This window comes from Thermobia domestica, chromosome 10 (assembly GCF_964235325.1).
Source record: "Thermobia domestica chromosome 10, izTheDome1.hap1.1, whole genome shotgun sequence".
NCBI classification, from domain to species: domain Eukaryota; kingdom Metazoa; phylum Arthropoda; class Insecta; order Zygentoma; family Lepismatidae; genus Thermobia; species Thermobia domestica.
Genome location: NC_137463.1, coordinates 94636913 through 94709001, shown reverse-complemented (window position 1 = coordinate 94709001; position 72089 = coordinate 94636913). Strand labels below are relative to the sequence as shown.

Here is a 72089-nt window from a genome sequence, read left to right as displayed (position 1 = left end):
ACATTATACGATGTATAAGGTAACATCCTCCGGGAGCTTCGGAAAAAAAAAAACTAACTTAGAAGTCCTAAGTTAAGCTCCTTTTTTTTTCTCTAACCTAACATTTTATTCATAAAATACACTAATGCAATGCAATCAATATAGGAAATGTTTGGAAAATTTTTCAGAGACCTTAATCCTAACAAAGAATTTATAACTACACTAAACGAACGAAAAGAAAATTGGACACAAAAATAGACTCAAAACAAACAAAAATTACCTTAATCAAAATTTAACCTACGATTCTCTTTCCTTTTTTTTCTCGACTATGTTTTGTTTCTGTTCAACCTCCCAACAGCTCTCTCTTCTTTTCTTCAGAGCATCGAAATAATTTGAGATTATCGAAACTCTGCGTGCCAATATTTTCTCCTTTTAAACTTTGTAATCTCGCTGAATTTCTAGTTATAGCGGAAACAATGTATGGTCCCACATAGGTATCCATAAACTTGGCAAATATTTTCTTTGGTATCGATGACACGTGATGTGTTTTAACCATTACCAATGAGCCTTCAGTAATGGTATCCTGATGTTTCTGCTGTTTACGTTCTTTCTTGGGCACCGTCGCTGGACTAGATATGACGAGTTTCTTGTCTTCACTGACAGGAAGTGACTCTTTTGGCCAGATAAAATTCTCCTTGAAGCTCTTGGACGCAGAGTAGCATAGGAAACGCTCTGCCGGTGTGCATCCAAGTGCATCACACCAGGAATGGTTACACAAATCTTGGGCGGCTTTTAGAAAGGTACTCCATTTGGATTGATTCTCGCTACAATAGAGGCGGAGAATGCGGTGGAGGTCACGATGTCTGCGTTCGATAATGCCATGGGAGGAAGGATGGTATGGCGTGGTAAGTATGTGCTTGATTCGATGTTTTTGACAAAATTCTCGCCAGACGCGCGACAAGAATTGCGGACCTTGGTCACTCACCAAATACTTAGGATAAGGTAGTTGATAGTAATATCTCTTCTCGAGGACAGCCACAATCTCCCTCGTGTGAGCCGTCCTAAGGGGGAAGAAACACACGAAGCGACTGTAGACGTCCAGGATAGACAAGATATACTTATAACCCTGACTCCTAGGAAGGGGCCCGACCAGGTCGAGGCATTGTTTCTCGAAGGAAGCAGAGGCCTCAACATGGCAGGGTTCCTTTCTGATCACCCTGTACGAGTACTTAGTTCGTGCACAAGGAAGGCATTCTTGAATATACTTAGTAAAAGTCGCACGCATACTTTTCCAGTGAAACATGGCCTTAGCGAACGACAAACATCGCTTCACACCAAAATGGCCTTTGTTGTGAATCGCCGAAACAATATTTTCCACCAAGCTGGCAGGAATGACCAGCAGCCAAACAGAATTTTGAGAATTTCTAATATAAACTAAATGATTCTCCACACGTATCCTGTCATTGTCTCGAGAATCCTTCCAAATGGCGTGTAGCTTTCTACAATACGGATCTTTCCGCTGTTCGCGTCTCAGTTCCGCGACATCCAAGAGGTCAGCGTCCTCCGCGGTCAAAAAATTTATAAAATGATCCTCTTCTGCCTCAGGAATTTCTGGAGGATAACGGCTCAATAGATCAGCGATTTCATTGTCAGAGCCTTTGATGTGAACAAACTGCAGATCGAAACGTTGCAGTTTGAGCAGAAGACGAGTAGTTCGAGCATCGAGATTTCTCAAACTAAAAGCATATGTGACTGCAGCATTGTCACAGTGGACCGTAGTCCGTCGACCCAAAATGAAGTAGGAGAACTTCTCGCAGAGGAAAAGAACAGCTGCCAATTCTAACTGGAAAACTGACAAGGAGGCCTCATGCGGTTTTATTCGCCGACTCGCGTACGCAATAACCTCCGGGTCATCCTGTCCCGGGGGAAATTGAGCCACGTAGCCAGCCAATGACTCCGCAGAGGCATCACTGAACAGATGAAAATCCAAATTGAAATCCGGTTGAGCAAGAGCAGGAGGACTACTTAGAAGTTCTTTTAGGTGATTGAACTTTTCTAACAACTCCGAAGAGTATTCTATCTTCCGGTCCTTCTTAAGAAGATCGTAAAATGGAGCAGTTAAACCTGCGAAGTTTTGAAAATGTCGCTTTCGCCATCCCACGAGACCAAGAAATCTCCGTAGAGCCTTCTTAGTTCGTGGAAGGGGAAAGTGACGGATGGCCTCATTACTTTTAGGATTTATTTTTACAGAAGATCCTGAAACAAGATGACCAAGAAAAGGAATTTCGAATTTGAAGAAGTTGCATTTTCGAAAATTGAGAGAAAGGTTAGCCGAACGAAGAGTGTTGAAGACCTTTTCTAAATGCTGGAAATGTTCGTCTATGGAAGATGAAAAACAAAGTACGTCGTCCAGGTAAACTATAAGAAAATTTTTGAAGGTTTCTAATCCAAAAAAGGTGTGCATGACAGACTGGAAAACCGCTGGTGATGATTTCAAACCCATTGTTAAACGAGTCATTTGATACTGACGTCCTTTGTAAACAAAACTAACATATTTGTAAGAGTCTGGATGGATCGGGACACTATGATATGATTGCGTACAGTCCAACGAGGTGAAAATGGTTGCACCACTGACTCGCGCGATTAGATCGGAGATCGGCTCGACCTGAATCTTTGGTGCAATCACACGCTCATTGATACCACGCAAATCAATCACGGGCCTTAGCTCTCCAGACGCCTTACGCACAATATGTACAGGGCATCTGTATGGTGAAGGACCTTCCACGATAATCCCAAGTTTTACCCACTTATCTAAGACCTCCTCAAACTCTTTTTGAAGATGAATGGGTACAGGATACAACTTTCCTACCACCGGGAGGTCGTCGGAAAGCTGTATTCTATACGGCTCGACCTTTATGATACGGGGATTCTCTGTGAAGAGACACCTGAATCGAACTAATAAAGAAAATAACCTCTCCTGAGAATCCGAATCGAGATCGGTTCTCTGAGAAACAAAGTTCCGAAGTTCCTCCTTCGTGACCGATGGCTGAAACAAAGAGTCGTCCTCTTTATCTGAAGTTAATTCGGCGACAGTAACCTGGCAACAATGCTGCTGTTCCATGTCAATAGAGATGGTCTGTCCCGAGTCTGACTGAAGCAAAATTTCTTTAGACTTACAATTTAAAGAAAGGTTATACCGAACGAAAAACGGAAATCCTAAAATACAGTGTGCTTTTAATTTCTGGACAACATAGACTGGGACTTCAAACACACAACCTTGGATAGTGAAGTTTAAGATCTGGAAACCTTTAACTTGGAATGATTCGTCTCCTGCAAAACCTTTTAAAGAGATATTAGTTTTCGGTCGAAGTTTGGCAGAGGGATAGATCTCTTTTATTCGCCTCCAAGCATCTCCCGAGAGCAAATTCGTATCCGCTCCAGAATCTAGGATACAGACCAAAGATAACTCTCCTACCGAACAAGTTAGAGTGGGTGAGGGATAGGATAAGAGAACACTCCTTTCCGCACTGGAGTCACACTCCCTCTCGTCTATCACGAAACGAACCGAGAACAGAGGCGTGCCCGATTTGTTTCCCCGAATTCCGGAAGTTACCAAAACATCTAATTTTGAATTTTGAGGTTCGAAATTGACTACTGGACAGGTTGATGCCAAACAAAAATTTTGATGTTCCGTTATCGGACTTTCTTCTTTTTGGGGAGTTGAGGAATTCATATCGCAGTCCACACTCTCCCCTAATGAGGGCTGCGACATGCATTTCCCGAACTATTCCCATTCGCTTCAGATGACTGCGCCATCGGCGGCATGAACGTCGTATACGGTGAAGGCCAACCAGTGGACATAGCCATGTTCACCGCTGGGGAAGGAGTGGATGTGGGAGTTGCCACTCCTCCTCCAGGAGGCAAATTCGGCATGTATCCCGGATAGGCTTGTGCTCCCGGTATGTGGTTCGAACTCGGCGCGCACTGTTGGGATGCACCTCGATGACATCCAAAGTTCATTGCTCCCGATTGGTAGTTAGGATTGGAAACATATGGAACATTCTGGTTTCCGTTCCCCCAGTTTTGCCTTCGGTTGTTGTTGTGCCAGGGTCTTCTAGCCTGAAAATTTCTTCTTCGACCTCGGTTCCCCAAGAATTGATTGCCATTTCCATTTTTCTTGGCATCACCATTCTTCTTTACTTCGTCCTCCTCCGTCTGCGACGAAGTGTCTTTAGTCTGTTGCGCCTTTCCGTTCTTTTCGGTCTTTTTCCCAATCTTGGCCTGCCGAATGTGCAGACGCTTAAATTTCTTATCTGTTACTGGTTCCATAGGTTCCGGATGACCTTCTATTTCGGCTATCTTAACAATCAGATGCTGGATATTCTTGGGCTCCACGGCTCGCAACAATCTAGCATCTCCAGCTGGCAGACAATCTAGGACTATTTCAATGAGTTCTGTCTCATCTGGATGTTGTGCCACCGCATAGTATTCGGCTATGACCTTCCAGGCAAAGTCAGTTAGCCGGTTATACTTGGACCGGTCAAATTTCATTCCTTGTATGAATTTCTTCTGCAGGCGTTCCATCCTGGCCGAGAAGTAGTGTTCCTTAAATAGACGCACAAAGTCCGCATAACTGCTGATGTCTTTGCAGACCGTTTGGTACCAAGTCTTGGCCCCAGCCGACAAACAACACGGTACCAAAACCATGCGTTCGTATTCCGACGCAGAGATTATCTTAAACGCCTGTTCTAAACTTTCAAGAAAAGACCTGGCCAAACCATATTCTCCAGTGAAGTTTGGTAAGTGATTTAGCTCCGACAGCCTTAAATTTAACGCCCTATTTCCAGAACATCCCTCATATCTGCTGGAATTCAGGGGAGAGTTGCAGCCAATCACAGGGCTCTTTGCATTATTATGATTTTGTCCAAAATTCGAATAAGAAGTATAATTTGGTCCAAAAGGTAAGTTGCTTGGCATCGATACCACTGCGTGACTACATACTCCCTCCGGAATTCCAACAAACGAAGGAGTCCTATCTGCAACAGTACTGGACACTACATGACTTAAGCTACATACATTGGAAGTCGAGACCGAAGCCTGAGACCACGTCAATAAAGGATTTAAAGCCCTAGAGGCAACCTGACCACTCACGATATCCCCACAGGCGGGACTGGAATTGTTCGTAACCAACGAATGTGAATTTAAGTCAAACGGCCAGACATTCTTAGTGTGAACTCTGGTCGGCTGACAGACAGAGACTGTCACCGTTGGGACAGTACGAGTCTCCCCAACCGAAGAGACTGGTACATCCACTCGGGTGTCAGAGTCTGTTCCGTCAGAGTCAACCCCGTCACAACCAACAAAGTCACGTGACCGCTTGCGACCGGCACGACCTGGTTTACTTTGCTCCTGATCCTTCACCAAAGTTTGGATCTTAGCCTCGAGTACGTCATAAGATTTCCGGGTGCTCGACTCGAGATGCGATAGTTCTTTAGCGAGCTGATCACATCTGCGATTTTGCTTTTCTACTGACAACCGGAGATTCTCCTCAACGGTGTCCACCCGCGTTGTTATCGTATCATGAAATTCCCCCACCGAAGTGTATAAATCGCGAACTTCGTTACGGAGGTCCGATACGTCCTTGTTTACATTTTCGACTCTTTCATTTACAATTTGCTCCATTTCCGACTTTAACATATCAAATTTTTGATTCATCGCGTACAAATTATTATCTACCTTTTCAAATCTTTGGTTCATAATACTGTCAACCTTTTCAAATTTTTGGTCCATAATACTGTCAACCTTTTCAAATTTTTGGTCCATAATACTGTCAACCTTTTCAAATTTTTGGTCCAAAGTTAAAGTTAAAGTTTGACTAAAACGTTCTAACATTTTCGCAAGGTCTGTCACGGATGCAGGGGAACCTGCAGTTCCGACACTCTCTCCACCGTTGTGTAAGAGTTTCTCTCCCGTGTCGTGCGTCGCGGTGTTCCGTTCACTTCCACTTTCCTGTGACTTGGAAAGCGATTGCACAGTCAGCTGTTTGGCCACACACGTTTTACAAAACCAGGGCTCACTACACTTATTCAATTCTTCTACCTGCTCGTCGGTTATATCATAGCACTGTGCATGCACCCATCCAGAACAACCGTCACAATACACACTGAAGCCCTGTATTTCCTCACTACAACACACATATTCATCCGGGCTACGGGATTCAGTACTTGACCTGCTACCAGCAGACATCTCCATTTCATATAAATTGTTTTCCCCAAGTTACACATATACAAACTCAAGAGTGACTACACATCGTTCAAGGAGTCGTTTGTCACAACAGTCCCCATTACATTACACTGCTCTTTCAATACGATTCACTTAGCACTCGCGAAAGATTGAAATAACAGATCCTGGCTGTGGAACGCCAATTTTACAAAAAAAAAAAAAGTCATATAAAATAAATAAATAAAATAAAAATGTAAAAATAAAAAAAATAAAATAATGATGATGATACTGATATTGTGTTTCTGTATGACGTTCACTTTCCTTAAGACTATGATTGCGTGAATGTGTCACTGATTGCTGAACGCGAACCCACCGGGCCCAGACGGGCAAGCTGTCAACACTCACTGACCCATCCACTACACCAATCATCTCCGGAAAGTAGAACTCAAATCGTCCCAAAATGTGAAGATTTCTAAGCCTCCCTCATTCTCACTCGCAGTCCAGCATCCCGATCCGCAGGTCATAGCCTGCATCCCATCAAGAGATAAGGTTACAAACCACAACCCGACAGAACAAGACACTGACCCAAGAGTGAAACTGACGGTGAATGCTTCGAAAATCTAAATGTTTGTGTTTACTAACCCAGATAAAAAAAAAAAATTCTCGAATCAAATCTAAATCGCGCAACGGGATGGAATTTCGGAAAAAAAAATGAATGCCAAAGTGAATTTAGTTGATCTTATTAACGAAGTGAAATTTCCTGGCAGGTCTGTGATTCCAACCCCGGTCACACTAAGTGAAATCGATTCTGTGAGTTTTCAAGACGCTATATTTACTTTCGTTACGTACTGCTTTAAACACTTTACTTTCTGAGTACCAACAATACTATTGAAGTTACTTTACGACATAGTTTTAAAATAATTAGCTTTGCACTGGACAATGAAAGATTTTGTTTCGACTCGCACACTTTATTACACTAACTTTCTGTATGATAAGAAATAACAGGAGAATACATTTAAAAAAAAAAAATCGCAAAGGTTGGAAATTGAGGAAAATTCTTGACATAGCTGAATGGGTAAGTCCATCATTGCATTACATACTCTCTTCACATATCATGAACAATTCTACATACGTTTGGTTTAGTCAAAAAAAAAAACATTTTGAAAATAAGGACATTTACTACCATCACCACATGAGCCTTGTACTACACAGGTATCACTTATTACGGCTGTGTGCTACATGCTTTACTTTCTTTTCTTAGTATTCTCTCTTCAGATACCGTTGTGGAGGTGGGGTCAGCGCGGAGGATTTATACCGACAAGGTGACCTCCCTTGTATGAGCTCAGACCTCATCCACTTTGATTCCCACAACAAAACATTTTCCTTTGAGATAATACATACACTAGATACATCTACCTGAAAAGAAAGTACACTTAACGTAGTCCCTAGCCTAACTATCTAACTAACTTAAACTAAACATATAAAATCACTTTATTCAACAGATTAATAATATAGCACACACCCTGCCTCTTACCGAGGACGTATGGGACGTCGACCATTCAGCTCTACTTTAGTATATTGTTAAAATTAAAAAAAAAAGTCTTAAACTATGTGCTTAAAAATTCGAATTTCTGGTTTCTGGTAAAAGGAATTCAAAATACCCAACGAACGTGTTATTGCTGACGAGCATCTCCCATTGCCGATAGTTGCAAGCACCCTTATTATCAATGTGAGCCGAAACTTTGTATACATTTTGTCTCATCATATTCAAACTACAGTGAAGGTGAGCACAAACCAGAGAATGGATTTAATTAGGTAATATAGCAGTACGGAAAAATAATAAATTAAAAAAAAAAAGAATATATGAGATTACATATTCAAAATATAATTTTGGGGGTGAAATGTATGTTCTCGAGAGTACACACATTTCTTGGACTGTTGGTAACAAACATCCACACTGAAACTCCAAAAAAAAAAAAAAAAAAATTTACCCCCCCTCCATTGAACGAGTATTTTATGTCACATCGTAGATTTTGTACATTGTATAACTTAGGGAAAACTACGCAGCGTTTAGCACATCATATTGGTGGACATCACCACGCCAATAACATAACACTTACTCCAATCCGAAAAAGGTTAGAAATTTAGCATGTTCTCACGTGGCCAAAACAACAGAAAATTTTGATGCTATCTTCTATAACTTACTTGGATTCCATGGGAAAAATATAGAATACTTCTCTCCCACGTCTGAAGGTTGTTGTTATTTTACACCAGCTCTCGAGGATGGAGAGCCTACCTCGGTGCACAAAAAATCAAATCATCGGATCTGACATCCATGAGTCGACAGTGAAGATGGCTTTTCCCCCAAACCACTTTCGGTTCTGACGTGAAAGATTTGCTCTCACTGCAGAAAATCCTATGTCCGTTGAGCACAGCAACCTACTCACTGCCTTCCATATTATGTCCACAGATATCAAAGGTATCAATTATTTTGTGTCGAAACCTTTAACTAATTCTCTTTCACGTTTTTCCTATGGACGGAGATTATCGTACGTCCATAACTTAACACTGCTTCCGGTAAAGACAATGACAATGGGAAGAAGATCCCTAATTGGAGGTTCATTGTGACGTAACTATACGATGATAGGTGTATCTATCAAGATCAAAGAAGCCGAAAAATCTCAACCACACCTGTGATTGCGGAAGATCCAATCACAGATAATTTAGATTAAACAAAGGGATGCTCCAAGAAGCTACTATGGCTGACTTTACAAATGAAAAATTTTAAAGAAGATTTTTGAAATAAAAATTTTGAATTCTTTCGAAGATCCCCAAAGCCAAAAATATGAAAGAAAATTGACTGGAAAGGACTAAATACGACCAGAAATTACCTTATTTCCTAAAATAATATTATATTTTAGCTAAATATACGAATAATTATTCAATGTAAAGATATTACTATATATTTCCCTCTAAATATACTAAAATCATTAGTTCAAGGAACTTAACGCAAATTTTTGCGGTCTACTTCAAATCAAGTCATTGATTAATTATATATTAAAAATAAAATTTTAATAAATATTAAATTCATATATACACTGGTTGCCCAAAACTTCCGGGCCATGTTACATTATACGATGTATAAGGTAACATACACAACTGCCTATAGCCTACACGTCACAATACCTCTCCGAGCACGATGTCAGAACGACTGCCATAATTTAATGAGACATTAACGTATTGTTAAAAAAAAATACTTTCAAAGTAATTCTGTTCTCCCACTTTTATATAAAAAAATGATCGAAATAAAATAGTATCAACTTTAAGAAAGTCCAAAATCGTTAAATGGAGTTAAAAGAAATTTCCCTGTTGCCAGTGATATACAGTATTAACGTGTTTCCCATATTCTATGCCTGTGCCGTTTTAAAATAAGTTACACTAACTGATGGGAATTCTAAAGGAATTTTGTTCAAATTAGCCAAATATAAGCTCAAAAAGATTTTAAACCTTTATGCGATGAAGAAGCAGTACACCCTCGTGAACGTAGTTACATTACTCACAAGAAATTTTCCTTTCTAGATTACATGATAAATTAATGAATTTGGGAAACTTACGCACACATTGCTCGTAAGCCATTGTGTTGTGAAAATCGGAACAGATATTTGATGACTGTTTTTTTGTTCAAATCGGAACTAGTTGAAAAGATTTCAAGTTCCAATACTGATTGCAATAGAAAAAAATGTAATTAGACACTGACAACCCATTTTCTTTATGTGGATTGAGTATTGTAAGAATATATTTCTTCTCTGACTTTATTCCCCTATTGCCACCTGAAGTGAAGGGCATGAACTTCCACTTCTAGTTTCGGTATTTATCTCCATAAAAATGTCTTTTTGATCTGGATTGAGCGTCCAAGGAGTAGGTTCTATCTTTGGTATTATTCCTGTAATCAAGTAGATCAAGTCTGAATATTGAATTTAAACACTTTGGAAGTCTACCGTAGTTCCACACTGTGAAACAAAACTCACCTGTTTTATATATAGAATGATAGCTTCTTAACTTGTAACGGACTATACTCCGTGCCAGTATTTCTTTAATAATTGTGGCTAGTTATTTTCTATTTTTCTGTTTCTTTTATTTCTGTAATTTTTTCATGTTTGCATTTTCCCACTTTTTATTTATTTTCACCATTTAATTGTTCATGAGGGGCCTGTCGGGAAAAAAAAAGTAGAAACTTACAGGAACAAACCATGATTCGACCAGGAATGCACTAATCAAGCAGAAAAGGGAAACAGGCAAAATTGCGTTAGCTATAGAATCCGAACGATGTTAACTGCGTTAACGTAACGCAGGCAAGTTTCGTTGACGTAAGGCGGGAAACCTACCAAACTTTTAGAACAAATTAACATGAGTTTTTGAAAATAAAATTATTCAACTTAAAATTAATAACTAACTAAAAATAATAACCATGGCCTATGGAACCCGAAGGTTCGATGCCATGTTCAGAAAAGCTCTCCATTGACTTCTATCCTTCGTCAACTTTATCCAGTTTCTATTTTGTATTCCCATTTCTACGAGATCCATCTTAATATTGTCCTCCCATGTGCGTCTAGGTCTTCCTAATGGTCGTTTTCAAATTGGACTGTTAAAGCTTCGAAAGCGTTCCTACTTTCTTCCATTTTGGCTACATGACCTGTCCACCTGAGCCTCTTAGATTTGATGTCCCTAACAATGTTTAATAAAATTGTGAAAATTCTGGTATAAATTATGTAGTTCTTCGTTATGAAGTTTCCGTTAGTCTCCATTTCCGTTCCTCTTGGATCCGAATATTCGTCTCACGATCTTGTTCTCAAATACTTTCGACATACGTTTTTCCCTCAGAGTAAGCGACTATGTTTCGCAAACATACAGAACAACAGGCATGATTATCGTTTTATATATTTTAAGCTTCAAATTCCACGACAGATTTCGCGAAGACAAAAGATCTTGGACTGAATAATAACAAGAACTCCCTGCTTTTAGTCCATATTTAATTTGTTCGTGAACATGAAGCAAATGCAATATTAGTAAAGTCAAAAGCAGTTGGGTATAAGTACACCAACGAATTTAAGGAAGTCTATCAACCTCGCACTTAATATTAAAGAAAGTGGATGGAACAATTTTCACAGATACAGGATAGTATTTTGAAAGAATGGAAAAACTTGTTTAAGAATTTCCTTAATACGTAGTCCAAAAATAATGTTCGTGGAGAATGTGAGACACAAATAGCAGAACCGTATATTCCAAACCCTAACCGAATAGAAATAGAGATTGCTATAAAGAAGTTAAGGAAACATAAAATCTCAGGGTGTATACGAAATTAGTGCTAAATTAATTTTTCTGGAGGAGAAAAATTGTGAAACGAGATGCACAAACTCATTCTCCTCATCTGGAACAAGGAGGAATTGATACACGAGTGGAAAAAATCCATCATTGTTCCAGTTTACACGAAATGCAACAAAACTGATTGTAGTATATCGAGGTAGTTGTCTTTTGTCAACATCCTATAAAATCCTCTCAAACATTCTGATGGCAAGATGGATCTCATACACAGATGAAATTATTGGATTCTACATATCAGTGCGGATTTAGGTGAATTCAATCAGCTATCAATAAGATATTTACATTTCGTTAAATAGTCGAAAAGAAATGGGAACTCAATACCCGAATACGTTAATTTTTTATTCATTTTATAAAGATCTATGACTCGATTAGGAAAGAAAAAATATTACACAATATTCTTACTGAATTTGGTATATTTAAAAAAAAAAGAGCTCGATAGATTCATTAAAATGTGTTTAAATGAATCCCAAAGTAGGAAAACACTTGTGCACGATCTTTCACATCGAGAATGACCTGAAATGAGGAGACGTTTCCCTATTATTAATTAGTTTAGCTCTGGATTACACTATAAGGAATATCAAATATAGAACCACGATCTAGAGCTGAATAGTTGACACCAGTTATCGCGCATCCTGATAATGTAAATCTGACAGGGGATGATATGACAATAGAAAGAAATGCAGAGGATTTAATACTGAGGAAACTAAATTGCATGGAAATTTGTCGTGACGAAATAATACTGCAAATTATGGATACGTTAAAATATCAAGTAATACTTTAGACAAAGTGGATACTTTCAAATATCTAGGATCAACATTAACAGACTAAAACTATACTCATGAATAACTTACATGTTGACTGAAAGCAGTGTATTCCTGTTATTATCCAGCCTTTTGTATTCGCGAATTTAATTGAAAAATTTGAAACTTTAAATATATAAAACAACACTTTTGCCTATTGTGCTGTATGGTTGCGAAACATGGTCTCTTACTTTGAAGGAGAAACGTAGTCTCAAAGTATTTGAGAATACATTCTAAGGCGAATATTCGGACCCCAGACAAACGTGAAGGGGAATAGTGGAAATTTAATAATGAAGAACTGTATAATTTATACGGTTTATCTAACTTGTTAGGGTAATAAAATCTAGGACGTTGAGGTGCGCAGATCATATTAGCAAGAATGAAAGAAAGTAGAGATGCTTTGGAAACTTTAACTCTAAACTCAATCTGGAAAAGACCATTAGGAAGGCCTAGATGCAGATAGGAAGATAGTATTAAGATGGATAATAGAAAGTATGTTCCCTTGGCTAAGAACAGAAGTCAATGGAGAGCTTTTGTTTGATTTGATTTGACTTGAGTTGAGAGTCCCTTTCAGCAGGCTTTGTGAGTCGTACTGCTTAATGTGCGATCCGAATCACACGAGCTCCGACGGCGAACGTACTCGATATGATGTTCCAAGTATGGTGTGCTGGGTTTAATATTTGTTTGCATGCAAATGATGTCCACTTTCAGCATATGTTATCATAATTCTTACAAAATCAGGTAAACCTTTGTAAAATTTTTTAGCATTACCTTCATCAAATTTCATCATTAGAGAAATGTCGAATTCAGTGACAACTTGGACTCACTGTACGATATACAATAAAATAAAACGAAAGTCTCTATTTATAACAATTTACTTGAAACCTTAAAAAGTGTACTGAAACAATATTAAACTGGAATGGAGTGGAACAATGTTTATGACAGGCATAAAAGACAAAGAAATTTACAAATCAGGGTAACATTCTGGTTCAGTTAGAGCTTATCATAATTACTTATAGTTTCATTTAAGGTTAGTGTAGAGAGAGGACACAAGGGTATGACGAAGAACTACACTGATTTTTTTATATAATTATTTTAGTTTGAATGAAGGTAGCTCACGCGCATACTTTTATTAGATTTTCTCTTATAGAAGTCCAAGAAAAATTGAAAAAATTAAAAATCCATTTTACTTCGCATTTTAACACTGAAACATACATTTTATTTATCTTTGATTTATCAACTTAAGTAGCATATCAAACTTTATACTGGAGAGCTCGGTGGCTCAGTGGTAGAGCGTTTACCTATGGTGCATAGGGTCTCTGGTTCGATTTACAGCCAAAAACATTGTGGTGGACAACATCGTGTAGGTGTTTTTTTTCGATTTCCAATTACTCCAATTTCCTCTCATATTCTCGTTTTATCAATTTTTCCATAATCATTTACCTGCTTCAACCATCGTCTCCCTAAGCCTAAAGTGGATCATAAGAAGTTAAACGGAAATATTTCATTTCATTCCAAACTTTGTACTTCTCATGTACTAAAAACGTTAAGTTTCTTTGGCTTTTGTGATAGTTGGTGATCGCATCTTCTCAACCATTTTTCTAACACGTTTCTAGAGACCACAGTCTCTTAATTTGCACGCACTATACCACATATTGTCAACAGTTATGGTGCTCCTCTCATTGAATAGACAGAACTTTTACTTGAATCTGGATGCTACGATCTTCCTAATATAAGCAACATAAGTTCTAGATGTCAACCGCTTTGAGACTTGTGTCATCTATTCAAGAAATCCTTTAGTCTTCGATGGAACAACTGATGTGTCCGACATATGCATCTATCCACATTGAATTAATTTCCTTACCGTGTTATCAGTATACACAAATCTTTACTTTATGATTTTTGTCGATACCTTTGGTTTTCAACGGGTAGTTACGTCGAAACAAGATTTGTTGGTGCACATTTCCAGTAAGATGTTTGAATATGATCGTCACTTGATTCCAGGTGCTAACGAATTCAATTTTCAATTTGTTTTTCTCTTCATTTCCCTCCCACAAATTGCAGTGATCGAAATATCAAAACAACTATGCCGAGTTAACAAAAAATGATTTTACCTTTCTGATGCTGTTCTTTCGTAAATTTAAGGGGGGAACTTGAGCATGAATTGGATTATAAAAATATGAAGTGGACTGATGGGTACACATATGTACTCCCGTATACCTTCAATTACATCCCTGTTTTTGACAAAGTGTTTCTTCATTACATCACTCGGAGAGTTAAATGTAAATTTAAGTTTGATATTTTGATTTTCAACATTCTTGGGAATCCGAGAGTCCTCCAGTCTTTCCCAAGAAATGTCCTCTCACCTAAGATCAATAAAGAGTACAGTAACAATACTGTTTAATTGACAGACCATTAAGCTAATATAGACCGTTAAACCATTAACCAAAATCACGTACTACACACACCCTGATTGTTTTCCACCATAGACTTCTATGATGAAACGTTAAGCTACGTACGCTCTCAGGGATGACAAGGAATTGATATAATCTTTCTCAACCGCTTTGCATATTTCATAATTTGACAAGCTCTAGAGATGTAGGAGAATTTCTTCTGAGGAATATCACTTTTCTACTTCCGATAATAATTACATGTATTCAAAGCATGTCGTCTTTGTACTCTAGACCTTCAATTATGCAAATTTAGATTCATTTTATTTCCTGTGAACTTTTCTTTTACACACTTACAAAATTCTGAAAAAATTTCTGCCTCTGTAGGTATGAATCTTTGGCCACACACTGTACGAAAAATTTGTACTAAACCACTAAAAACCTGGGTTTAAGCACGGGACTCCAGTTATTTCCCGGTTTCAAAACCAAAATTTCTCCCTATTTTTTCAATTTTACCCTTATCGTCTTTTACAAACGCGGGAAGTACAGAGCGTGTTAAACAGTTTCCCTTTAGATAGAATTTAACAAATAAAACACAAAATCTATATTTACATATGTACAAATTTATTTACATATAATGGAAATATTTACAAGTTATATATTTACATATGTACAAGTGTATTTTAATATAATACAAATACTAACAATCAATTTACACATATAATACAATTAATATTTACAACTTATATATTTACATATGTACAAGTGTATTTACATATAATATACATATTTACAATCACTTTATACATATAATACAATTAATATTTACATAATTACTACTATATACACTATTTACAAAAATTTCAGAATTAGTGAAGTCCCCTTCTCCACTCTCAGACTGCTCCTTACTGGGGTGAATGAGAGGTGCATTACAGGGTCTTGAAGTCTTCAGTTGTTTCACTTCCTATTCTCTTTGCTTCGAAATTACATCTTGTAATCTATAAACTTGGTTTGCTGTGGTGGCCCAGGGCGTCCTCCTCCCCTACCCCGGGACCACACCTCACCTGGATATGTGGCGTAAGTTAACCAGGCACTTGAAGTCTTCACATGGTATGCAATCTGCCTTTATATCTTGTAAGAGGGAAATCTGATTTGATGTTTGTAGTCCGGAGCTTCCTCTTCCGTTCTTTCCGGATCACTTCTCACCTTGGCATATTCTGTATGTTGTAGAGGTTCCTAAAATCTTTAGTTTTGTATCTGTTACTTCCTCCCGTTCGAAATTACATCTTGCAACCTGTAAACTTGCATCCTCATCCCCTCTCTAGAACTACTTCTCTCTACAGTTAAAATATTATATAGTTCTGTACGGTAGTTAGTAGAACTTCTTTGTTTGATGACGTGCAGTGTTATATGTAATTCTAATTTTGTAATCTTGATTTTTAACAATTGTAAGGGCCAGGGTGTCCTCCATTCAACCACCCGAGACTTCATTTCTCCTAAGAACATTTTACATTTCATTTCATATTGTGCAGTAGATATTTTCCCCAAGACGTTTGTTACAATTCTAAACTCAAAAAGCTGATTTCGTGGTATTTGTGATGTATTGGTCAGTCACGAAGAAAGTCGCATCGTCTTGGAAGTTCAGATTTTAATTATGTTAGTACTCATAAATTCTTCGATAGATTTATCTTCGTTAGTTAACCTGAAACAATAACGATATATATGTTATTAACATGTAAACGACTTTTTGTATAAAAGTTAAAATTAATTTGTAAATTAAACTGGGATTCTCTGAGTTTCCAATATATATTTCAATATAGTTTTCTAAATACCTTTATATGAGTCCATTGTGTTGATAACGTTTATTTGTGAAACATTATCCGTTCGATGTATTTGTTTTGTTTTGATTTAATTTTGAGTTTAGCGAGGATATATGAGACATGGACCTAGAGCTTAACGTGAGATCCGAACCACATGAGCTCCTGCCGGGAATCGAACCTGGGTCTTCCACGCCAAAGGCGCGTATGCTAACCCCTTAGCCACGAGGAAGCACTTTGAGATATGTATATATATGTGAGTGTGTGTTTGTGTGTTTTGAAATTCATATTTCATATTAGTTTTGCTGTTAAATGAATATTGGCAAATCATATGCTTCTTAGTTTTAACTTTTCCTATCGGAAGAAATTCAAAGTGAAAATTTGTAAAATTATTAGTGTGTTTGTTCTTGCTGTAAAGGTTGATCATGTTTGATCTCACACAGCACCACAGTATGTGATATGTCAGATTTAGAAAAACTAAATGTTATTAAAATATTTAGCGGATAAAAATAATGGAAACAATTTCACAAACCGAGACCTCCAGATTGGGAAGAAATGCAAACACCAACCATTTCACACAGAAAAGTATGGAATTGTGTGCCATTCAGGATTTTTGTGGGGGATAGGGACAAAATCTCGCGGCCGAAATATCGCCGCCCAAAATCTCGCCGGCCAAAACCTCGCGGGACAAAATTTCGCCGGGCCAAAACCTCGCGTGGCCAAAACCTCGCCGCCCAAAACCTCGCGGGACAAAATCTTGCCGGGCCAAACCCTCGCGTGGTTAAAACCTCGCCGCCCAAAACCTCTCGGGACAAAATCTCGCCGGGCCAAAACCTCGTCGCGAATGAAACTTTTCTTTAAAATTTACCCAATGAGTTTCTTAATATGCTATTCCACATTACAAATAATAATAATAATAATAATAATAATAATAATAATAATAATAATAATAATAATAATAATAATAATAATAAGAAGAAGAAGAAGAAGAAGAAGAAGAAAAAGAAGAAGAAGAAGATACAAAAGATCGTGTGCGTGGGCTTTCTCGGGTTATTCCCGTTTCCTCCCACTTTCTTTATTTGATCATTTCCTTCATCCTGGTCATCTACGTCTCCTTTAACCTACAGGACATAATCAAGGGACGTCGCGAAAACTGATATATTATTTCATATTTTCATAGACATTGGGTGATATCAATAAAAATAAGTAACTACTCCTGAGAAGTCCTGCTCGAGAATCGGAGTAACTACACCTGGAGTAATCTCCTCCCTCAATTTCGTATCAATAAAACAAGCCACTACTCAGGTCTAGTCTGCTCCAGATTTATGAACGTTTACTCGCGCTTCCTCTGCACGTAGCACTGAGTCGTATCAATAAAAGAAGTAGTTACTCATTTCTCCCATCCGTCGCGCGGTCATTTCGTTGTTTTTAACTTATGGCGTAATATCCTAAACGCCATGGAAGGGACAAGTAGCAACGACAGTTTCAATTAAAGTGCATTTGTGGATATTATAAAAATTCCAGTGGTACTTTCAAAGTCACAGTTACCAGAAAGTAAACGAAGGAAAGCCGAAGCTTTGAAGGCAATTACAGTGAAATGCAACGAAATATCAAATACATCTACAAATTAGAGACAAATCCAAAAGAGAATCTTTAATATCCGAACGAGCATTAAGAAAAAAAAAAGAAAGAAAGAAAAACTAATTTGAAAAAGAAAACGGGAAACAAGAAAGTAATACTGAAACCACGGGAACGAACTTCTTGGAACTGATGGATGTTGATTGGAATCCAGCAATATCAATATTAGCACGACAAGTGCATATCACGTATTGTCCAAGGTCTTTGTAGATTGTTTGGCTTGAAGAACGAAATCAGACACTTGATCCCTTTGTTTCCTTTTTTAAATAGTCCAGCCAGTCACGTCATAAAGCACATCCATCTGATTGCGTTTTCCACACCATACGCGTCCCCTTTCACCTTGGCATAAAAAAATATACATTCTCATGTATTCAACCTTCCTATCAGCGTTGAGTTGAGTTGATTTTGAGTTTAATGTCCTTTTCAGTAGCGAGGCTATATGGACGGATGAGTAACTTGGAATCCGAACCATATGAACTCCCGCCGGGAATCGAACGCGGGTCTCTCATGCCAAAGGCATGTACGCTATCCGCTTAGCCACGAAGGAGCTCTTCCTATTAGCGTATTCGTCTCCAAAATACTAGGTTTCTTTATTGCCACGTGTTTATAGTCAAGTGCTCCGATAGCACCCGGAAATGTATATTGTTCTTGCCACTCTGCCTTTGCTGTTTGAATATTACACACACCTCCGGAAACAATCAATTTTCAGATTTCGCAATAATCGCATCCATTACACTTGTAGTAGTCATAGAAACAGTACTTTGAGCCACAACAGAATCCCCTGACATTCAATTCAGACCTGGAATCCCGGATCACTCACGTAAAGCAAGAAAACCCGCATCTTTTTGCCATTACGTAGTGCACCATCCCAAATTTCCGTTGATTCTCCTAAAAAATGTTGTGCTAACTACTTTACATTTTCTTTCATGAACCTATGTTTTTTGTAATCTCCATTTGCAACATTTCTATGCAATTTATAAGTTTTACTACATAGCAAAACAATCATATACTCTGAAATATTTCGCACGGAGTCACCTATTTAGCTTGCTCCACAAATTTGGAGAAGTTACTAGCATCACAGAAGAGTCTTGATTTTTATTGATATCAAACGCGGAGTAGTTATTCGGCTCGAGAATAGAGGTGTGGTTACTTCAAAAGGGCGGGGCTTCTCCGAGGTCAGCCGAGACGACTAGTGCTCAGTTCTCTTTTTATTGATACCAATGCGAGTAACTACTTCAAAATTGGGCGTAATGAGTAACTTCTCCGTTTTATTGATATCACCCATTATTAGATTTTTCTTAAAGTTTTAAGTTGTTGGATGTTCCAAAGTTCACGAAACTAACCCCGTTAGTTGTCATTACTTTCCTTATGCAGACTTTCTTTCCTTATAACCAGTTTAAAAACATCCTGTTGCCCTACATTCACATTGAAATCCTCTAATACAGAAATAGAATTTTCGTATGGTATCGCGGGACTTGGTCAAATACCCGTGATACTTATTCTGAAACAGTGTCTTTTATACCGTCATCCTTATCATCTGTTGGAACATTTACATTTTGGTCAGGCGATATTTTGGGGCGCGAGGTTTTGGAAGACGAGGTTTTGGCAAGGCGAGGTTTTGGCCCCGCGAGATTTTGGCCCGCGAGGTTTTGGGCGTCGAGGTTTTGACCAGGCGAGGTTTTGGCCAGGCGAGATTTTGTACCGCGAGGTTTTGGGCGGCGAGGTTTTGGCCAAGCGAGGTTTCGGCCCGGCGAGATTTTGTCCCGCGAGGTTTTGGGCGGCGAGGTTTTGGCCAAGCGAGGTTTTCGCCGCGAGGTTTTGTACCCAAACCTTTTTGTGGGATGCTAAACTCAAAGTGTAAGCTTAGAAGAATGGTGATGTTCCTATTTACAGATAACCTTGCTGATTGTAAAACTGGCATACCTAAAACAGACCGGACACAGTGCTCGCATGGAAAATACTTGGGAAGCAAGGAGTTTGGTTTAATATTTACTAGAGATGACTCGAGGAAAGACAAAATATTAAACGAGCTAAGAAATAAAATTTCTAATGAATAATGAAATGAAATATCCTACTAGTATGCCCTGAAGACTAAAGGAGACAAATGATTAACGAATGATAATGAAAGTATTCATAGAATGAGAAAGTGAGAGGAAACAAAAAACTCGAGAAAAATCATGGTCACATTGTTCTTCAATACAAATTCTCTTAGCCTTTGATCTAACCATGGACCCTTTGCACCAAAGGGGAACCACAGAACCACCGTTTCTCCATGAAATGGTTAAATACATTGAAAAGTATCTTACAATATATATAGAAAAAAGTTTCAAAGTACGTGGAGAATGAGCTTTTAATGGCCTAGGGTGCTTAATGGATTCAATGGAGCAATGGAGCTCTTTCTCAACATTATTAAGGATAAAACAGGATACACTAATTGATGTCTGTACACAAATGGACTGGCTCCATGAAACGGGCGAAGCCACAAATGGATATTGATAGGGCACTATACCAATTAATCAGATAGGGGAGTTTTATTTCATTTATAGACGTCTATTGTAACAGATATCTCATACAATCATATATGATTTTAATTATAACGTAACATGCAATTTAGAAATAAAGATACTTCAGACAAAAATTTTGTCTTAGTTTGATTACAGAAGACAGCCGCGGTGTCCCGATAATATCGTTGTAACTTCAGATTAGCCAACTTTCAATACGCCTTCAAACATTATTACTGGAAAAAGATTCACAACATACATGCATTATTCATTTGATGTATTATTCCAGGAAAGTAACGTAAATATTTTTAAAAAAAATTACAAACAATATTTGCGTCTCTGTTAGGAGTATGTATCATCGTTAGAAGATGATAGACAACAATATGTACAACCTGCTACTTAACATTGTATAAAAGTTGTAAATTATTTTTGGCTATGAAATACATACTTTTGCGTACTATAAAGATTATTTTTGGATTCTGTCGAAGGCTACAAACGAGAATATATCCTCAAAGTATCTCACTTTATTTAGCTCGATTTAATCTATCAAGTAAGAATGTCTCCAGTGGCAGATCTAGCCCGGGCCATGTGGATCCTAGATCCCTCCAGTTTTTTCAGTGTCAAAAATAATTCAAGCTATTATCTATATATTTTTTAAAGTTTATAGTAAACTCATGACATATCTATTATAGTCGGGGTTCTGGCTACCCTTCCCCCACTAGATCCCCCACTTTAGACAATGTAGAAGTTAAGTAAATGATGAAAGTTTAATAATTAATCATAAATTAGAATTAATATCTCATTAGCTATACTGTGTATTTACATCTAATTAGTTTAATAATGAAAACTTGAAGAGGGTATATTTCAGTATCACTTTCATCTTCAATAGATGGCACCATTATCGTAGTACCAATTTCTTAGCTTTGTTTAAAAAAATCTTTTCTCCATTTTCTTAAAAATTTGCATCAGGATTTACGCTCACTTTTTCACTCTGTATTTATTGTGCAATGGTTTCAGGAATATATTAATTTTCATTGTTTTTAAACGTACCATACAGTTAGAAGTCTCAAGCTTCATTTTGCTAGTATCCAGACCATACTCCTGCTTTCTGGAAGCCTACTTCACCCACATTAGTATATCTCGTGAATAAAAGTAAACTCATATTTCTACACTACAGCACAAAAAGTAGAATAATTTGAGAAAAATAAACTGTAAAGAATCTAATTTCTCATTTTTACACCAAACGGTAATAAATGTAACGATTGTTGATCAGAAGGGAGAAAATCTGAATATTCCAAACGCAATGTCCCGTCCCGTTACAGAAGATTTCTCCTAAAATACCACTTCACAGATGATGTTATTCTTCCTTGTTAATGCCTAGTATATATATTGCGCTATCCTCCAGATGGTTGAAATAATTTATTGCTTTGAGTACATGGTTTACGTATTTATATGCTCACATTTAGTACCCACTTCGGGTGCAAACTTATTGTCAAACAGTCAGCCACCTCAGAAAAGGAAATGATAAACACAAAACCAGCTTTTATATTGAAGCTGACAAAACAAACTGGTAAAAGGTTACTCTCGGGGAGTATTTACTAAACAAAAAAATATTCCCACAAAACAGGAGCAAGTAAAACAGTAGATTGATAACAAGGTAAGACAAAACAAAATATAAATAGTAAGTAGTTTAGATAATGAGGTGGGCAAGTCCTCTCTTACCCCCTAATCACATCACACACTAAATATCTATAGCATTTCCGTTATATTACATATTAGACTATGTTCAACGATTTTAAATCAACAAGGTAACACATGAACGTCACCGAACTACTTTCATAACAATGTGCCTCACAATACCAACAAACTAAATCCCTTTATAATTAAAGGAGCCTGTGTTTTCCATTTGCTACAAGATAATCGAAAACTTTTAATTGGAATGTAATTTTCTATATGCAAAAAGTAATGACATGTACACTAGCTAAGAAACTCCAATGGCCTCCTCAAAGTCCTTAGTAGTAGTTTGAGTTCAATTTCTATTCGGTCACAATTTCTATTATCATAAATGATAAAATAGGGGGAAATAATAGTTTAAAAATTGAAATCTCTTAAAAGTACGAATAAACATTTTAACAAGACAATTTATAATTACTGTTATCATTTTCAATGCGAGTGAGGAGGAGTGATTGAAGACATTCGTTGGTATTTGTATTTGATGTGTTACAGACGTATGCAGAGGATTTGTGTATGAACCGCTTACTGCAGAAAGCAAACATGTCCACATTTCGTAATGTTGCAGGAGAGGCAAAAAACGGAAGAAAGCTATCTTTACGATATTTCCACCATTACATGTATTTTTCCTTTAATGATACAAGTATACGTGATTAAAATACACATGCAAAATTTACGGGGGCGCTGTTTTGTGTTTTGGACATGTTTCTGCATAGTTCAAACAAATTGTGGATTGAATTGATTCAAGAAAATGAAAATGAAAATGAAATTGATAAACATCCGTTATTGGAAGATAACTTAGCTATTAAAGATTTCTGAATATTATATGAGTTGCCGAACTACAAATTAATCAGTCATCTTTGTCATCAGAACGTATTTCCATTGTGATGGGCCAAGATGTTATTGAACTCCAAAATAGTATCTTTTCTTGAGGTATGTAGACCAATGTTTTCTGATGTCATCCATTTTCTTGTTGCTTATGGGCAGGAAAGAGTTGTAGGAAGGCAGGTCAAAGTGTTTAAAAGAGTTCCTTAGCCTAAAAGTATCCACTATCAAACCACCAATATTCATGTTACACTGAACACTATGTGGAATTAGAGATAAGAAGTACATGTCATAGTATTTTGAAATGCTGAAAGTCGTTTTTATGTGTTTAGGGACATTATTACCGTGAGAGTTATCGCTCAGACACTTTTTATTTATTTATTTATTTATTGTAGAATTCAGACCACCAGGAAATGTAGTCATTGAAATCAGTCGCTTTCATTTGAACAATGGAAAACTTGTTGCAGGAGATCGAGGGAGTTTTTATGAGCTCAACAACGTCATCCACTGTGTAGTATCTTTCCTCCTTCATCAGCTTCTTCCCTATTATCCCGAAATTCATATTATTGGGCATGAAAGAGTGACTTCTAACGGGAAAACTACAAAGTCTCATTTACTGCAGATAGGGTATTCATCGGGGACAAGTTACCTATCTCGAGTAAACAGACAATTAAAGGCGTCGCGATGTTCATTGTTATTGAGCGGACAAGTGTTATTTCGGTGCTATACCATCCATTGACTTATTACAAAGCATTATCGCTCCAAAAAAGGAAATGTGTAAATGTTGGACAGCGTTGCCAGACTCACAGCTCGGAATTATTCCAAAACCTGATCGATATTATGCTAGATTTGGTCAAATTATGCTAGATCTTCATAATTACTAATTCAGGAGTTTTAAAAGAAAGAAAAATGAAGTTGAGATACGATAACGTAACTTAAAATACGCAGAGCGCAAGAATGCGTGGATATAACTCAATACTTCACGCAAAAAAGCTTTAACTCAACTAAACTAGTGCAGTCGTTGCCAGACTCAATGGCGTATATATCGTATAAATGAATACAAAGTGTTTGTTTATATATTTTGAAAGAAAATTACCTCGCAGCATAAGTGGAGTTGGGAATTGTCTGCTGGGGGGCAGATTTTTGTCGGTTTCGGACATTTCATTTCAGGAATAAAGATGGTCATGAAGTCAGAAATAAAGATGGTGAAGTTGTCAAAAAGTTGGTGGGAGAATGGCCCTCATAGCTCCTTCCATGCCTCGCAGTTAGGGGATTAGAAAACTCTGAGTGGAGCCACACACACTAAAAAAAAGCACAAAGCCGTTTCTTACTTACTTCGGAAAATGAAACCGCCTGTATGGTTTACCAACTGTATGAATCAATGAATTAATGGAAGAGGTTACATTTCTGACGTTCTTTTGCTTCTCACGACCAACTTCTTTCTCATCTCCAGGTTTTGCGGTTTTTTGATAAACTTGATTAAATTATGCTAGATTTGGGCAGAATGTTAAAAGGAAAATCTAGATGCTAAAGACATGCAAATTATGCTAGATCTAGCATCATTATGCTATATCTGGCAACGCTGATGTTGGATATGTTTGCTTTCTGCAGTAAGCGGTTCATATGGTTAAGAAGAGAACTGGAAAATTATTAATTCAGGAAAGGAGTTCAAAACATTTCTCTCTTGATAAACAGAAATTCTAATTTCTAGATAACTGAGAACATTTTACAGGACAGTAAACAAATATTTTTAACATTCATCTTTTAAAATATAAAACATGAAATTAAAGTATAAATCATAAACTTAAGTAATTAGTATTTCATCGTTTCGAAAGAAAAAAACAGATTTATGAAAAGCCTACTATATTTCATTGCTCATTATGCAATTTCAGCTAGTTTCCTAGCTATGGTATAAATATTTTTTTTTTACCTTTTACAGTTCTACTATAAACTATTCTTATCTTTCAAAGATAAGATAAATACTAATAGTAGTTACCTTAAATTTAGACTTCTTTTCATTTTCTGGAGAAGTTATTTCTTCGCAATTACTTCACTAATTTAATTCTAGACGAATTAATAACGATAGTTACGAAATACTACAATTAACAATAGACATAAAAAACAAGGATATTGTTAATTGCACAATATTGTTTAGCGTTTAACGGAAATTATTTTGTCTAAACATAAGACATATACCAATCGATAGAGCTGACCAAAATGATATGGGTGAATGTAAATCCCATGCTTATTTTTTGAGAAAGTCAAAAAAAAAAAAAAAAAACGAATTTTTCAAAAACCTGAAATTGATACTGTACGATAAAATCACTGAAACGAATACTAAAATATACTTTCACCAAGCTTTACATTATGACACTAGCAAGACGAGTACACAGTATGATTAATTAGATATAGTTCAAAATTAATACTAAATCTTAAATTAAAATTTTTGTTTAATCTTAACATTGTCCTAAGATGGAATATATAACAATTCATAGAATATGTCAAGTTGAACAAAATTACATGATTGAGGATAAATTCTGATGCTAAGTTTCTTTTCGTTTCTTTTCTCTTTTCTTCCTTTTCTTTTTCTCTTTTCTTTCTTTCTTTCTTTCTTTTTTTTTTTTTAAGAAAAACGAATCTTCTAGTACTATAATGTGTGTTGTTCATTGTCAATCTGACAAAGTTGAAAGTTTTCTTTATGACAGAATCCAAGTCCAAACTTAAGAAGAGGGATGGTCTCCTTGCGTATTGCCCTAATCACAAACATTGTAATGGTTTCCTCCTTGAGAGACCATTGATGTGGATAAAATATTAAATGCCCAGCTATAACAATGTGTATTTGCCCAATGATCCAATAACAGTAGATCCGAAGTATTTCAAAAACGCTTGATTTGAAATTGGAAAAAGAAATCTGGCACTCGTTACTTTTAAAATTAAAAAGAAAAAAAAAAGACTTTCATTTCGTATCAAAGGAACTTCGATAGATATCGAGTTTACAAAAGATAAAGAGCTCCCTCGTGACTATCTGGTAAGCGTACGCGTTTTCGGCACTGGAGACTCAGAATCGTTTCTCGGTGGTAGTCATGTGGTACAGATTCCAGGTTAAGCTGTAGGTTCACGTCTCATATAGCCTCTCTGCTAAACGAAACCTAATCTCTAATTCAATCCAATCCAAACAATTTTTTTAAAAAAAGAAATATATATTTCAAATGTGGACTCTTTTAATCAATTAATAAGGTAGTGTTATTAACATAAATTATACATTTAAATTCTACTTTGGATTCTTGTTTGTCTCTTTGCAAGCAGGATATGCATAAAGGATGTTTGTTATCGTTGGGATAAGAGAAAAAGATAGATATAATTTGAGTTAACGAAAAAGGAAATGAAGTCTATAAATAAAATTGCTGTAAAGCCTTTTTAATAATTCTCTTACGAATATAATTGTGAGTAGAAAATGGGAAGAAAAATTCATAAAACTGTATTCTTTATAGAGCATCTATATGTATGTACGTGTGCAAACGATTGTGACGAGATGTCACACAATTTCTGTCACTTTTACACGTCATTGTTGGCGACACGTGCTTCGTAAATTGTTGTCGTAGCTGAAGGTGTAACGAGATGCATTGTGGTGCTATCAGCCACCATTTTTGAATGCTTTGTCGTCCCATTACGTTGGCGAAGAGCAAGGGGAGAGGAAATTTACAGAGATGCTAAGTTGTAGGGGAGACTGGAAACGGGAGACAGAAAAGACTTTTTTTTTCAGAAGTCACATTGACATAAAAAGAAATCATCCGCTCGAGCAGAGATCTGAAGATGTTGAAGACTTTTTGGAAGGAGATCCCGGTCCCAAAGGGAAGAAGGAAGTGAAGTGGGGAGAGTTAAAGGAAAATTTTTCTTTTCTTTTGGTTAAAGGGGTGCTTGAGGACGAGGGAGGGAAAAAATATCTACCTAAACTCAATCAGCGTCCAAAAAAAAAAAAAAAAAAAAAACGAACACTACCTCCCCCTTCGGTCTTCTATCTCTCTACGTCACCGTGATATTTGCTTCTTCCTTGCTATTTGGTCTACATGGGTGGCAGTTAGGAGGAGGAAAGGAAGACAGATAGGGGTGCAGGAAGAGAGACGAAAGAGACTGATCCAATTTGTCTCGGCATGACTTCTGCGCAAGATCGGGAGTTCCTTTCTTCCTTAGGAGAGGTTGAGAGAAACTATCGAAGAGAAGTGAGCAGCGAAAAGATTTTGATTCCGTAAAATCTTCTGCAGGATTTCCATCCATGCTTCATTCTTGGTAGCATAATTACAAAATTATTCATAATGTTTTACCCTTTTGGGATGCATGGCATATATAGATACTACACGTGTGTATTGTTTTAAAACGCTCATTAAACATCTATTGCTTCTGGATCTTTCTATACTGTTCAGTCGTACGTGCATTGCGAAACAGGTCATATGTGTTTTCGAGAAGGAGCTCGTTAAGTTGGTGGGGATTATGACGTCACTGTTTGGCCTTCAAGAGTGCAACGCAAAAGGCTTATTTTGTTCTCTCTCAAATGCTGCCTAAGACTTTTTATGGGATCCAAGAATATACAAATAACACACACACACACACACCTATATATATATATATATACACTGGGTGTCAAAAAATTCCACCGACAAACTTCGGGAGGTAAATCCTCTCATACGAAGAAACAAAAAAGCTTAGTAAACATGGGTCCGGAAATGCATTGTGTCGGAGATATAAGGCGCCGAAACCGTGGGAAATGAATCTTCAAATGCGTATATTTCAGAAATTATTCAACGTAGACGGTGCGGTTTGAAAACTCACCAGCGAAGTGATACCTGCTCTGGTTAAACATGCATGTTTCATAATCCTGCAATGCCTGCGGAAGGGATTCCCCAAAGGAGCATAGGGATTCCCGGATAATCTGCCGAGTGAAGATAGCTCGAGAGGGGTATGAATGGACGACTTCCTCACCTGTTAACAGTACTTCCTTGTACCAAGACGATATCTCAAACGGATACAAAATGGTGGGACACTTGTATACCTGCTGTGTGTGGTTGCATAACTGCCACATACGGATGGTGCCCAATAATGAAGTTCGGAATATGAAATACTGTGAATATGCAGTCGAAGGTTCGTAGTGAGGCACGTGCGGTGTTGCTATAGCATAACACATAAAGCAGAGTGATTGAGAGCTGTTGAAACTAGATGCAAGCCCGCTATCAAAATGTACATAAATTATCGTGGACAAATGTATATTAACATATGCAGCATTGTAGAGTATAGTATTAACATAGGTACGAAGCAGCTGACAAATGACCTCCTGGGAACAGCGATAATGTGATTCGCATATTAGTGGCATAGTTGGTGGTGTGCAATGCTGTAAAGCATAACCTCCAGGCACACAAATAAAATACACAAAGACAGAAGAAGACGAGTCGATATAGGAAATGGTGTTTGTAATTCACTTGTACCTTACAACGTCACGAAATCTACTAAGAATGTGAACCATTGGCTTCAATGCACAAGAGATAGCGTCGAAGCACTTCGTCTCGCACACGAGGAAAAACGTCGTGGTTAACACGAATTCTTGCGGAAGCCTCGACAATGCGGCCCACAAGGTCCAATTCATTCTCCACTGGTGTCTGCTAGACCAACTCCTTCATGTGTCCCCATAGGTAAAAGTCCATAGGTGTCATATCCGGTGATCTAGGAGGCCATGCTACCGGACCACCATGCCTGATCCATCGATTACCCAAACATATCAGAAAGTACATTTTGAACACGCCGCGGCCGATGGGGTGGAGCTCCGTCATGCTGGAACCACATTTTTCGCCGGACTGCAAAAGGGACATTTTCTAGAGTTCTGGGAGTACCTCTGAAAGAAACACACTGTAAGTATGGATGTTCAGTCGTGGAGGTAATACATAAGGTCCTACTAAGACATTATCCACTATATCGGCCCACACATTAACTGTGAATCGTTCTTAATAATCTCGGCGAAACATTGCATGCGGATTGTTTGCTGCCCACACATGCCTGTTATGAGCATTGTAACATCCGTCACGAGTAAAACTACTCTCATTCGTGAACAAAACATGCCGCGCGAACTGCGGATTCTCCACACACTGCCGCAGGTACCATCGGGCAAATCGCACACGTTTGGGATAGTCTGTAGGACGCAAAACTTGTACTCTTTGAGGATGATATGGATAGAGATGTTCTTCATGTAGGACGTTCCACACTTGCTGGTGCTGAACATGCAACACATGTCCAACGGCCAGCGTGCTTGTTGAGGGATTTTTTAAAAATTGGTCCAACACATTCTCTTCGAATACTGGTGTTCTCACTGTTCGTGGTCTTCCTGCATCAGGTCGGTGAATATGTAAGGAAACTGATTCTCGCAACTGCCGATCAATTGACGAAAATGTAGTGTGATGGGGGCACCGTCGTTCTGGAAAACGTTCTCTTTACAGTCTTTGTGCCTCCCTTGCATTTCCCAAAGCTGCACCATATGCCAGATGCATATCACTTAATTCTGCCCAAGTAAACTCCATTTCCCACTACGGTGTTTTATAAAGCGCAGACAGTAAGCACTGCACACAAGCACAGTCGCTTCCAGAGTACACGTCAGTCTTCGGTAGACTAGCTTCTTTAGGTGCTCGTCTGTCATATGGCTTAGAGTCGAATCCCACTAACAGCATGACTCTGTTAGTTAATGTTTATTTTATCTCTTCTATCGTATTTTTGTTCCTATAAACAGTTTTGAACGTAAGAAAAACGCTATGTACTGTCATTTCAAGGACAATGTCTTTTTCTTGAATATTCTGGACTCAGTTAAAATTATCGTGTTAAACTGAAATACCTCTTACATGTTTTAAGATTTAAAGAAGACCAGAAACCAATTTCCTTACACACAGTAAATGATAATCATTGTTGTTTTTGTTTTTAAAGATGACAATACCCTCCAGAGTTCGACTGCGTGTGCATTTGAATGCAGCCTAAATCTGTTTACATTATGAGAGTTAATTACATTCGACGACTAAAGTTCAGACACAAATGCAGGCGATCTTGCGGCCAGAGCGTTTATAGAGGTACCATCTTGGCATTCGACTTGTGAAACTGAAAAAAGCTACTCAGAATGGTTGAACAAAGAGTGGCGAATCTAGGCTGGGGTCGGGAGGGCCCTGGTCCCCCGATTTTGCTGCATTACTAGAAAATCACTAATGTCATAAATACCAAAACGCAGTCTAAATTACGTATTTTACATAGCAAAATACTGACACCCCCTCCCCCTCCAGTTTTTACTATCAAAATCGGCTACTGAACACAAGGATCGTACCCGGTTCTCTCTACACTTAATCTACTCTGGTGTGCTAAATTGGAATAGGCGTATAGATTTGAGGCTCCAGCAGTTGCATTGTAAGCAAAAATTAACATGAGAAGAGTATGACGTTCTGATTATTATTTTGTAAGAACGTCCCCGCCTTATAGACCTAACAAAATGGACACGAAGACAATCTTGATGTAACTTTAAATGGAGGAATAAAGACAAGGTATAAAATATGAAGGTGGTTTATTGTTCTGTTTACATATTTTGGAATCCGTTAGCACGAGCGGCTTGGGTGCCCGAAGAGAAAACGAAACCGTGGCAGGACTTACATTTAATTTAACGAGCTAAACCAATTCATTTAGATATCACATTCGCGCACTACAGTATCATTCAATTGTACGTTTATAACAATTGTTTCTTGTTTGATTGTTTATTTGTTAAGATGTTCAACGTCCCTTTTCAGCAGCTGCGCTATATGGAGACGGGACCTTAGGGTTTCAAATGCGACCCGATCCATCTCTTGGTTGTTGAGTCCAAAGCTTGGACTCTTAGTGGGGATTAACCCCGCGACGCGGCGCGTCAACGTGCAACCTTGCTTTCTGTTGCTTCCTTGTTTATCCACGTAACGGTGCAACAACTGAAAGGAACAAGTATTATTGAAATCAGGTAGACGGTTGCAGACTTATTAAGATAATACATATGATTTCAAATCACAAATCTCTTATACATTTAATCAGATCATTCATGTAATGTACTTAATATTAGGTCTCGTTCATTAGTGACATTCACTCAGTTCACTAGACATAACGATATTTCTAGCCATTGCTAAACATTACTCATATCTGGAAATGTGCTTACTGTATTCGCTATCGTGCTATTTGGGGCTTTCCTTTGCATTAAGTGTTTTCACAATTTCAATCACCCTGCTTCGTGTGTTATGCTGTAGCAACACCGCACGTGCCTCACTACGAACCTTCGACTGCATATTCACAGTACTTCATATTCCGAACTTCATTATTGGGCACCATCCGTATGTGGCGGTTATGCAACCACACACAGCAGGTATACAAGTGTCCACCATTTTGTATCCGTTTGAGTTATCGTCTTGGTACAAGGAAATACTGTTAACAGGTGAGGAAGTCGTCCATTCATACCCCTCTCGAGCTATCTTCACTCGGCAGATTATTCGGGAATCCCTATGCTCCTTTGGGGAATCCCTTCCGCAGGCATTGCAAGATTATAAAACATGCATGTTTAACCAGAGCAGGTATCACTTCGCTGGTGAGTTTTCAAACCACACCGTCTACGTTGAATAATTTTTGAAATATACGCATTTGAAGATTCATTTCCCACGGTTTCGGCGCCTTATATCTCCGAAACAACGCGTTTCCGGACCCATGTTTACTAAGCGTTTTTGTTTCTTCGTATGAGAGGACTTACCTCCCGACGTTTGTCGGTGGAATTTTTTGACACCCGATATATACACTATGTGATCAAAATTATCCGGACACCCCCAAAACATACGATTTTCAAATTAGGTGCATTGTGCTGCCACCTACTGCCAGATTCTCATTATCAGCGACCTCAGCAGTCATTAGACATCATGAGAAAGCAGAATGGAGCGCTCCGCGGAACTCACGGACTTCGAATGTGGTCAGGTAATTGGGTGTCACTTGTGTCAGAAGTCTGTACGCTAGATTTCCACATTCCTAAATATTCCTAGGTCCAGTGTGTCTGATGTGATAGTGAACTGGAAACGTGAAGGGACACGTACAGCACAAAAGCGTACAGGCCGACCTCGTCTGTTGGCTGACAGAGACCGCCAATAGTTGAAGAGGGTCGTAAAGTGTAATAGGGAGACATTTATCCAGACCATCACACAGGTATTCCAAACTGCATCAGGATCCACTCCAAGTACTATGACAGTTAGGCGTGAGGTGAGAAAACTTAGATTTCATGGTCGAGCGGCTGCTCATAAGCCACACATCACGCAGGCAAATGCCAAACGACGCCTCGCTTGGTGTAGGGAGAGTAAACACTGGACGATTGAACAGTGGAAAGACGTTGTGTGGAGTGACGAATCACGGTACACAATGTGGCGATCCGATGGTAGGGTGTGGGTATGGCGAATGTCCGGTGAATATCATCTGTCAGCGTGTGTAGTGCCAACAGTAAAATTCGGAGGTGGTGGTGTTATGCTGTGGTCGTGTTCTTCTTGGAGGGGGCTAGCACCCCTTGTTTTGCGTGGCACTCTCACAGCGCAGGCCTACATTGATGTTTCAAGCACCTTCTTGCTTCCCACTGTTGAAGAGCAATTCGGAGGTGGCGATTGCATCTTTCAATACGATCGAGCACCTGTTCATATTGACGGCCTGTGGCGGATTGGTTACACGACCATAACATCCTTGTAATGGACTGGCCTGCATAGAGTCCTGACTTGAATTCTATAGAACACCTTTGGGATGTTTTGGAACTCCGACTTCGTGCCAGGCCTCATTGACGTACATCGATACCTCTCCTCAGTTCAGCACTCCGTGAAGAATGGGCTGTCATTCCCCAAGAAACCTTCCAGTATCTGATTGAAAGTATGCCTGCAAGAGTGGAAGCTGTCATCAAGGCTAAGCGTGGGCCAACACCATATTGAATTCTAGCAGTATCGATGGAGGGCGACAAGAACTTCTAAGTCATTTTCAGCCAGGTGTCCGGATAGTTTTCATCACATAGTATATATATATATATATCGAAGGTTTGTCCGGAAAGTAACGAACCTTATTTTTTCTCTCACAATTTGTTAATTGTAGGGTCTACACATACAAAAACTTAATATTCCCCAAAGTTCTTACTTTCCGCATCAATACACTTTTGCCAGTTCGATGCCCGTACTGTATATGCATTTTAAAAGTCCTAGGCAGAGATGTCCTTTAGAAGAGTCGTCGTAGTTGCTTGGATGTTGTCCACAGTGCCCAAATGATGTCCTTTAAGTACCCGTTTCAGTCTAGGGAACAAAAAGAAATCCAGATGGGGTAGCCTAACATCTGGAGAAAGTTTGAACTGCATAAGACAAATTGTTTTCATAATATTTTGGAAAGAAGTTCACCATGTTATTATATAGGGATTGATGATCTCAGCTCAAAACGTTAGACACGCCCTTAAGGTCCTTCCCACTCCTTTCCACCGGTGGCACCGCTCGGCGCTGTACAGTCGCTTCACAGTCAAGTGGGGCTCGTTACTTCCTGGACACACACACACACACACACACACACACACATATATATATATATATATATATATATATATATATATATATATATATATATATATATGTATATATATATCGTCGATATGACCATCATACAGAGTACATGTGTTATGGCTTCTTTCCTCCTTCTCTCACTCATCCCGTCTACAATTTCCTGATCATTGTTTGCTTTGAGTCAAAAGACACTGATCTTCAGTTTAGGGTCTAAACTTCTGAAAAAGTTTTTTTTTTCCCAGAAAAATCCCCATTTTCTTCGAATTCCCCTTTTCGGATACATGATACGGACATGCGAATGGTACCGTTTGGAATGTTGCTTTATTCTGAAGAGAATGTTACGAACCATGATCCTAGGATAAATAGTAATAAATAGTGTTTGACTGAAAGTCTAACATTTAGCTTAAAAATTCCAAAAGAGTTAACGGGAAAAATTGTCCAAAGATAAGATATAGGTATATCAGTTGATAAATTTATTCCTTCCTGTTTGGCCTATTCCTGTTTCGCCTACTAGCTTCACAGCAATATTTATCAACATGTCAACGTTGTCAAGATTATATGCGAAACAGGAATTCCTGTTTTGCCTATTCCTGTTTCACCTACTATTAAGACAAAGGGAAATGTTTGAGCTGGGGATTTTAGCTTTAAATGAATCCAGGATATTGATTTAATGCAAGTCACCAAAAGGAATTAAAAACGTTTCAGCATGAAATAAAACTAAGTGTTCAGGATTAAAGAAAATGAAAAATAGAGAAGAACTATGTTATTTACAAATACATTCTTGTACAAATGTGCATTTTTTCTGTCGTACACTCATACCCACTTTTTCTAAATGCATGCAATAGGATACAGTATTCTGCAGTTTTGGCCGCTCCCTGTCTCCAGTAAAACATTAGACTTTCATTCTTCTGCTGTCCTTGCTTTAATAAGTCCAACAATGTAAATATATTCGGATGATCATGAGACAATTTTTTATTCAGTTTTGAATGCTATACCTCAACACTGTCAGTCGTTCTTGCCCATTTGCCACATTTGTTAATATATAATACAATACAATAAAAATTAATGGGTGAGTAGGGTGACTGAAATTTTCTTCACTCTTCCACTGGCTATTCCACGGTTCATTGGTGAAATTTGACAAACCAACTCCGTGCTTATTATACTACAAAAGTCTGTGGCTTGTACTACGATAGGTATAACCCCTCCCTGAAATTTTAAAAAAATAAAATAAAATAAAATATATGCCACTATGTTGTACCTTACACCAAAGAAATGAATGTACACTCATGTCCAAAAATATTGTCGCATGTCTATAAATATGTTGCTGTAGGAATATAATTTGCTAACGAATTCGTCCGGTATTTCTTATAATGTGTATAATCGGTAAAGACATGTATGTGGCAAATCTCATGTCAAAAGAGCAGTAAATAAGAACAATAAAACAAAAATAAAACTTTCTTGTCCATTTAGCAACGTTTTGTTTTACTAATTCTAATTTTCGTATTTATAATTCTTTTCCTTTGAAATTTACCACAGATATACAATTACCGACTATACACATAGTATCAGTATTAAAAGTACTCTACAAAATCATTATCAAATTATATTCTTACAAGAAGACAGTTATACATATGCGACAATCATTTTGGACATGAGTGTACCTGTAAATCTTTGGAAGTGGTTGAATTGGATCGTCGATTACCCTGTTCGCCATTTTATCCACTGAACGTTTGGCTTCAATTGACGTTCTTTGCGGCTCGTGCTAATGTATACATGACGATTTTATGGGTTCATCTCTACGAAGAACTACAGTAGCTTTGCGTTGAGTTGAGTTGATTTTGAGTTTTACGTTCCTTTCAGCAGCGAGGCTATATGAGGCGTGGACCTACTGATTAACATGGAACTCGAACCACATGAGCTAACGCCGGGAATCAAACCCGGATCTCCCACGCCAAAGGCGCGTATGCTAACCGCTTAGCCCTCACCATTATGCCTGTTAATCAGATATAAATAATCTTTATATTCAAACAGTTAAAGTGCACGCTTAATGTTAACAAAGTTCGACACATCTATGAAGATAAAGACACTTATTACAAAAAAATTCTTACAAAATACTCAGAATACAATTGTGTCTATAATTTTAAAAGATATGCGGCACGAGGCTAGGAAATTTCTGAGCTTCCACAATTCTGAGCTTTTATACGTACCTTGGTTGCATATCTAAATTAATTCTGGCCGGAAAAGGTTAAGGACTACCATATGTGGGAACAAATGTATTGAAATAATTTTTATTTGGTATACGCCACATCTTAAATCACAACAGGATAGACTAATCATGTTGCATAATTTTACCAACACTACAAAATCACCGACTGATAAAGAAAATTATAAAAGTGCTAACAAGATATACAGAAAAGAGATAAGCAGCAAAAATTACTACAAATGAAAACTTGATAAATAATTCAAAGAATAAATGTGCAGCAGCTTGGTCTACAATTAATAAGGAAATTGGAAAAAGCACTGTTCGAGATTCCATACCAATATCCGTAAACGAGTTCAATGAGTATTTTGTGAATAGTATAACAGAATTAAATGATAAATCAAAAGGTGAAAACTGTTTCTCCGAAAATCAAGATTTTGACTTTAGAAGTTTATTAGCACAGCAAAATGTACGTAACATTGAGTCAATTTTTTCATGGACTGCAATTAATACCAGAACAGTTTTATCAATCGTTAGTAAGCAGAAAACTTCAAACAGTGAGAATTTCTGTGGGTTTTCTAACAATTGTTAAAAAGAAAAAGTATTTAACTGGATGCTTTTTAGAGAGAATCTTCCCTGCCTTAAATTGGCAATCACTATAGCCATACATAAGAAAAACAAGAAAAGTAAACCTAATAACAATTGTCCTATATTCTGTGCCAATTATATCCAAAGTTTTTGAGCAATGTATTAAAAACCAATTATTAAACTATCTAGAAACGAATAAACTGATCCACACTTCATAATTTGGGGTTTCCACGACTAAGGCTGTGGAAAATATAGCAAACATATATTAGACAATTTTGAAAGTAATTTATATACGTGTGCAACTGTGCTAGATCCGAGTAAAGCTTTCGATACAATGTCACACGATGTATTGGTGAAAAATTACATTATCATGCTATCAGGGAAATCGAGTTGTCATTAATGAAGTCCTATCTTAGTAATAGACAACAGGCAGTCCGTATTGCAAATGAGAGGTCAAGTTTTTTGAATGTAACATCAGGGGTGCCTCAGGGGAGTGTCTTAGGACCTTTACTTTTTCTTATCTAAGGAAATGATTTCCCAAGTTTTCTACCTTGTAAATCTGTTTTATTTGCTGACGATACAACACTTCTAAGTACAGATAAGACCTTAATGGGAGTTAAAACTAACGAAACGTTAGAAATGCAATCAACATAGTTAAAGTATAACAAACTTTATCTCAATGAATTTAATACAGAAACAATAAATACTGTACCATGAGGATCATTCTTTAAGGAAATGCAGATCATGACAGTTCCTTCTTTGTACGTTTATAGATGCCTTATGCACGTTAGAGAAAATCAGGATGGTATTAGTATTGGTTATCATAGTCATGTTCACTCATACAATACAAGACGTAAAGATGATTTAAATACCCCACATGTTAGGCTAAATACAACCCAAAGAAGATATAAATATACTGGCATTAAACTGTATAATGTATTACCAATATACTGTATAATGGAAGGTTGTGTAATGTCGATTTCGAAAACAAATGTGAAGTATTTCTTGTAAATAATGTTATTTATAGTATTAATGAATTTGAAGAAATATGTAAATTATAACAAATGATCTGATTTTTGTATATTATTGATGTTGTCTATTACAACATTTGTTGTTTAATGGCAATAAAAAAAATATATTCTATTCTATGGCACACACGAAGTTCAATACAAGACTAACACACACGTTATATTTCCAGTGGTTCCTTAAAAGTTTCGATTCAAAGGTAGACATATTCTCAGATTCTGATTTGTTCCCTCCCTAGTGAAACGCCAATCAGAGAGCAGTATTTGTTCTGACTAGTTAGGGTGATTTTAGGTAAAAGTGAAAGTACATAACATCTTCTTTCCCCCTTTCTTGTTCGTTAGTTGTTTAAATCACAAATATTGATGCATTTTCGTTAATATAAAATTATTTTACAAAATAACTAAATTCACCTTAAAAATAAAAATTCCCAAGACAATCCCAAGCTCAAAAATATCCCCTCATCTTAACGGTAGGCAAAACAGGAATTCCTGTTTCGCCTACAATCTTGATAACGTAGAGATCTTGATAAATATTGCTGGGAGGCTAGTAGGCGGACCAGGAATAGGCGAAACAGGAAGACACCGGTAGATTGTATCTAGGTGAGCAGAATGACATGCTTAGTGGTGAATTCTCATACGTAGTTTTCGAGAAAAGAATAATAAAAAATATGATAAAAATTTGATATGTTGTTTGTTGCCAACACATATCGAAAAAGTTCATTAGGAAGACCTAGGCACAGGTGAGAGGTACACTAAGATGAACCTCGCAAAAGCAGGAATAGAAAATAGTAACTGAATCCAGTTCACTAAAGACAGAAGTCAATATTGAGCTTTTGTGAAACCAACGTTGAACCAACGGGTTCCATAAGCGATAGAGTTATGAGTATGGTTGTGTTGCTGTGTGAACCGTCCTCCAATCACGTAGCACTACCGTCTAAAGCAGAAGACAGAACTCTTGTCGTTGTGCTGATGACTTCATGTTCTTGGATCTGTTACACACAACTCCACGCCAACAAGCAAAAGTCGTAAGTTGGGGAAGTTCAAGAGTGTGCGGTAAATTGCAATACAGCATTAATTCCAAGTGATAATTGCAATACAGCATTAACTCCAAGTGTTAATTGCAATACAGCATTAACTCCAAGTGTTAAATTGCAATACAGCATTAGACCAAGTGCGTGCAACAAGGGTAAATAAATGAATTGGTCCAGACCGAGAGTAACAGCGGCGAAAGCATAGTTAGTTACTTGCCAATAATAGTTGATAGTTTGTATTTTGCTGGAATATATTATTTATTTAATTATGTACTATACAGTGTTAAATAGCAGAGGCCGCAGAGAGTCAGTAGTAGAGCGTTCATCTTTGGTGGTGCGTGTGGTCTCTGGTTCGATGCCAGTTCGCGCAAAGTGGATTTTGTGGTGGACAAACACCGTGTGCGAGTTATTTCTCGGAATTTTTCGTTTCATCGCACCTTCTTCATTTCACCATTTCATTCACTCTCTTTTTATTCATTATCACCGTCTCCTTTAACCTACCTGGCATAACCATGGGACGAAAAACTGAAAGATATCATTTAAATAGCGGATTTTATCTGTTTAGTTTAGTTTCTCCTAATGGTGGAAAACACAATTCTAACAATGACGCATTTACTCCTAACAATGACACACAAAGTAGTTGTAATTAATCCTTAATAACTATTATTCGTTCCACTTAATCTCAGCATTTGTCATCAATTGATGCTACATCCTTCGGCGGGAAAAAATGTATTTTAGTGCATTGAAGTACTGTAGTATCTATCGCTGCTCGTTGGCAACGCTTGTTGCCCGGATGATATTTTGACGCGCAACTAGATGGCTGGAACAGCCACAACCTGTAGAAAATTTTGGCGCGCTTCAGAGAACTGCTTGTTTTGCCACTATGTGTGTCGCTCCGTTTTTTATTGTTTTTTTCAATAGGAATAGTCGGAACTGGAGGTAAGTAAAAATCATATTCTGAGACAATGGTATCCCTTTTTTCATATTATTGTGTGTGTATTGTAATATGTCGTTCCTTTCGAAAATTATGAGCCAATTAAGTGATGGCATCAAATGATCCCTCTGTGCAGATACGGTTCTGATCAGTCGCATATACTTGATAACCGCTTTGAAATATAACATAGTATCTAAATATTATTTCTTGCCTACATTGTGTAACAATAGATATTTGAAACAATCGCAGAGCCACATAAAACGTGTTTTCAATGTCGTAGTCTGAACTTGTAACATTGGGGTCGCCAATAAATCACAAGAAAATGCTACCTTCTTATGTGCTGACGGCATTTCTCTACAATAAACACGTAGAAACGTGAGACTGAGGAGAATACGGAAACGAGGGAGTGTTTTGGGGCTTCGTACCAGCAAAACCTAAACTTTATTAGTAAATTGTGCGTAGTTTTAGATTTAATTGTACATAGAATTTTCTCTGATATTGAAATTGTCTTGCACGAATCCTTGCCGTAGCACTTGGTTCACGATTGTTCATTGCAAAATTAGATAATAGCACATATTTCAAGCAATAAAAGTCAAGATTGTAGATTACTGATCCCCATGTAGTGCACCTATATAATATTTAATATTTTCCAAGTACAAAGGTCAATATATTTTCAACTAATATTCCTAATAATATAAATAATTATGTTCGATTATCTCTAAAGCAAATCAACCTAAATTTCGTAACCTAAAGCCAATTACGGGTATGGGAGGGTCAGGGTCAGATATCTACTTCCTTCCCAAACAGAATATTTACTTTTGGCAGATTCATTCTACACAAGTGTTAGAATTAAAATGCTCAGTGGCGGATCTAGCCCGGGACCGGGGGTTCTAGGCCTCCCCTGTTTTTGGGGTACAAAATTAATTAAGGTTAAAATACTTATAATAACCATAATTTTGAAACCTTATATTAGCATATAGGTGATGATGGGTCATATTCTGAGAGCATCTGCAAGACCTCGTAGTTATGAGCTTCTAGATCCGCTACTGAAATTGCTATACATTTGTTAGTAACTGCAATAATCGAATGTTTACCTACTTGTACTTGAATATTTATTATTTTTACAGCCTCTCCATGGCTCAAGGATTGAGGCAGGAAGAAATGGCCAGCCTTCTGTGTTCAGAAGTCCCATCAGACTCAGAGGCCAGCTTCTGCAGTAGTAGTGAAGATGAATTCCCACCCAACGATCAGCGACATGCTCCTTTTGAGGAAGATTTTGCTGAATCGTGTGAAGATGACAGCGGTCCTAATGTCCCTGAAGTGAGTGCTTCTCAAAACGATCAATCACAAATTACGATAGTAAATGCTCCTGGAAATCAGGTGCCTTCGGCGACATCCCTAAGTAGCTCTGATGAGAATTCATGCCCTACATCACAAGTTCATTCAATTTTTAGTGTGAGAGTGCCTACTAATTCTAAAAAAAACGTTCTTTGATTTAGTTTGCTGGTAAAGACAATGATTACACAAATAATGCCCCTCCTTTCAGCGGACAGCGTAATATCAATATTCACGGAAACGACCCATATGATTACATTGTACAGTTGTTCCCTGAGACATTGATGGAACACATTGTGTCAGAAACCCAACGGTATGCTTTCCAACAAGGTAAACCTTCATTCAAGATCACTCTGAATGAACTAAAAACATTCTTAGGGATTAATATAATGAGAACATATATAAAATATCCCGACAGATGTATGTATTGGTCATCAGTTCAGAAATGTGAAAAAATATAGCTAGTAAATGCTTATGTGAAGAACTTTCAGGCGAGACAATGGAAGAAACAAAAACATACTATTCATGAACATTTTGCAGTGGGTTTGTGTGCCTTTTTAGTGAAATAACTTTTTGTATACACAGATTATGTTATGTGTCAACTTTTATGTAGCAAGCTGTTTAAAATTGTAATACCTTTATTAAATGTAATTTTACTAATGTAAATATTTTATAATTTATGAGAGTCCATTCTGAGGATGTCATCACTTTCATCCCATGGAAGGAATGGCAAATCATTATGGACTCACCTTGCTCAAGTATCTTCGGATATAATGTGCCTTTAGGAAGATCACCACATCATCATCGTCATCATCGAAGAAGAAGATTGCAAATTGTTTGTCAGTTTGTCTCAGGGTACTGGCATCGGTTCATGCCAAGTCAAATATTCCTTAATTGCATGCTAGCAACAACTGATGCCAGGTCTCTGGGACCCACTGGGACCCTGAGAGAGCAAAATTGATAGTTTTTCCGACTTATAAATCTAAATATTAGTCTGAAGACAATATGTCGATTTTTTTTCAACGCTGGAACACATAGCATGCAGGAAGAGGTTAACCTACCTGGCATAATCATGGGACGAAAAAATGAAAGATATCATTTAAATAGCGGATTTTATCTGTTTAGTTTAGTTTCTCCTAATGGTGGAAAACACAATTCTAACAATGACGCATTTACTCCTAACAATGACACACAAAGTAGTTGTAATTAATGAATAATAACTATTATTCGTTCCACTTAATCTCATATCAGAGGAAAACAACGTTTCTTCCTACTCGCCCTCACTCGGGGTCTGATAACTGTAAATATTGAAGTTTCCCTTTCAACCATCATCTCACTGTAATAAAATTTTTCCGAATGCATATACTGTGCGCATTGGCGTAACTAGGAGATTTTCCTAGGGGGGCATAGCCTCTTAGTTCTGAAAATTGGAAAAATCTTTTAGGAGACCTTGTTATAATGTTTTTTATATATATATATATATATATATATATATATATATATATATATATATATATATATATATATATATATATATATATATATATATATATTTCCTTCTGAATCCCCCTTATCAAGCAAGCACTCATTATAATCTCTTCAAGTTATTTAATTCTCCTGACATGACACTGTCATGTAACAGTTGATTGAAAATCTATTACATCAAAAATTTGCTTAAAATTGTATATTTCTTATATTCTGTTCCTACTAAATAACTACCTAAAATCTACTCTAATTATGAAAACTTATTTTCTATTACTGTTTTACTCTTGCAATTCTGAGCAAAAGTATATTATTATTGAGCTCAATTACCATGTTCTCAGTTTACTCTTACATCTAATAGAAACACAAATAAGTATACACACAGTGACATAATTTAAAATTATAATTTTTTAAAAATCAGTCAAGGGCTAATATTTATTCATTTATCTATTTAAAGTAAAGAGTAAAATCTTTTCATATTAAGTTTTGCAATAAATCGTTATCGTTTACTAGTGTTGTAGTTTAATTACATAAATCTTTGTGAACAAAGAAGTACAACCATTTCTTATACAAAAACATTTTTAACTAAAAAGAACAAATAATGATATGTAAAACTACCAAAACGGTGAAATATGTTTCGCTAACTTCTTAGTGGTGCAGATTTAGGGGAGAACTGTACCATGTAGTATAAAGTTTTTTCTTTGCTTTTTATTACAAAATGTCCTTTTGCAGATTCCGATTGATGCCACCTTGGCATCCTTGGGCAATTTTCAATATTACGTCAGATATGACGTCACTGTTTCACGCCTCTAATTTACGTGGTAAATGCTAATGGTTGAGTTAAAGGCTCTGTAACACAGCAACATACAGAGTAAAAAGACAAGTTTTGGCAGGATACGTGTAGTCAAATCTTTCCACAATTTGGAATAGTTTGGTGACCATTAGTGATATGGGAACAATATAGTGACGTAACAATTTTGGAGAATATGCACTTTAATAATTCGCCGTGAACAAAATATTTAAACAAATTTTACCAAACTAAACGAAATAGCAGGGAGAAATATATAGACTCTATGTCTCTTGCGTTCATGAGTCTTGATAAACTGGCTTATATTTATCAAACACAACAATAACATGTTCTCTACAACAATAATGAGTGAGATTTCTGAACAGATCATATATGGTTCCTTTGTTATTCTACTGTATGTGATACAACATCACATTCCCATCAATTAACTCAACATCTGGTGATATGGTCTCGGGAGACAGCACAGCCAGTTTTTTCATAAGAACACTTTTATCGCGTTCCCTCATGTTCGCATACTCAGCGAAAAGACTAAATGGCAAAGGAGGTAGTTCAAAATTGAGAACATATGAGATATCCATTTGCCTCTTCTGCGATATAAGTAATTTTTAATAAGCGGCTGTATACCTTTTCAACATCATATCCTTCCTTCTTTCCGAGTTTAACTTTCTTTTTCAATGACGAAATGATATTCACGATTTTTCTTAGACTGTGATGGAATCCATGTCAAATTATTTTTTAAATCTGAAACCATTTTGTCATCAATCTCCAGAGCATCTTGTACATTTACATTAACGTCGCCAGTCTGTTCAGTACAATACCATTAATTTCAGTATTTTGTGGATGAATGCATTGTTGAAGAGTTTTGCTATCTTCTCTTGGTCATTGTGATCCAGAACTATACGGCTGGCCCCCTCCTCTTTATGAGTATTCTCTTTATATTTCTTGAAATCTTCTTCCATCAGATCCATTGACGGTATTGCAGATATGGTGAGAAAGAACCCATCCGGAAACTTGATCTGGAGAAAGAGTCATTCCAATGAAAACTCCTTTCGCCTTCTCCTTTCTAATATAAGTTTGTTCTCCGAACTGATCTACAGGAACACAATTCCAAGGTCCATCTCTATGGTGGCAAACACTATATTCTTTTAAGAAAGTGACTTTAATCTAAGAAGGGAGAACATTTTCCATCTCAATAAAATGCCACGTTGCGTATCTCGCATAGTTGAAATGTGCAGCTGCAAAATTATGGAATCATACGCTTTAGACAGTACAGCTCAATTAACCAGTCACCCTCTCTCTGTGGTCTAATAAAGAACTGAATAATGGAACAGTGATGATTAACATGTCAACCCGCAAACGACTAGTTTTTTTTTCTTGCTTTGTCAAGTCTACACTGTAGCTCTTCTACTGTGTTAGTCCCATCGTGAGTAAAGTCCTCAAGAAGAACGGATGCCATTATACACAATCCTCGCACTGCTTTCACCCATACTTTTCCGGAAAGCATGTTGTTCATACCTCCAAATGCTGACTGTGGCAAATCCTCTAAACTGCTTCCTCTCATAAGATATCCAATGGATCCAATGATAACATTAGTGTGTGCATCATATCTGGTCTAGCAAGAAGGTTATGCCAGCGCTCAATATCAGAGCACTTATATTTATGCTTGTATGACTGTATATTTGTATGTCTGCTGTGATATGTATATAGGGATATTTTTTCTCTGACAACTTCATCCACATAACACAATGTTTTAAGAACATTATCTGGATGGGACGGTGGAAAATCAACAAGTGGCCCAAATATATAGTGTTGGAGTTGGCGTATAGTTTGTTTGTCTGGCAATTCTGTCCATGTGCCCCGACCATTGTATATCGTTATCAGTCAGAATATTTTGCAACCACTGCATGTCCATTTCTAAGTCATGAGAAATATGCAAGGATGAACCTTTCAGACGTGGTATTGTTAATCCATATGATCGTCTACGTGTCATCGGGTATATATGATTCCTTTACACTGTACACATTAGCGCAGCGTTTTCCAACCGGTATACCGCGAATGGGCCGCTGGTGTGCCGCGAGGAAATCGAAACAAATTATTAATTCTATAGGAACCAAATTACAAGACATAGGGGAAAATGTATATGGTGCCTTCCATTTCAATTCAGGCAGAGCATGTACCATCACCATCTCAGATATTGTTGAAACTTTTTTTATAGCAACTAGACATGTTTTTAAGAGACCCATATTTTTTTGTTTTGTCGAAAAAAATTTTCCCGCCAAGTAATGGGCCATCAAAGACGGGGAGTACAATTTATGAATTGTAGAAGACATGGAAAATGGTCAACTTCGGAGCTTCACCATTCGGCTATGGAGACAGGTAGAGTTATAATTCTTGTTGTGGTATGTACATAGGGATATAAATAAACTATATTTTATTATAATTTGGTTTGCACATGCGTATCTTTTTGTACATAAATTAACAAATGAACGTCAATTTATCTGAAAAGTCGAAGTTTGCGAATTTTTTTCAAGCACTTCCGGTTCGAATTTTAAAATTCTGTTTTCACGGTTGGTAAGACCTAGCTACCCGCTTTCCGAAACAATTTTTGTATCGTTTCTGTATGCAACCGTTTTGTCGCAAAAAATTCGAGAAATTGTAAAATTTTCAAAAATATCCATTTTTGGGCGCCATTTTCTCGAAAACACCATCTTTTAAAATTCTGAAATTTTGTCAGATGGTTCAACTTTACATGAATAATAAATACACCAAATATCATTCTCGACCAATGCTTCATGAATTAACTGCAGCCTTTTAAAGTTAGCGAAGTTTTATTAACTTTGATGTCACAGTTAGCAACACTGGGAACAATAAAAGTGCAATGATTTGATGATGTTTATGGTTCACATTCATCAAATGAAGAATAGAAGGTTTTCTTGACTGTTTTTTTCATTATTTTGATCAAGAAGGCTCTCTGAAATAGTAAAATGAGCCTCCCCCTACTCCTCCGTTTTCTTAAACCGAAATAATCTGAGGTGGAAATTATGATTACGAAACACACAAATTTTAACTTTACTTGAAACGGCCATCCAGTAAATTCTGATGATCTACAAAAAGCCTGAACTATTACCTCAGTGATGATTTGTAATGCTCCAGACAAAGTCACAATTAAGTGCGATGTCATTACAGTGATTGAAAAAGGACAAAAAGTTTTAAAAAATCGAAACGTTTTCTTACGCGTTCCAAAGAAATTTACTGACTTTTTAAACAGAACAATCCCAACACAAGAATGGGTCACTCGGAATTTTACAGTATTCGACTAAAGTGGGTCAGTCCGCAACCTGCGAGGGAAGTGTGTGTGTGTGTGTGTGTGTGTGTATTGTGCAAATTTTAAGTTAGCTGCTACTGCTTTGCTACAAATGAAAGGTGCAGCCTGTATTGAAGCTGTCATGAATGACCTATTTCCTTTAGTAGTATGATCCATAGAAAATGACAACTGTCTTCTGCAAGAATGTGGTGAATGTCCTGGAGTGGAAGGAATAAGTGTGGAGTCTTTAATTATTGATCCTGATGAAAATGAAAGTGTTACGTATGCCATATGGGAAAACAATAATCTCGTTAAAAAACTCTGCCACTTTCTGTTTTCGTATCGTACATTGCTGGTTTAATGGCACGGTGTTTGTCCACCACAAAGCCCACACGGCGCGATCTGGGATCGAACCAGGGACCCCAAACACCGGAGGTGAACGCTCTAACACTGAGCCATCGCGCCCCCACTAAAACCGTAGAAGAATTCGTGAGTATAGTGCAAGTACAAACTCCGGGTATTACTCTCGTTTTGTTGCCTGGAACTGAATTCGATGACTACCGGAAGAAAAAAAGGGAAAGTATGCGACCGGTAACTGGTATTCAACGAAGTCATCTTTGGCTTTCGGAAAATGGCGAAGTTTTTATGGCAGTAACGGGTCACCATGAATTAACTTCATGCTTCCCCCAAAATCGAACTTCTGCAATTCAAAGTGTAGATTTAAGAAATCTGCAAAAAGGAACTTTTGTTATATACATATATGTATGATAATCAGTGGTGCGTAGCAGAAATATTATGAATAAATCATGAATTACGTGAAGTTGAAGTGCTGTTTATGCTTCCACATGGACCTTCAGCATTTGTGACTATCGACAATGTGCTACGCAGGGGGCGGATCCAGGACGGACTTCTGTAAGGAAGGGGGGGAATACTGCTACTTAGAGCTACTTTTAAGAGCTGCAAACTCTAAGATCGGTTTTATTTATATATAAAATAAAAAAGTTTATTCCCCCTAGTGAGCCAACACTTATTGGAGCACGTGCACGGTTACATGCTATTAGCGAAGAAGACACTAACCAAGCAAATGATTGGTCCATGTAAAAAATTAAAAAAAAAATTAAAAAATCAGTGAAATTTTGTTTCCGAAGACCATTTTAAGTAAGTGAACTTGAAATTTGTGAGTTTCGTAATCGTAATTTCCACCTCAGATTATTTCGGTTTAAGAAAACGGAGGAGTAGGGGGAGGCTCATTTTACTATTTCAGAGAGCCTTCTTGATCAAAATAATGAAAAAAACAGTCAAGAAAACCTTCTATTCTTCATTTAATGAATGTGAACCACAAACATCATCAAATCATTGCACTTTTATTGTTCCCAGTGTTGCTAACTGTGACATCAAAGTTAATAAAACTTCGCTAACTTTAAAAGGCTGCAGTTAATTCATGAAGCATTGGTCGAGAATGATATTTGGTGTGTTTATTATTCATGTAAAGTTGAACCATCTGACAAAATTTCAGAATTTTAAAAGATGGTGTTTTCGAGAAAATGGCGCCCAAAAATGGATATTTTTGAAAATTTTACAATTTCTCGAATTTTTTGCGACAAAACGGTTGCATACAGAAGCGATACAAAAATTGTTTCGGAAAGCGGGTAGCTAGGTCTTACCAACCGTGAAAACAGAATTTTAAAATTCGAACCGGAAGTGCTCGAAAAAAATTCGCAAACTTCGACTTTTCAGATAAATTGACGTTCATTTGTTAATTTATGTACAAAAAGATACGCATGTGCAAACCAAACTATAATAAAATATAGTTTATTTATATCCCTATGTACATACCACAACAAGAATTATAACTCTACCTGTCTCCATAGCCAAATGGTGAAGCTCCGAAGTTGACCATTTTCCATGTCTTCTACAATTCATAAATTGTACTCCCCGTTTTTGATGGCCCATTACTTGGCGGGAAAATTTTTTTCGACAAAACAAAAAAATATGGGTCTCTTAAAAACACGTCTAGTTGCTATAAAAAAAGTTTCAACAATATCTGAGATGGTGATGGTACAATTTTATATTTTTTTGCCTGAGTTGAAATGGAAGACACCATATTTGTACTTCACATTACTATGAATCTGTATTATAAATCTACAATTTTAAGTTTCATACTGTGTTACTTTTCTGTACATTTATAATGTTGAAAAACGTATTTATCATTGTCATGACCATTATTGCTCTTTTATTGTTGCAGACTATTTCGTAACTTGAAATTTTACCATATCATTAAATAAATTCAACAAAGCAAACATGCATACAAATTACCTACATTTGTGTTTTAAAAGTATAGATTTGTTTATTTATTCGTTATTTAGCGATCTTCCCTTTTAGTTAAAGGTTAGATAGTTTTCGAAAGAGAAAGTGGATTTTTAGAACCTGAGTCCTATATTTCATTGCAATTGTTTTCTATTTTAAAATTAGAATGAAAAATAAGAATAATGATTTACCACGGTGGGAAATTAGTGATCGAGTTTTCTTCTCTGTAAGAAGGAGATAAGTAATCACATAAAAATATCACGGTATTTTATATTTACAAATAATTATATATATATTATATATATATAATATGAGTGTGCCGCGAGAATTTAAGTTACACCTGTAGTGTGCCGCAAGTTGAAAAAGGTTCGGAAACGCTGCATTAGCGTAACATAAACACCTTTATTCTACTTTTTACCTTTATATAAGATTTATTGTAGTGCTTTCACGAGCAAAAAGTATTTATTTTATATTTTTCTTTGCCATTTTCTTTAGTTTGGTCCAATTTGTTTAAGGTACTTTGCTCATAACGAATTATTAAAGTGCATTTTTTAAATGAATATTTTTCCAAAATTGTGACGTCACTATATTGTTCCCATACCAGGAATGGTCATCAAACTATTCCAAATTGTGGAAAGGTTTGACTACGCGTATCTTGCCAAAACTTATCTTTTTACTCTGTATGGTTGCTGTGTTACAGAGCTTATAACTCAACCATTAGCATTTACTACGTAAATTAGAGGTGTGAAACAGTGACGTCATATATGACGTAATGTTGAAAATTGCCAAAGGATGCCAAGGTGGCATCAATCGGAATTTAAAAGAGAACATTCCATGTCATAATAAAAAGTACAGAAAATAACTTTATACCATGTGGTACGGTATAGTGAATTTTACCATTGCTATCTTCTGGACGAGCTCCTCCGTGGCTAAGCGGTTAGCGTACGTGCCTATGGCGTGGGGGACCCGGGTTCGATTCCCGGCGGGAGCTCATGTGGTTCGGATTCCACGTTAATCAGTAGGTCCACGTCTCATATAGCCTCGCTGCTGAACGGGACGTTAAACTCAAAATCAAGTCAACTATCTTCTCGACTATCCAGTACAATTTAAATATTAAAAAAAAAAATGTAATTAGAAGAGAAATAGATCAACAATACGGGAGGAGAAGACTTGGAGACGGACTTGAGGGACTCGTTTTCTTATAAAAGATGTTTCTTTCCCATTATCTTTTCAATGAAATATTAAATTACACAAATTACAATTTAAAATTTTCGGGAGGACCTATGATAAGTGGCCCTGATGGACAAGCAGAAGTGATTATAAAATTTGAAACAACAAATATTTAATGAAACAAAGACTTAATCAGCAGGATTGATTGATAATAATGTTGATCACAATATTTTAAAAGAGAGGAAAAGAAAGCGAATTTAAACCATTTATTTTATTTTAAACCATTAGATTTATAAGCAATATATTCAACGTATTGCAGCATATATAAGACAACTCTTGTAATATTCCTTAATTACATATGAGCTTCTTAGCGCACTATTGTAGTTGCATCGTTAGCATCAACTGTCGGGAAATATGGTTACAGCCAGAGGGCACCCACGGAGGGATCCGGACTCTCAAAAAATCTTACTTTTTAAAAATAATTGTGTTTTGTCTGTACCAGGGTGCACTCATGGAAAGCAGGCCCGTATTCAGGGGGGTGTCTAGGGGGGCTGGGCCCCCCCCTAAAATTTTCACGGTAGGCTTGCAAATGAACTAGAATATGGTGATTAACTATAATATGGTTGGATCGGCCCCCCCTAACTTTGGCCGGGCCCCCAGTACATTTTTGGGCTGGCTACCGGCCTGATGGAAAGTCCATCCGATCTGGACCGCATGCAGTCTTAATAATTTGACAGACATTTGTGCACTTTCTTAATAAAACTGGACTTACTTTAACAGAGAAACTATGAATGTGGCTTAAAGATTTGACCTTACACTATATTTGTATTCTTTCCTTTTTTTTATAAAACAATCTACACAGTCCTCTAATTTTTAGGTAAAGCAGGGGAAGTCGTGCGTTCCAGGGACAATGTACCAAGGGACATGGAACCCTTACAGCCCTCCTGAACTTCGTACTAATTATGCCTTCCTATCACTGAATTCAGTTTTCTATACTTCATTTGGGCAACATAAAGTTATTGCATATAGAGAGAAATAAGTGAACTGGAAGGTAATATATGTTTCTCGTATATCAACATTTTTTCTGACATTTGGAGAGTAGTACTTCTTGCTGCACGTAAGTGGAAGTAACAAGTAAATGCTCCAGCATATTTAAGATACATATGTATTGCTTCTACATTCTGATGACTTTAATTTATTATGCATTCCTTTCGTTAAATTTACCTTTATATATAAATAGGGCGATAAAAATACCAAGGGACACGAATTTTCATATATCAAGCGATAATACTTTGCATGTGATGATAGCTATTTCATGTTGCCCTAATAAACTTATGATTTGTGTTTTTTTTTTAATCAATAGATATGCCTAGTTCCATACTAATTGCATATGCTATTTCAGCAAATAATGTGATAAAACTGCAATATTATTTATTTTAAGCCTACATAACATTATAGTCCTTGAATTTACAGAGTTACTTGAGAATGCAAAAATTTCCATTCTATTGAGAATGAGGAAGCAAGCAATGGTTTCTGAATGGTTGTCCCTAAGTACAATAATTATGTCCCTTGGTACATGTTCCTCCCCCTGCCCCCGTACCAAGAGACGACATGACTTTTGTTCGGTTAAAATTGGTCTGGTTCTTATTAGTACTGCGATGCCATGTAACTTTCACAGCATGAAACTAAAATATCAGGTTATCAGGAACATACTTTTTTCTTTAGCATAGTATAAATATACTCACTTTTCAAAAGTAAAATATAAGAAGTGTTCCTGGGGTGCACGACTTCCGCTAGTTGGAAATTATTTATCGTTTACTTGGGTGCAGAATAACGTCGTGTCTGCGTCTTCCAATATTGTAACCCCTATCAACTTTCGATACCCTACACAAACATTTCTGGGTGCGCGCCCGGTTACAGTTTATACCTTAAGAATGTAATCACAAACTTCAGTTCAGTGTTTGTAGGTTTCTTTAAGAAAATTTCACTCGACTGACACAAAAATTTTCCCTTTTCTTATCAAAATTTCTCTAGTTTGTTGAGTGTCCAATTTCTATGACAGAAGTTATGTGATAAGATTAATTTAGCTATAGTAAAGTAACTACCAAACACATTTGTTTTGTTAATTTTGCTTTCTGCTTCTATTTTTTGTTTACTTTTCATTCACTTTATTCCTTACAAAAGTATACTATACACACAAATACACACAGAGGCCAACAAAATAAAATGAAATCTTTTAGTTTAACGTCCCATGAATATTCCTTTAAGTTAAGGGAGACGATGATTAAAGCAAGTGAATGATGATGGAATAATGGTATTGTGGGAGGAAACGGGAGTACCTCGAGAAAATCCCCCGATACGATTTGTTTACCAAAAGCTTACTTGGTTGGGGATCGAACCAAAGACCCTACGCACCAGAGGTAAGCGTCCTACCACTGAGCCACCGCGCCTACACAAACTTTTGCTATTGTATTGGTTTATTTCTGAAGATTAAAGAAAAAATTAAGCATTGATATTGGTCAGTCAGCTAGAGAATTTCCCTGGATTTTTCACATTTTATCGAAAAATTCCCCTTTTCCCTTTCTTCTAAATTTACCTATGAAATTTCCCTAGATTAGAGGAATTTCCCTCAAACTACGAACACTGTTTCAGTTCATTACTACTACTACTACTACTACTACTACTACTACTACTACTACTACTACTACTACTAATAATAATAATAATAATAATAATAATAATAATAATAATAATAAGGAAAAGCAACAAACGATATTGAATAGTGACTTTTGAATGGTTATTATATGCACGTATGTAGAAGGCAACAATCGCTTGAGTTTAGCAGTTCAAGAATTCGGCTTCATCTTTCTTTCCTTTCTGTTGTTTTTTAGTGTACTTTAATAATTTGTTCCGAGAATCTTAACTATTCAAACATTCCCTACCATACTACAAAATAATAACATTAAGACTGGTTCATCATACATATATAAACAAGAACAACTTACTACGTCAATAATGTTAATTACTTGAAACAATACAAAATAATTTACATTAATGAAGCTATCAAATAATAATAATAAAAGAAACACATACAGCGCAAGTTGAGATGTCACTATACTCCCCACTATCACATTGGTCCAGGGATTTTATTACATCCAGGCACAAGACCATATTTTTTCTCAAAAAGAAATCGATGGGCGGACGAGTATAGACACAATTAAATATGTCGAATGCAAGCATTACTAAAGTTGTTATGCGAGAATTGAGATAAATTAATGACATTATTTTCGTCTAGTAGAAAAATTCTGAGGAGGGCCAGCTTTGCTTCTGGGGGGGTTCGGCCCTCCTTGGCCCCCTTCTAGTTCCGCCTGGGACCCTGCGGGTGACCCTGGAACAACACTTTTTGCTTTGATACGTTGTACTTTTAAAATGATCAAACACGTGTTTCCCTGTTTTGGCATCTGCCTCATCGTTTGCAATTTCTAGAGGTGGAAACGGATTTTCTGGACACCCTGTATATTCATATAACTCGCACAGTATATGCATTCGGAAAAAATTATTACAGTTTCGTAATGGGCGTCATTAGTGCTTTCGATTGGTGTAAAAATCATCTTCCTCTTCGATATATAATCTCCTTCTCTTCTCTTGTGAGAAATAGTTTGACTTGGTGGGTATTCGCAAGCTGCAGTGGTTAATGTCTTCCAAAGATTGAAAAAGAACGGTGAAACCAAAACCAAACCACAAGGCGTGGGAAAACTATACCTTATTAACCATTAGGGATGGGCATGAGCGAGTTCGAGCAAGTTTTCTTTAAACTCGACTGGACTCGAAACAGACATCTTTGAGCTCGACTCAAAAAATTTCCTCCAATTCTACTGGACTCGAGTCGAGTCGAGCCAAAACGAGCCAAATCCGGTGTGTAGTTCTAAGCACTCTTTTCAAGTACCGGTATTCTGCATGTATAATTATTATCAATGATTCTACTTCTACCACAACTTATTATTATTATTATTATTATTATTATTATTATTATTATTATTATTATTATTATTATTATTATTATTATTATTATTATTATTATTATTATTACAACACCATTTATAAACATAAAAGATGGGTGGTTTGTATCTGAATACTTAAAACTAGTTGACTGCCGATCTCGGCAGTCGTAAAGTCTAACGTAACTAGTAAGAGGTAAGGACATCGTTCACAAGGTTCTGGGTTTATATTCCGGAAGAAGGTGATGGGGTAATGGGGTCATACGTTTATACAAAGTCTGTCCTAAAAGTAATGTCAGTGAATTTATTGTCACGCGACTGTAAGTCAGAGCGCGGTCTACCCGGTTCAAACTGGTAGTGGGGGAACCCAGCTAAGCAGCGTTCCGTCGCTCAGTGTGCTCCGAGCATCCAGATAGTGAGAACAGACCTGTCCGTGACGGTTGTTTTTTGATCTTGTGCAATTGAAAATGCATTGCTCGTTAGAACGAAGATTTGTGATCAAGTTTTGTTTGAAACTTTGCAAAACCGCTACGGAAACTGTTACTATGATCGAGACTGCTTCCAAAGAACATACCCTGTCAGATCGGTAAGTGTTTTGGTTTCACTAGACCTTTTTAGGAGCCGGGAAGAGGTCGACGACGAAGACCGCGCCGGACGGCCATCCACGACCACCACGGCTGAGAATGTGACGCGAGTGAGGGAACTGTTAAACTTAGACCAACGAACGCTTACAGTCGTTTCAAAATAAATTCACTGGCATTACTTCCAGGACAGACCTTGTAGAACCCACCAAATTAATTGCCCTAGAACATAAAGTACATTCCCAGGGGAAGTGCATACTTTGGCATCTCTTCACCCAGAAGCTGGTAGACCTTGGATCAGCTTAATTTCCTGCGTCATGATTGAAAACAGTATAATATGATACAATGAAAATTCTAGCACCTTTTCTTTTCCTAACTATTCACTCTCCGTTATCCTAATAGCTTAGATAGCAGAATACATTTAAAATAAAAGAACGTTTTATTGTTTAAAGAGATCTAATATCATGTGGATTGTTGTTATGCACTCCCCTCCCTACTTCCACAATACACACTGATTGAAATTTCACGAAGAAGCATTCAAAAGACTGACTGATAGGTCTAAATCTTGAAAAATCTATTACAAGAGATTTCTTTGAGTGGACAATTGGAAGTTACCATTCAATTTCAGAACTATAATTTGTGATGCCCTTGATATTCACTTAATTTATAACTTAAATGGTATCTTCCTCGAAAAACTGAGGATGCGGAGAGAGGCAAAATGAAAAACTTGAAAAGTTTTTTAATACACAGAGAAATATCATTAATAACAAAAGAAACAGGGGACCTAGGTTAGATCCTTGAGAGACTCCCGATAGAATATTTTTGAACTTGAACATTACCGGTAATGTAAAACATCGTCTAGGATTATTCAACTGGAACTCTTTCCAGCTCTCTGTGTTTTTTTCTTTTTAAATCTTGGAATTTAATATTTATATCGTTATTTGTATATTCTATGCTATTACTATGTTGATGTGTATCAAGTTCAAAATAAACAAGAATAGCACTCGATTTCAATCATTCAAAATATGTTTTCATTAACTTTTATGTTTTAACTACAAAAGCCATTCATTTTTTTAAAAAAATGGCATAATACTACCTTCTTTTATCTTACATTATTATCTTAAATTCCAAATTTAAATCTAGGAGTACAGAATAAACTCTGGTTGTTTCTCATAGCACACTAGGGGGAGGGCACCTTGGAATTCTCGCCCTGGGCACTTACAACTCACGCGACGGCCCTGATATTAATTGTACAGTTTTATCATATTTTGTAATTTAAGGTTCATACATACATTCTAGATAACCTACGTTTTTCACACACTAAAAGTGAACGTTTCTTTTACATATGTAAATAAACATGTATGATATGTTTAATAAAAGATAATCAATAAAGAAGCATCATTTTTAATTATATATGAAAATGGAAGTATAGCACGACCTTCGTAATTCAACAGTTTTTGATATATTCTTCAGCCTCTATTCAATCGATTGTACCAAATTTTGAGGGCAGGCCTCTACGACTTTCCAGTCATGGCCCCCAAAAATTTGAAATACGCGTAGATCGATTGAATAGGGGCTGAAAAAGAGTCTGGAAACTGTTACATTATCGAGGTCATTCTGTATATTACAGTTCGTCATTTATAACTTTGTAAAACAATTTTTAACTACAATGGAAGTAAATATGCAAATAAACAATACTTTGTATAAACAATACTTTGTAGAAAAGATGAATTCATTATCTATCGGAAGGAAGTTACAGAATGCAAGTCGGATAATAATTACAGAAACTATCGTCGATTGTTTGGAACTTGTCGTTTTAAACTTCAAGACTATTATGATGACGCAAAAATGACGTCACCACTCGAATTCCCCAAAGGTGCCGAGGTGGCATCACTCAATTTTGAAAAACTATCATATCCATCATTCAGAAAATTTAAAGAAAAAACTTAATACGCTAACTACGGGTTCAGCTGATTTCAGGCTTTTGGCTGCGGACTACAATGATCTTGGTGCCAATGCGAAGGAAGAAGTAGACCGAAACGAATGAAACTGCGCACAGATAAAGTAGATGCAAAATAAGGAAATATGTGTTTCGTATTTTCCTTGAGAAAACGGTTAGCCTAGAGGATGCTCCAAACTTATAACCAAGAAATATCTAATGATGTACCTTAAGTATATGCAGGGCCGTGCCGTGGAAAATCAGCGCACGGGGCGAGAGTATACGACAGCGCCCCCATACATATATTCCAAGCATTTTTTCCTATCTTTCTTCCTTTTTTCTCCCGAATTTTTCACCCCCTTACTTCGGCGTCCGGGGCCGTCACCCCGCTCGACCCCCCCACGGCACGACCCTGAGTATATGCAGAATTGTAACGATACTGCGTACAGAGCCAGTACGCATAATATTAGCTAATATGAGTTTTTTTTTTAAATTTTCTTCGGAGAAATAGTCCCTTGCTTGAGATAATTAAACTCATGTTCAATGTTTTGATATTTAATCTAGTAGGACAGAAATAGTGATGGAATAGTTCACTAAAGTGCCTATACGAGATGTTTTCATGCGAGGCTTTGAGTTTAGAAAAAAAATATGAGAAAGACACAGAAGAAAGTACTCAAAATATTGCTCGCCGTAACACTTAATAAGCATTTGCTTGTATATACAACAACACTTGAAATATATTTTCCGAAATTGTTTCAAATCTTGGATGGCAATACTGTGTTTTGAGAGTCCTATAGAGTAGAAGTGTTGTGCTTGTGTAGCAGCGTTTGCACAATAGCGGGACAATCCTGTAGACGATCACGTCGATAGAGCACGGATTGGTCAGGCTAGTTTTCCCAGCAAATTGACAATTACGCCACCATTATTTGGTTCCAAGGAAGCGGCGATAGGAAGATGATAAGCTGAAGCCTGGCCCTCAGGATTTGGTTCATTAGGCGCCGCTTCAAACCTTTATCCCCCCATTTGGGGCTCAATACGATGCCTCATTTCCCTTCCTCACCTTGTTAGAGGAAACACTTTCGATCAAGAGCTGGGATGGGGAGAGGAGGGGCGGGTGGGGAGAAAAGGATGCACTTCACAGGTCTCTTCTCGCCTCCTGCCTTTCATAGTCGACAAAAATCTGAGAAGATGGAATTCGGAAGATGGAGTCAACATCAATAGAGTATACACGTACGTATATACTCTCTACGAATTGATGCTATAAAAAAAATAAATTAAGCAATTTAATTTGAAGCGGCATTTTTGAAACTTTTCACATCATGTAATCCGTATTCGTGACGTAATCCATATACTTTCATTTGCATATGCTTTTTTTTTTTTTTTTTTTGTTGTTGTTGAAGAGATGTTGAATTCAAAACGTTGGCGGACAAAGTTATGCAGCAGGGTATTTCGTTAGACAAAATAATTAGCATGTATGGATTTTAAACAAATAATTCCATGTTTGATTTTCAACCTATGAATTCAAAACTACGTATCTAGTTCAATGGAAAACAAGGACATTAGAAGTTCAAAGGACACAAGGAGTTTTTTTTTTTAATTCAGAAACAAGGATTACAATGAAAAGCAACCCAGAGGAAAACTCATGTCAAATATATAAAACAACATCACATAAAAGCTTTTTCTTTCTTTCTTTCTTTTTTCTTTTTCTTTTTTTTTTTTTTTTTTTTTTTTTGAAAGCGTTATCTCATCGCGGTGTGCTACACAAAATCATGGAAATGTGATGCAAAGAAAATTAGATCGCAAACTCCAATGCATTTATGATCATAATTTATTACCGAAGTGAGTTAATTTTCTAACAAGAAACAGTATACCATTGTCTTTCCTTTCATGATAGAATGATTCTCTTCAATGTCACATATAGCCTAACTAGTAGTATAGTCAAGTATTACTCGGATCCAGTTCGTTTTCTCGTTTTTCTAAACTTTTTAAACCGGATACTTCTGTTTGTATTTTCAGTGAAAAACAAAAGTGTTTAGCATGTACAATATTTCTAATCCAATACTATGAAACAATTAGATATACCATTATAAATTCCTTTCTAGAGCTTCAAACAATCATCAAAAGATAGAAGTAAAGGAAAAATGGTACTGAAATCTTGTATTTTAGTTTCTCAAAAGTGAGCTGGGATTTTTCATCTCGAAAGCCAATTGAAGTGATTTGTTTCTAGATGGAATAGAATGTCAAAAGTACGCAAGTAACCTTTGGTGTCAATTCTATGGCTACTCTTCAGCGATACGATATATGATTCGAAGTGGATTTCGTTTCTTTAAGGCACTAAGAGGAATCCCAGATTTTCGAAGAGACATTTACCACTGAACTGTAATGTATCGTGAAGGGAAGACGATGGTATACTATACTTTGTGACAAAAATAGCTCACTTCGGTAATAAATTATGATCATCAATGTAGACCTACTGCAATTTGGTATATAATTTCTCACTGCATCGCATTTCTATGATTTTGTGTTTCAAACTGCAACTCGATACCGTTTATAAAAATGTTGATATCAGCAAATACGAGCTAACAAACTGAAGGCAGACCAAACTGCAACTCAAATTTTGTTGCTGGCTCGAATGGAATATTCGTCTATCTTATTCGTGGTTTAAGAAAAAAATGTTGCCAGAGACCAAGACTTCGAGGAGACATGAGTTGGTTATATGAAGTTGATATAATCTTGAGTGCATACTTTTTCTTTTATATATCAAAATTCTGGATGTTTTATTTTTAGTTTCATATGTTAGTCTAGGCATAAAATCTGGCATTAGACGAAAACAGAACTGAGGCAAGAGTAAACAATATTGAATGCAATTAGCAGCAGCTTTTTTTCGCTTTTCTTTTCATAAAGTGGAAACGACTACAAAATTTTAAGTATCTGGTTCATGTTAGCTATGCTTTGTAACTTCACGAAAGATATAAAAATTTCTTAGCAAAGCAAGTTTTAATTAAAAATAATCATTAGTGTCTTATGAAGCCATGTAAGGCGGAGAAACTGTTACACAATTCTTATTTTTAATTAAAACTTGCTTTAAGAGATATTTGTTTTCTTTCGAAATTTTAAGGTTTATCATTTGGTTCTTGCATGTAGCTTGAAATTGTGTAGATCAATTCATCATGTGAGATACGTACTTGGGGCACTGCAGGTACGAAACAGAATTAACACTTAGCAAGATAGTTAATAGAATTTCTGAAAGTGTTGAACATAAAAAAAAAAAAAAAACACGAGATCTATACCAATAAGTATCACTGATATTGGTATACATCAGTCAGGTATACAGAGTTACGTGCTTATTGCAAAATTTCGCCGAACATTTCTAATATTGTTCTTGGAAAACAGAAAATTAAATCTCACTATAGTTTTAAGATAATTAACGTTACATATTATTTTTGTTATACAGACTAGCAAACGTCTGCACATGTTACTATGAGTTCTTTCTTCTGCAAATTTCATATTGAATTCGTCTGAACTTGAAGTCTCTCACGAAATTCGAACGTCTCGTATGAGCATCTTAGGAAACTACCCTTACCACTTTTCCTTTCCTTGCAGGATTAGGATTAGAAATTAGATTTCTGGGCTTGTGGCATCTATGACCATGTTATCCCGTCACGGAATATGAGGGATAATATCAGCTACGAAGGATAATGTTCCTCGGCGATCACACTACCCAGAGAATTAGGAAGGAACAAAAGAATGGGGAAGGAAGAAAGCGGTCTGGAACCATTTTATCAGGTACTATCCTGGCATTTGCCTGGTATGAATGAGGAAAACCCAGGCAAACCTCATTCAGGATGGCTGGCCCGAAAAAGCTTTTACACTTTTTCAACCGAGTGTCCCCACCGGGACTCAAACCCGGGACCGCTCGCACCAAAGGTGAGAGTGTTAGCGACTACGTTACGTAGAGCCACTCCTTGTCTTGAAGATCAAACATCTAAAAACGTTGAAATCCTGTTTAATTATTTTAAATAAAACATCTCAATGGCAGATTTTGTCTGTAATATTAAAAGGTTCCGACTAGGGATGGTTAAAATTTTCTGGAATCGGAAATTTCACTTTCTGGATTTCGGAAAAATCCGGAATTGGCCATCCCTAGTTCTGACACACACACACACACACACACACACACACACACACACACACACACACACACACACACACACACACACACACACACACACACACACACACACACACAAATATCCTATTTAAGTCGAATTTCCGAAAAGCCTTTCTTAGTAGTACTACTTCAACATTATAAATCCTGTGTACTGCCCAAATTTTAAATTTCTAACTTAAGCAGTTTGATCAGTCAATCAACCAGAGTTTTTCCTTTTATTCATTTTTGCTGAAAAAAGAACTTCTCTCATAAAATACGCATTTTTTTAAAACATAGCAGAAAAATATATTTATTTTTTTAAAATTGTTAATAAAGTAAGTTTTCCTTCCAGTTTAGTACGCATATCTCTATTTATAAATCTGATAGGAATGAGACATATTAATTATTCTTATAGTCCGTAGAACAAAGGAATTCTTGTTCCATTTGAAACAAAACTTCTAAACGTTATTTGAGAAAGCAAAGAAACGAAGCAACGTACAGAGAGCTAATATCTTTTGTTAAATTAAAAATGTCAGAATTATTGGCTTGTTTATTTGTTTCATTGTATTTCGCACATAATCAAAGAAAGTAGCTTCATTTGTAACAGACAATAAAAGAATTCTTATTAAATTATTGACTATCATACACTTTTCTAAAGACTAAAAAACAATGTAAATTAACTTTTATTCCTGTTCATCTCAACCATAGGTTGGTGGACAACATGGAAATGTTAAAACTTTTTTCTCCCTTCGGAGAGCTGTTTTATACTTTGATAAGGTCTCCTCTTCGTAACTGCATCTAGATATTCTATCCTTGGTCTTCCTCTTCCTGGTTTTCCTTCTGCCTTTCCCTCTATCAACACGGTGATCCAACCGGAGTGCCGAATAAGATGAAAGAGCATACTGTTCCTTCTTTTTCCTATTATCTTCATGATCTGTCGTCCTTCATTAGCTTCCTTTAGTAAGGTCTTCATTCCTTTTCCTTTCGGTCCATGCTATGCGCAGCATTCTGCTCCAATACCACATTTCAAATGCTTCCAGCCTGGATATTTCAGCTTTTCTCAATGTTCACATCTCTGATCCGTAAAGATCAATGCTGCACACCATGGTCTTAATAAATCATTTTCGAACGTCCAACAACACATTTTTCGAAGTTAGCAGTCCTTTTTTCCCACTGAATGCTTGTTTAGCCTGCACTATTCTAGAACTTAAGTCTTTTTCACTTCTTTCGTCCGAGGATATTAGACTTCCTAAATAAGGAAACGTCTTAACGTCTTCGATGTTCTCTCCCTCTAGTCATACGTTTGCCCTGCCTGCTCTTGTGCACTTTATCACTTTGGTTTTCTTCTTGTTTATCTTCATTTTGCACGTTTTTTTTTTTTTTTCAATTGGTCGTTCGAGTCTGAAAGTGCTTCCTTCAAGTCCTTTTCGCTCTCCGCTGTCAGTACTATGTCATCAGCTAACCTTATTGTGCTGAAAACTTGGAAATTTACTTTTATGCCTTTCTTGTTTTTTATCAAAGAATTCTTTCATAACCTCTTCTATATAGACGTTGAACAGGAGAGGTGAAAGTCCACATCCTTGCCTTACTCCTTTACTTATTCTTGCTTCCTTCTGATCTATTCCTATAACAGCTGCCTCGTTCCTGTAAAGTTGATATATTATTCTTCTGTCTTTGTAATTCACCTTTAGATTTTTCAGTGCTCTGAATATAATATTCCAATCTACGTTGCCAAAAGCTTTTTTCTATATCTACAAATGCTATCACAATTGCTTTGTTTATTCGGATATGCTGCTCCATGATCAACCGTAGACTTAGTATTGCTTCCCTTGTTTTCTTTTTCTCCTGAATCCAAACTGGTCTTCTGATAGCCGTTCTTCGATTTTCCCTTCCATTTGTTGTGCGATAATTTTGCACAGTATTTTTGATGCATGGGAAAACAAACTTATCGTTCTGTGTTCTTCGCGTTTATGTGTGCCTTTTCTTTTCGAGATAGGAACCAATATGCTTTTCTCGAAGTCTCTTGGTATTTATCCCGAGATGTATATTTCATTAATAAGATTAAATAGTTTCTTCTTTATTGCTATTCCGAGATTCTTAATCACTTCCGTTGGTACTTGATCTATTCCTGGGACTTTACCATGTTGCATTTTCTCCAAAGTATTGTCAAATTCGCACTGTAAAATTGCTGGTCCTAATTCATTTTCATCGACGTCTTCTTCTTTCTCTATCTCTTTTTCGTTCACTTGTTTAAATTCTATATTTTAGTATTGAATGAGGTAAAGTTTATAAATATTTCATGTCAAGATTTCCGAAACTGTGGGCAGCTGCTTCCTAGTATGACTTAGCTGACTTAGACATTCTACTTGACACACTCCACACTAACATTGGCACGATGGAAAGAATACCGAGACCATGGATAACTGAAGCAATGCTTAAGTAGATAGAAGAACGCAGAAGGGCGAAAATCACGAACATCAAAGAATACAGAAGGCTGAATAATGAATTGAGAAGAGAGATCGATTTCAGTAAAGCCAAAGAAAAGAACACGGAACAAATATGTGAAGAAATAATGGAACTTCAACACCGCGGAAGATACGATCTGATGTATCGGAAAGCACAAGTATTAGAAGGGAAAATTAACAAATGCATACGCACATTTAGAATCAAAGATCATGTAGTCATGACCATCAGTTTAGTCATGTAGTCACTGACCATCAAAGAATCCTAAGAAATCATCAGGAATACATAAAAGATCTATATAATCAGAAGAACCGCCCCCAAAATATTGCGATCAAAGCAGAGAAAAAGGTGGACAATGAAAAAATCCACTATTGTGTTCAAAAATGAAGTAGTACAAGGCATCAATGCATGCGAAGGAGAACGGCCACTGGAAACAACGACATACCAGTAAATTTGTTCAATGAATTAGGAGGTAATGCAATGAAAGTACTGACATCACTTATTAACAAGATCTACCTGTGTGGAGAATGGCCAAAGGGATTTCTTGATGTTATAATGATTGTGTTAGCCACAAAAAAGCAAGCAAGGAAGTGCAGCGATCACAGAAATATTAGTCTTATTTCCGACTCTGGAAAGTTATTGAGTATATACTGAATAGGCAGCTCCAAAATAAGATAGAAGATATGTTGAAGGAAGATCAATTTGGATTCCGGGAAGGAAAAGTCACCAGAGTGTAACGACATCTTGTATTTCGACATCTTGTATTTTCTGTGTAATTTTAAATATCTTTTCTTATATTTCCGAGCAATGTATGATTTTTATTAAAATGTGCACTAACCAGTTTGAAGAAAAAGAAGAAAATATGAAAAAGGAAAGAGAATCAAAATTGATTCTAATATGATGATGATTTGTGATGAGTTTTTGTCTTTATGTTGTCATAGCAACGTTTTGTAAAAATAAACTATATAATTCAGAACCATCATAAAGTGTGATACGCATAATTAAAAAGGTGTGTATTTATTTCCATAAGTGTGTGCCACAATAAAAACCAGGAAAGCTGATAGTAATTTAATCTAGCTATAATTATGACTGTGGACCTGTGTATAACGAGTTTGGTTATAAAATTTTGGTGGTTCCGCCCAGGATCGAACTGGGGACCTTTAGAAGATTCGTTGAAGTAGAGTAGGCAATCTCCTAAATAATAAATTTCATCAGTACAGATTGACTATAAGGAAACGAGGTTATTTCATTAAAAGAGATAACAAGACGGAGTTTACCGTGTTGAGAAGTGGCACAAAACTTCCGAGGAATATTAAAATGAGTCTCACTGGTGTTGAAAAAACATCTGAATCAGCTGGCTACAGGGAAATGAGCTTTTCTGACGTGGCCGATCTAATTAAACAACAAATGGAACAATCGAAGCAACAAATGGAACGAATCAACCAACTTTAGGGACAATTAAAGCAAGATTTTAGTAACCGAATGGATTAACAAACGGAACAGATGAGCCAATTAAAGCAAGATTTTGATGACCGAATGGATCAACGAATGAACCAACTTGACTGTAAAATTGATCAACAGATAAAACAATTAAAGCAAGATTTTGTTGACCAAATGGATCAACGAATGAGCCAACTTGACAGTAAAATTGATCAACAGATGGGACAATTAAAGCAAGATCTTGGTGAACAGATGACACAACTCAATAGTAAAATCGATCAGACAACTCTACGAATTGAACAAAGTGATCTCAAATGGAACGATTTATACATAGATTCACTGAAATGCAAAATTCCATCGAAGTGGTAGAAACTATAGTTAATGGTTACACTACCGAAACAAATGAACCTGAACTTTCCATAGACACAACAGAAATGCAAATCTTGAGTTTGCATTGGTGAAATTTGATGAGTGTTCGCAAAAACATACTGCGGTATTGGTTGGATCAAATTATCCTGACTTTTCTCTTCATTCGAATGTTTTTGATTGTCTTATTGATGCTGCGTGTAATGAAGATTTTAGTATGTATCAATATGCGAAAAGCTATGGCCATCTTCGTCTAGTTAATGTTATTGGTTGCTTGTGTTCATGGTATGTTCAACATGACATTAATTCTGGAGATGAAGTAATGGTAATAGAACCGTTTAATGATATGTATACGAGATTAGTTCATGTAGTAGGAAGAAAGTTGATTCCAGTATTCGTGAAATTCAGTTAGAGAACGTGTGTTCCTACCAATGTTTGTAATGATTGGCCGATTGAGTTGAATCTGTTGAAATGTTCCAGTGCGTTGATTTCAATCATCTAAGTATGACATTGCAAAATTTTGAAAATCCATCAATGGTGCAATGCAGTACTAACCTGAAACAAACTAACCTTAATCGAAATCAAATTCGAGGTGTCCATGTGAAATTAAAGTGTGATACCAATGTGAAAAGTAATGTTAAATTCATGTGTACCGATAATGTAACCGAACCTAATTACAGAAGAAACGGAAAACGTGGTAGGACAAACTACCGTGGATATCGTGTAAAGGACAAGTACAAATCCGTTAGGAGACACGACATTTTGCCACCAGTAAAACGAATGAGAACTGAACCTAATTTTACCGGTAAGATAACCGAACCTAACCTTATTAGTAACAGTAATTGTAATCGCGTAACCGAACCTAATCTTGGTAGCAACAGTGATAGTAATCGTACACTTACATGTACTCATTAGATCTAATTTCGTTCGAATTGGATTTCGTAGAAATTTCATAGATGGTACAAATTCTCAAAGAAACAAAGAACTGTAGAAGTAAGTAACGTGCAATACTGTGTTCTGATTTGTGACTTTCAATGCAACCTAAACAAATACATTGGTCATTTCACTTAGGCTAATGTTATGGCGTCCGAAAGAATATATTCAATTAATTTTGTGTTTTGTTTTACCGTAAATGTCGTTATGATATTGTTTATTGTCTGCATTTTTATTCAAATTCTGTATACTCATAATCATGATAAGATCTTGTCTTTTGTTCAGAGTGTAATTTTAATTTTTGTTCTGATATTAATTGTCATGTTTTATCTTGAATATTATTGATTTTTTTTGAAAATATATGTACTTGAACCTTTTTCGTTCAAAGAACAACTATATGAATATCATAAATACATCTTTTTCAAAACCTTCTTCATTATGCCCAAGTAAATGATTATTAACTTGTAACAACATTTTAATGGACCCGCAAAAAACTTAAAATTAAATAACTTGTAAATCAAATTTTGAAAGTGCCTTATCGTCTTTGAAATGTATAGATAAATGAAGTCAATAATAAAATTTAAAATAAATATGATAATAATATTGTTATAAAAATAAATATATATATATTTATATGAATTGTAATTTTCATATATACGAGGTACATTCAAAACTCGAGTGATTAATATGTATTACCTAACGATCCAGGATTCTTTTCTTTTAATTGTAAACCCAATGAAAGAACGTCCCATAGTTCGGGCGATATGATGTAACGATATCTTGTATTTCGACATCTTGTATTTTCAGTGTAATTTTAAATATCTCTTCTTATATTTCCGGGCAATGTATGATTTTTAAAATATGCACTAACCAGTTTGAAGAAGAGGAAAATATGAAAAAGGAAAGAGAATCAAAATTGATTCTAATATGATGATGAGTTGTGATGAGTTTTGTCTTTACGTTGTCATAGCAACGTTTTGTAAAAATAAACTATATAATTCAGGAACCATCATAAAGACGCATAATAAAAAGGTATGTATTTATTTCCATAAGTGTGTGCCAAAATAAAAACCAGGAAAGCTAATATTAATTTAATCTAGCTATAATTATGACTGTGGATCTGTGTATAACGAGTTAGGTTATAAGAGATGTTATTGGGTTCATGAGGATCACATCAGAACGAGTTCTTGATAAAGGTAGAATTGTGTTTGTGCTTCATTGAGGCAAAAGGCTTTCGATCGCGTCATTTGCACCAAACTTGTCAAAATACTTAGAGAAATCGGGGTCAACTAGAGAGGCCGACGAATCATTCGCAACTTGTACACAGGGCAACGAGCGCAATTGCGCTTGAGTGAATGAGAAACCCAATGTACAGGTTGGAAGAGTAGTCAGACAAGGATGTGGTATGTCATCTCAATTGTTCAACATTTACAGTGAATCTTTAATAAAGAAAGCAGTAACGGGAATTGGATATTTCAAGATTGGAGAACAGATCATTAACAAGGTCCGGTATGCAGATGATATTTTTATTATAGCTGGAACTGTAAAAGGACTACAGAAGATGATTGGAAAAATAGTTGACAACGGGAAACTTTTTGGAATGGAAATCAACATCGAAAAATCGGAAGTCATGAGAATATCACGTGGAAACGTATCCTTACGGGTCAGAGTAGAACAAAGATAACTCGAAAAGATCGATAATTTCAAGTATTTGGAAGTATTTTGACGAGAGACGCCTACCGTACCAAAGAGATCAGGTCATGAATTGCCATAGCCAAAGAAACATTTAACAAGTAAAGATCACTCTTAACTAGCAGGCTTAATAAAGGAACTAAGGAAGAAGTTAGTCAAGTGCTATATATGGAGCACGATTGGACTGCATGGTTCAGAAACTTGGCCATTACGAAAGTTACAGAATAAATATTTAGAGAGCTTCGAAATTTGGTGTTGGAGGGAAATGGATAAGATAAAATGGACAGAGAGAGCAACAAACGAAGATGTTTTAAAACGGGCAGGAAAGCAAAGGATGCTTTTAGTCAGCATCCTTCGCTGGAAGGCCAGTTGAATTGGACATATCTTGCGAAGAAATTGTCTTCTTCGTGCCGCCATAGAAGGAAAACGAGGAATAGAAAGAAGAACACAAATAATCGATGATTTGAAAAATAGAAGAAAATATTGGGAGTTAAACGAGAAAGCTGAAGATGGAAAACCATTCCCTCCTTCGTGTTTTAAAATAGACTGGAGGTTGTTGATATCTGGCTCTGTATTTACTAGTTGAATATATTATTCTGCCATCATAGCAATGTAGGTTCAATTTAGGTTCGTCGGTAAACAACCGATATTCCCATCAATTTTTGGGCTTACCTACGAAAGCTCTAACAAATTTAACTATCTTATTTTTCTTAATTTGAATAATATATGCTTTCTTTCTTGCTATGCTATCATTATACTCTTCCCGTATTATCCCTACACAATACACTGACTATACAAAACATTGTCACCACCCGCTATTGTTTGAATCAAGTCGCTGAGCTCTACTGAATATTCGAAACTTTGCACATTAAGAGCATTCTATTATTTTATAGTTGTAAAATAATAATTGACAACAACAAATATACTTACTATTAACATATGTTGGTATCGGAAACTCACTCCACAATATTTTACAACGCAAACGAACAAACAGAAACGTGAACATGATTAACGTCCCTCGTTATTATTTGCCTGTCCAGATACTTTCTTCAACTAGAAACAAATGTGAAAGTAACAGATGCTACCTCCTAAATAAACGAATAGCGATCGGTGAAAAATCAGTTAAGATTCTCGTTTGTAGGAAGATTCTACCCTAAATTGGTAAGATACCGTTACTTCTTTCTGTTTAAAACTATTGTGTGATATCCAATATGCGGAATTTAAGAAGGCTGGCATGATGTACAGACAATCATTCAGTTTTTACACCAACTTGCAACATTTGCTTTTCCTCCGTTCACGTGTCTCTTTGTTATTGCCCTGCCCTGATTCTTTTTTCTATTAGATATGGAACATAGTACACCCTATTTTATAAATGGATGGCGATGGATCACAAATAGGTTCATATTCTTATTTGAGGAAATATTCACCTTAATTGAAATGTAAAAACGTACCCTTTTCCGTTAAAAGAAAAATCATATTTTGTGAAGTGCAATATGGTGGAATTCAAGATGGCTTCCATGATGTCCACACTCCCGATCAATGCAGTTTTTCAATAATACCAATTGTAACATTTGCTTTTCCTCCGTCCACGCGTTTCCTTATTACTGGCCTGTCGCAATACTTTTGACTAATTCTGTATGCTGGCCATATGTATGTTCTTACGGTAAGAGTAAACAGGTGTTCTCTACAGAATATTTTTCATGCTAATAAGTACTTTTATACTTTGATTCGGGGTGGAAAGCAATTCCAGAACTAAGGGGACAGTCATTCATAACTATAGTATGATCAAGTTATGTCACGAGAATACAAGCCTAGGTAGACAAGGGGCGCATGTGGAACCGATTAAAGCGATAGCGTCTGTTGCAGAACAAACAACAAGGAAACAAAATCAAGATCACCATTCAAGTTTTCTATTTGTTGTACTTCAACTTACTAAGGGGACCATTCCCTCGTGCCTCCCTGATTTCGATTACTACTTTGGTTTCAATGTTTTGCCTGTGAAGCGGTTTTTGCCCGGGTTGTTTTATCGCGGGTCTTTTTTAACCGAGTCTTTTTGACTCTATCCCTTTTGTCGCGGGACTCTTTTGACTCGGGACTTTTGACGCAGGGTCGTTTTGACTCGGGACTTTCTATCATCGCCCATTTTCGGAGCTCTTCTGACTTGGAATCGCTACTTCTATGTAGATCGGGGCCGCGGTAACTCAGTTGTTGAGCGTTCATCTCTGTTGCATGGGGTCCTTGGTTCGATCCCAGCTCGCTTCGAGTGAGCTTTGTGGTGGACAAACACTGTGTACGTGGGTTTTCTAGGGTTCTCCCTTTTCCTTCCACTTTCTTCATTCAACCATTTCATTCACTTCTCATCATACCGTCTCCTTTAACCTAGCCGGCATAACCGTGGGGCGTAAAACTTTAAAATTTCAGTTCACTTTTTCTGTGGGTGAACCTGTATTTTGTCAATTCACTAAACTTCTGTATATCATATTTCTAATTTCATATATTTATGTTTTTTCGCCGATGTTCAAAACCCTTGTGCTTTATGCTTTTTTAATTATATTTATGTGGTTTGTTCATTACACTGTATAAGAAACAGAGCCGAAACAAATGTAATTAACTTATGATTCAAGAAAACCAACCACAACATTATTACTAAAAGAAGAAGACAGATTAAATCATTTCCAAGAAATAAATTATGAAGTTCATGTCAGTAAACCACAATCAATTGCCTCGTACTCTTGTATACATTTTTCAATGGATTAAGGTTACGATTAATCTTTTATCTAAAATGAAAAATATAGTTCTAGGAATGAACTTTCCGATTCTGAGATCTTTTTATAATTAGTTTCCATATATGATCAATAGATTATAAATTAAGAACTCCATCAATATTAGAATGTAATGGACCACTTTGATCCATTACAGGAATTATGTGGTCTTGTCAATGTGTGCCCTTATTCTTTATATTAACTTATTTAAAATGTTATAAAATATTGTTATTGTTGAATTTGAGCAACCAATTGTGCCAGTCTATGTATTATGTGTTATGTTCCATTCTATTGCTACTATTACATTGTTCATTATTTAGGTGCTTTGTACAGAAGCTTTGTCATCTCCATGAGTGCCATTTCTCTGGTTTTCTAAGTACTGAAGTCTTGAAGAAAAAGAACGAAAAAAATTGTTAGTTCGGAATGAAAAGAAAATTGTGACATGATTAATCTTAAAATGTACTTGTTATACCAAAGTAGGTAATCTACAATTAGACATAGGAAAGAACTATACCTAATTTTGTGAATCGTATTATCAAATAATTAATGTTTTAATATAAATGATTGAGTGGCTGCGATTAATACAGTAGAAATGTCGTTCTAAGTAGCTCTTGTCCCTAATCCCTATATGTCGCTAAGCTTTATGCCTAAAATTTAAGTTACCAAAATTGAGTCCACAATTTATAAGATTGTATCAAGCAAATTTAGTTCGCTACCTCTATTATTTAAATAAAATAAAATATCAGAAGCATTAAAGTACCAAAACTGAAAACTTGTTTCTCTAGTTAGGCTTATTTGTAGCAGCAATCTGATAATCAAATATTCGTAAAGCAAATGTCAGAATAGTAGGAGTTTCAACAGAATATCGTATATCAGAGTTGTCTCATCAACAGGGGAAAATTTTAATTAGTACGACGATAAACAAATGATAAAAGATAATGTATAAAATGAATATATGTATTGTCTACGATAATTGTTTTATGAAGATTACGAAGAATGAAAAAGTACCCGATTTGTTGACAATTGCACTCTGTTGTATTCTGTTATAATTTAGTAATTTGTTCCTACGATGAGCTAAATGTACATATGAAGATATGAATGTTTTAGACACGTTGCTGTAGGTTCGCTGCTAAAACTACAGATTGTATCGTCTCGCCTAAATTGGAATATATACAAGTTGTGTTATAAAATTTTCTTTCCTGAAATATTAAAGTCTTTGACTGTTTATTTAATCAATAATTATTTTGCTTGATATTTTACTGCTGAGATATCATATTAGTATAATCTGTTTACTTTATCTGCACCAACTGTACAAGAATCTGGATACCTGATATGTGTGAGATGCGTTAGAAGAGTTCTGGCCCTATATTACGTAGTTGAAGGATTATAAGAAAACAAACTATTAAAAGAATTGTTGTTGTGAAGCAACATGGCGACCCAAACAAATACTAATAGTACATTTTTCATATTCATACTGATAAACAAACGTAACCCATGAAAGAGAGGTGTTACAAATGGCTGAACCCAGCCAGGATGCGTTTCCATGGTGATGGAAGCACGTACAGTTGGTCGCCAGGATTGTGGACAAAATATGTACATAATGGATAACACAAAGGAACAGAGTAAACTCAGAACGCATGCCTGCTGTATGAATAAGACGGAATCAGCTAAGGAAGGACGCAAAATAGTGGCGTCTGTAATATGTGC

The 72089-nt window shown here is 36.5% G+C and overlaps 1 protein-coding gene and 1 long non-coding RNA gene across 3 annotated transcripts; both read right to left on the bottom strand.

Moving 5' to 3' along the window:
* Positions 1-3609: 3609 nt before the first annotated feature.
* LOC145662572 (uncharacterized) lies at positions 3610-6562 on the bottom strand. Of its 2 annotated transcripts, none has more exons than XM_081728262.1 (2): positions 5815-6562; positions 3610-5781 (listed from the first exon to the last, which is right to left on the bottom strand). In XM_081728262.1, the coding sequence occupies exons 1-2, from the start codon at positions 6229-6231 to the stop codon at positions 3733-3735; spliced, it is 2466 nt and encodes an 821-aa protein (XP_081584388.1). In that variant the 5' UTR covers positions 6232-6562; the 3' UTR covers positions 3610-3732. The 2 variants fall into 2 exon arrangements, with proteins under 2 accessions (XP_081584388.1, XP_081584389.1); XM_081728263.1 differs by having other exon boundaries at positions 3610-5748.
* A 9335-nt stretch (positions 6563-15897) lies between these two features.
* On the bottom strand, positions 15898-25369 carry LOC145662033 (uncharacterized). The gene is made up of 2 exons (XR_014126955.1): positions 25282-25369; positions 15898-16475 (listed from the first exon to the last, which is right to left on the bottom strand). It is a non-coding gene; the product is annotated as an uncharacterized LOC145662033 (long non-coding RNA).
* Between the last annotated feature and the right edge of the window lie 46720 nt (positions 25370-72089).

What these genes read in the sequence shown, in the direction of transcription:
- LOC145662572 (XM_081728262.1), bottom strand. Translation starts at nt 6,231, where the DNA reads ATGGAGATGTCTGCTGGTAGCAGGTCAAGTACTGAATCCCGTAGCCCG. An exon ending in TGGACCAAAAATTTGAAAAG is followed by an intron (nt 5,782 to 5,814) that starts GTTGACAGTATT and finishes AAATTTGAAAAG; the next exon opens with GTTGACAGTATTATGGACCA.